At 34.1% G+C, this 70,724-nt stretch overlaps 8 protein-coding genes, 2 non-coding genes and 1 pseudogene across 13 annotated transcripts; 3 read left to right on the top strand and 8 right to left on the bottom strand.

The window, feature by feature from the left end:
* The first annotated feature begins 3,426 nt into the window (after nucleotides 1–3,426).
* LOC142543323 (uncharacterized) lies at nucleotides 3,427–7,163 on the top strand. Its single transcript, XM_075650519.1, has 8 exons — nucleotides 3,427–3,795; nucleotides 4,157–4,287; nucleotides 4,788–4,865; nucleotides 4,958–5,002; nucleotides 5,112–5,156; nucleotides 6,293–6,344; nucleotides 6,445–6,541; nucleotides 6,803–7,163. The coding sequence occupies exons 1-8, from the start codon at nucleotides 3,453–3,455 to the stop codon at nucleotides 6,966–6,968; spliced, it is 957 nt and encodes a 318-aa protein (XP_075506634.1). The 5' UTR covers nucleotides 3,427–3,452; the 3' UTR covers nucleotides 6,969–7,163.
* A 564-nt stretch (nucleotides 7,164–7,727) lies between these two features.
* On the bottom strand, nucleotides 7,728–13,959 carry LOC142543322 (pumilio homolog 24). The gene is given in 19 exon segments (XM_075650518.1): nucleotides 7,728–8,083; nucleotides 8,319–8,566; nucleotides 8,760–8,834; nucleotides 9,033–9,101; nucleotides 9,103–9,168; nucleotides 9,308–9,415; nucleotides 10,097–10,147; nucleotides 10,228–10,278; nucleotides 10,536–10,607; nucleotides 10,713–10,826; nucleotides 10,929–11,079; nucleotides 12,156–12,238; nucleotides 12,240–12,271; nucleotides 12,615–12,698; nucleotides 12,837–12,960; nucleotides 13,064–13,145; nucleotides 13,303–13,364; nucleotides 13,522–13,575; nucleotides 13,643–13,959. Coding segments are annotated over 19 exon segments (1,869 nt in total). The 5' UTR covers nucleotides 13,871–13,959; the 3' UTR covers nucleotides 7,728–7,968.
* An 11,131-nt stretch (nucleotides 13,960–25,090) lies between these two features.
* LOC142542016 (uncharacterized) lies at nucleotides 25,091–25,995 on the bottom strand. The gene is made up of 3 exons (XM_075648464.1): nucleotides 25,812–25,995; nucleotides 25,386–25,718; nucleotides 25,091–25,257 (listed from the first exon to the last, which is right to left on the bottom strand). Exons 1-3 carry the CDS (start codon nucleotides 25,993–25,995, stop codon nucleotides 25,091–25,093), a joined length of 684 nt encoding a protein of 227 aa, XP_075504579.1.
* A 7,410-nt stretch (nucleotides 25,996–33,405) lies between these two features.
* Nucleotides 33,406–35,091, bottom strand: LOC142543321 (uncharacterized). Its single transcript, XM_075650517.1, has 3 exons — nucleotides 34,959–35,091; nucleotides 34,753–34,837; nucleotides 33,406–34,676 (listed from the first exon to the last, which is right to left on the bottom strand). The coding sequence occupies exons 1-3, from the start codon at nucleotides 34,974–34,976 to the stop codon at nucleotides 33,670–33,672; spliced, it is 1,110 nt and encodes a 369-aa protein (XP_075506632.1). The 5' UTR covers nucleotides 34,977–35,091; the 3' UTR covers nucleotides 33,406–33,669.
* Nucleotides 35,092–37,499: 2,408 nt separating this feature from the next.
* LOC142543980 (U2 spliceosomal RNA) lies at nucleotides 37,500–37,695 on the bottom strand. The gene has a single exon (XR_012819950.1). It is a non-coding gene; the product is annotated as a U2 spliceosomal RNA (small nuclear RNA).
* Nucleotides 37,696–39,489: 1,794 nt separating this feature from the next.
* LOC142543977 (U2 spliceosomal RNA) lies at nucleotides 39,490–39,685 on the bottom strand. Its single transcript, XR_012819947.1, has one exon. It is a non-coding gene; the product is annotated as a U2 spliceosomal RNA (small nuclear RNA).
* Nucleotides 39,686–39,968: 283 nt separating this feature from the next.
* On the bottom strand, nucleotides 39,969–40,929 carry LOC142541661 (major allergen Pru av 1-like; annotated as a pseudogene).
* Nucleotides 40,930–45,729: 4,800 nt separating this feature from the next.
* LOC142542015 (uncharacterized) lies at nucleotides 45,730–47,735 on the top strand. The gene is made up of 2 exons (XM_075648463.1): nucleotides 45,730–46,552; nucleotides 46,990–47,735. The coding sequence occupies exons 1-2, from the start codon at nucleotides 45,730–45,732 to the stop codon at nucleotides 47,733–47,735; spliced, it is 1,569 nt and encodes a 522-aa protein (XP_075504578.1).
* A 6,115-nt stretch (nucleotides 47,736–53,850) lies between these two features.
* On the top strand, nucleotides 53,851–57,751 carry LOC142543319 (uncharacterized). Of its 3 annotated transcripts, none has more exons than XM_075650513.1 (6): nucleotides 53,851–54,311; nucleotides 56,134–56,339; nucleotides 56,482–56,716; nucleotides 56,815–56,900; nucleotides 56,985–57,076; nucleotides 57,361–57,751. In XM_075650513.1, the coding sequence occupies exons 1-6, from the start codon at nucleotides 54,111–54,113 to the stop codon at nucleotides 57,579–57,581; spliced, it is 1,041 nt and encodes a 346-aa protein (XP_075506628.1). In that variant the 5' UTR covers nucleotides 53,851–54,110; the 3' UTR covers nucleotides 57,582–57,751. The 3 variants fall into 3 exon arrangements, with proteins under 3 accessions (XP_075506628.1, XP_075506626.1, XP_075506629.1); XM_075650511.1 differs by having other exon boundaries at nucleotides 53,852–54,311; nucleotides 56,446–56,716; XM_075650514.1 differs by lacking the exons at nucleotides 56,815–56,900; nucleotides 56,985–57,076 and having other exon boundaries at nucleotides 53,852–54,311; nucleotides 56,446–56,720; nucleotides 57,365–57,751.
* Nucleotides 57,752–57,896: 145 nt separating this feature from the next.
* LOC142543320 (protein DEHYDRATION-INDUCED 19 homolog 4-like) lies at nucleotides 57,897–60,889 on the bottom strand. 2 transcript variants are annotated; one of them, XM_075650515.1, is made up of 5 exons: nucleotides 60,663–60,889; nucleotides 60,030–60,169; nucleotides 59,108–59,185; nucleotides 58,708–58,970; nucleotides 57,897–58,297 (listed from the first exon to the last, which is right to left on the bottom strand). In XM_075650515.1, the coding sequence occupies exons 1-5, from the start codon at nucleotides 60,721–60,723 to the stop codon at nucleotides 58,183–58,185; spliced, it is 657 nt and encodes a 218-aa protein (XP_075506630.1). In that variant the 5' UTR covers nucleotides 60,724–60,889; the 3' UTR covers nucleotides 57,897–58,182. The 2 variants fall into 2 exon arrangements, with proteins under 2 accessions (XP_075506630.1, XP_075506631.1); XM_075650516.1 differs by having other exon boundaries at nucleotides 57,897–58,294; nucleotides 60,663–60,886.
* A 1,407-nt stretch (nucleotides 60,890–62,296) lies between these two features.
* On the bottom strand, nucleotides 62,297–63,052 carry LOC142542014 (uncharacterized). The gene has a single exon (XM_075648461.1). The coding sequence runs from the start codon at nucleotides 63,050–63,052 to the stop codon at nucleotides 62,297–62,299; it is 756 nt and encodes a 251-aa protein (XP_075504576.1).
* Between the last annotated feature and the right edge of the window lie 7,672 nt (nucleotides 63,053–70,724).

Genomic DNA, 70,724 nt, shown 5'->3' with positions numbered 1-70,724 from the left:
CGATTTTGGCGAAAGCGTAGAAATGAAGTTTAGTATCCGGACTATGATCAACATCACTGGCCTATGATCGGATCCAGAATATGCTAAGTTCTCAACCTCCGCTGCAGAGTACTCCAAGTGCCAATTCAAATTACAAACAAATTGGTCTAGTTCCGTAGAGTACGAAAGGATATTCACCGCTAAAGGATCTCGCCACAATAGTAGTAGACCTCCCTTCCGTCTCTGACAGTCAACTGCAAAGATGCCATCGTAATTAAATCTATTCGACCACGATCGACTTTGAGAGACTGAGCTTAGTTTCACATAAAAAGATTAAAGACGGCTGCTTGCGTCTGGAAGATATCTAAGATCTCGGACTGCCTGTTGGTTCCCAAGCCCACCTGCATTCCAAACCAGGCATATCATTGTAATCGGCGGTGAAATAGAGACCTCCTCTTCCTCTTCCTCTTCCTCATTCCCCTCATTAGGTTTGACCCTTTTCACTTGCAACCCTTGTACTTTCTTGAAAGTCCGCATATCTTTTCCCGATATTCGAAATGTTTATACTCTTCGCAAATGTCACCAGAGAGTTTTGAATTATCCCTCGCCAAGCGCTTCCATTTTTTCTTGGTTGTTTTTGGATTTACAGTAGTTTCCATGTCTAAATTAGCGCCCTCTTCATTACACGGCCCCATTAAAATTTTAAGGGGGTTCAAGCTGGAAGTAGGAACTAGATGATTTTCCACCAGATTATCATCTGATTTTGTTGATAGCTTTGTCCATTCCTGCATTCTCCATAGAACCGTTTTCTTCTAAAGAAGGCCCAGTCGGTGATTAACTATTATGAGAGTCGAAATTCTTATGGAATGCTGATTCCGATCCCCTGGACCTGATGGTGCCCTCAGCCAACTTCCATATCTTGAAGTAGCTTCCCACCCCTTCCCGAATCTCACATTCTCGTTTCACATGACCAATGCCTTTGAGGAGAGAATTTTACTCATCAGACACGACTCCAATCTTTTCTGTCCAAGGAAAGCCAGATCCGTCGAGATAATCTCGGAATTTCCCTTGTTACCCGATGAAAGCTCTATGGAACCAACTCGTCTTGCTATTTCTTCCGGATCCAGAACACGGAAACTACTTGTCGCAAAGCTAGGAGAAACCCCATCTTTTAATAGGAAGACACCTCACATCGAATCTCAAGAGGAAAAATTATATTTGTGGTTCTTTATTTTTTTTTTTCTTTAGAAAGTTGTTACTTTCATCTTTATATTCTTATTCACACACTTTTGATCGAAGATAGACCTTAGCTCAGTGAAAAAATAATAATTCAAAAAGAAAACATTTGGGATATGTGGTTGGGAAAATAACAACCGCTTGTATGTCTATGTTCTTGATACTTTTGATTCTTTCTGTTCCTTGTTGCAAGTCCCTGAGAGGCTGACAGGTTTATGGATCGGCTGGTATGTTCCTATTGGAAGGCTGGGGTATAACTTATGTCTTGCTGCTAGATTTCCACGCTTCCTAGCGGTTGCTCAGAGTTGATTACTCTTTCCGTAGAGATTTGGATCTACAGCTTGCTATCTGATATGGTTGGTTTATTTGTTGGTTAACTTTGAGTTTCAGGGCATGCCTCGCGTAGATGTATTGGTGTTTCCGGGGTATGTCCCGCGTAGTCATACTTATTGCTCTGGCTTATGCCCCGTGCCTATGTATCTTGTAGTTTGTTGCTTTGTCTTGGAGATACACAGTGTATTTGTTCCAAACTTTGTTTACCGTTTAATGGTAATTATTTCATTAAAAAAAAAAAGAGCCACTTCCGTCAAATCCACTTAGGTATTTGCATGTGATTCTTGCTGCAAATCACATGTTTCTTTCTCGTGGTCATCTCCTAAAGTTTACGCCCTTTTTCCCGGAAAGCCTCTGTCCCTACTATGGTGTAAATATTTCATCCAGTTTTACCACGAAGAAAATCTTGACCGATGGTTTCTCCGAGTTCTTGCATTCCTTTTATTTTATTAATCTGTAAATTACACACACACACATATATACATTCCCCCTCCGAATGTGAAACTTTGGCATCAACAACTTTATTTTGGGCAGCATAATTTTGACCACATGTGTTTCGATTGGTTGTAAGCATTATTGCCTTATTTGTCATAAGAAAAACATGGCTGCCTGGACAAATTGGACTCCATTTAGGTGCCCTGATGAAGTGACCCACCACCAACTCGAAGAAAGCCATTAAAATCTAGAGCCTAACTAGGACATAATTGCTGTCACGTGGGCTTCAATACATGTACCTGTTTTTTATTTACCATACCTGGCACGCCACTTACTTTCAATCCTATAGCATTTACCAAATCGATATTCATTTTTTTTATATATATAATAATATAGTATAAATAACTAGTGTTATGTGACATGCAAAGTCTGTCATATTAATTTTTTTTGCTCTTGATGATTAGAAATAAGTTGGAAAAAAAAATTAAAAAATTATAAATTTATTAACAAACATACATCAGCAAAGTTAGCTAACAAATATTATAAAAGATAAAACCGTAAAAAAAACGTTTGTGTCACATTGATTTATCAGAGTTAGTTAGTATGAGTTGGTTAAGTTTAATATTATAGTATGAAAATATGGATAATAATAAAATCTCAATCCACATAGGATTAATCTTGATTCCGGTAGCCGAGAAGATCTACTTAAGGTAAAATCTTGTGTGAGACGATCTCACAGATCGTATTTTGTGAGACGGATATCTTATTTGGGTCATCCATAAAAAAGTATTATTTTTATGATAAGAGTGTTAATTTTATTGTGAATATAGGTAAAGTTGACCTCGTCTCACAGATAAAGATTCGTGAGACCGTCTCACAAAAGATCTATTTTCTACTGTAGATTTGATAACAATATCATGGCATACTTTGAATTCAGAATAAGAGATTTTTTTGGGATGAAATGATATCCCAATGGGATATTTTGTTTGTTATTTTTTCGGCTTTGATTAAAAATATTTATATTTAATTTAAAATAGAAGTTCGATCCAAATTTAAAGGTTAATTAGCATATATATCTTATCATATTAACAAACAAAACTCATTTATTTTTAAATATTATATAAATCTCCCTTCAATTATGTGGAAAATAACAAACAAATTCTATAACTTCTAACATAAATACATCCTCTCATATTTGTATTTTCTTACATTTAATTCCCTAAAAATATAGAATAAATACTAAGTTAATAGTCTAAAATATAATATAAATACAACTGATGATTGTGTTTTTAATTTTAAAAGTTATTGGATTTATCGTTTTATAAAAAAAATCTTGAAGGGATATAATATTTTTTAATAGTTGGATTTTTTTAACTTATGATAATCTTAGGGGTGTAATTGCAATTATCGCATTAATTTTAATGGAACTTTTTGGAACGGGGGGAAGTCAAAAAAGTGAGCCAACCGCAATGCTGCTGCCTCTCCGTTGCCAATCAATTCCTTGTTCTCCTATTCCAGCACGTGATTCTTATTTTCATTCTCCTCACGTGCCCGTCACGTGCTCCCCGCCTTTATCATCCCCCCTCCTCCCCTCTCGCTTTCATTACCCACAGCTCCAGCGAGCCTTCCGTTACCCGTCCGTGCTTAGCCGTAGCTCAGACATGTCCGCCGGAGATTCTTCTCCGCAGTCTCAGGAGGAGGTGTCTCCGCCCGATACATTGCCTTTCGAGCTCAAGGAGGAGTCCGATTTTGATCTGATCGTGTCGTCCGATGGACTCATTTCCATCTGTGGCTTCGGTTCGCTTCTATCCGGTGCGTGCGGTTACCTTCCGGATCAAAAATACGGAAATTTTTTTTTTTTGAAAAAAAAAGCGTTCGTTTGGTGTAGGGATCAATAGATTCCGCTGCCTCATTTTGGAGCTCTGCTGTTTGAATTGTCATTCATTATCCAATTTTTTTTGCTGCTAATGATTGTATATTTAATGTATCTTATTTTGCACTGCTCAAAGTAAATATTGAAGAGCTTACGCAATTTGATCGCGCTTATTTTTGTTGATTTTTTCTTCTTTTTTTGGGGCTAAATTCTTGTTTATTTCTATTTACAATCGGTGATAGCCTTGTTCCATAGCAATATTTTTGCGACGCCAATATAATATTTGAAATGATAATGCAGAGAGGAGTGCGAGGAGTACCTTTCCGAATTTGATAAACTTTAGAATGGCGAAATTGAGTGGATTTAGGAGAGTGTTTGCTCATGTTGCTCCTATTTTCTTTGAGCGCGGGATAGCTTTGCCCGAAACCAAGGTATGTCTTCTGTTTTTTTGGTGCTACTAGTCTTATGCTACAACCAAATAACATAACTGAAAGAGAGAGAAATCACATCTTCATTTTCGCGTTATCAATAGGTTGAGTTATCCTTCTATGATTGCTGATATTTTAGCATACAAGGCTTGAATTATGTCTTTAGCTTAGCTATTTAGTCAAGATCGCAATATTTTGCTGACTAATGTTTGAAACTTGTGATTGGATAGAATTGAATTGGTTTAAATTTTCTTGGTGATGTTAATATAACTAGATTCAGTTAATTGGTAGGAAAAAGATCGAAGAAGAAAACTTTGTGATGATTTTGTAGAACAAATGTACTTTGGCACTTGAATTTGCGGGATTATAAGTGGGAGTACCTAAATATAAAAAGAGTTTCAAATATTTATACTCTTTAGGTGATTGGTTATACTAGGCAGCTCCGCTACCTTCGAGTCTTACTGTTTTTCAAGTGGATGATGCTAATATTTTTTATTTATCAGGAGATATCAAGCTTAAGTGTGGAGCCACGTGAAGCCGAATCACTTGTGATTACAATTTTTGAGATCCAGAGAACGGAGGTAAGAACATTGAACAGCCATATTCTCTGTTCAACATCTGATACAGAGCTTGAGCAGCTGAATTTGACATGTTATTTGCTTTCCTTGCTAAGGTACCCTCTTTTATGGAGAGGGAGCATGAATTCCGCTTCTTAGCTGTGAGTTTCATAGTTATTTTGTACTTGCAAATATCTTCATTTATTCTTGGATGGTCAAGCGTAAAGATACTAATTGACATAGTATTTAATTGAAAATTTATATCCTTAGGTGACACCAGAAACATTTAATGGGCTGTTCTACACAAGTCGAGCGGTGAGCAAAATTAAGTTGCTTTTCTTCTGATATGAACATAGTTGTCAATAGCCCCGTAGCCCTCGCTATAGCGAATAGCGTGGCGAAGCGACACCACATCGCTACGGACCGCTACGCGCCATGGACTTTGCAATAGCGCTCGCTATCCTCGCTATTGGCACTATAGCGACAATCGCGATAGCTGAAATAGCGACGCTATTGCAAAACGGAGCTACATGCTTATTTTTTGTCTTTTTTTCCCTAATTTTGGCTTTTTTGGCATGTACTTAGGTTTTTGCTGGAATTATATTTTTCTACGTTTCTTGTTTTATTTTTGTGTCTTCTATGATATTTCAATGAAAAAACTTAAAATAATTTCAGGTTTTAGTATTTTACAATTAAAGTTGATGGAATATTATGCTGAAAATTAAGATTTTTGAATTGATATTACAATATGCCTATGTATTATATATTTATATACTTGTAGCGCTTTACTTTTAAATAACTATCGCCATGCTATTCGCTATGTGATATAGCCACAGGCAACCTTTGCGCTACGGTGCGCTATGCGCGATTGACAAATATGGGATATGAATGACTTGGGGCATCTCCAACATTTGCACCTAAAACACCATTTTGGTGCAAAGATTAAATGGTGCAAAGATTGGCTCCAATAGAGGCTGCGCTATTTTGGCGCAGCCTCCATCTCTGCGCCAAATTTGGCGCAATATGTATCCTCTGGCGCAGAGGTACTTATTTTTTTTTTTATTCATTTTAAATTTTTTTGTTTTAATTATTATAAATATGTATTAATTTTATTAATTATTTTTAAATATAAATATTATTTAAATAATAATAATAAAATATTTATTTTATTATTTTAATAATGAGATACTAAACATAATAATTAAAAATAATAATTATTGATTTTTTAAATATTTATTTATGTTAATTATCAATGAATAAGTAATAATTTGATTTAATGATTTATAAATAATATAAATTAAGTAAAAGATTTGAAGTAAATGGGTTGGAGATGGATGTTATATTTGGTGCTTTAGTGTAAAATCTACACCAAAATAGATTTTGTGGTTGGAAAGATGGCCTTATTATTGTGTTTGCACGATAAAAAATCATATATGGCATTATTAATGCAGGTGTTGTGTGCACGTTATAGTGACGAAGAATATTTCTTAAACAGATGTAAAGGTGATTTTCTCTCTTTGGGAAACCAATCCTTTTCATCTGGGTATTTTTATGCTGTTCATCTGCACTTTTATCTCATGACACTAAAAGACATTTGGGGCAGGAAGTGAAGAAATCTTCTTTCAACGGTATGGACGATATGGCATTCACAAGATTTGGTTGGATGATATTTTACCCTGTCGTGTTTATCTCCGGCACTGGTAAGTGCTATCTTTATCAAACCTCTATATGATGGAGATTTTCCTCGAGAATACATTATCATATTTTCATTTCATGAAACAAGACCTTTCTTAATGCTGTTTGTTGAAATGCTTGGTTTGCACATTTCCTATCTACTTGATTATTTCTCTGTTCCTCAATCAATTTCTGATGAAAGCTCCATTCTGTGCATTCATTTACAATAATGTTATAGTCATAACCCGTGCTGGTGATGAGCTGAAAGATGTGAAATCATTCTGCAGTGTATTGGCAGCAAAGAACCTCGGTGATATGGCTTATGATAACTTTCTGGATCATACGTATCTAGGGGATCATAAAACAACCATCCGTGAGTACCTCTCGACTACAGGTTCAGGCATAATGGAAGAGGAGCCTCCTGAACAGCTGAAATACCGCTATGGTGGTTGAATTAACCTACTCTAGATTCTTGATGTGGCAATGAAGCTGAGATCTGCACTTCATAGAGATCTTGGATATGTAGATTCTCTATCTCCACAATAATGAAGCTGAAAATCTCTCTGTAGTTTTATTTTTGATCGGCTTGAATGGGAATTGGAACGTGAATTGGGATCTCAATTTTCAGCTCCTGTCATCTCTTAGTTATACTTTCTGGTCTGCTTTGCTCTATTATTCCTTTTTTTTTTTGGTATTTTTACGATGGTTAATGAAAATATGATGGGATCTCAAAGATTTCTTTTCGTTTTTTGCGTTCTTTTTTGGTAAATGTTACTGTGGACTTTGCAAGTCATTTGCCAAGCCTCTTTAGTCCAAAATGCAACCTAGTCAATATATATCATATATATATATATATATATATATATATATATATATATGTATGTTTGTATGTATATATATGTATGTATCATTGGTGAATGGTAACTACAAAGCTTTGATTTTGAGACATTTATTTTACGGATTATTGACGTTTATAAATACATGAATTCTCGATCAGTATTAAGTTGGTTCAGAAAAAACCCTTGCATCCATCGAGTTCGAGACTCTCAAGTGACCCCATTTCACACTGCAGCACTGAAATTGCCAAAAATGCAACTTTTATTCACCATTTCATGTTTAATACACATCCTGAATCCATTGTCTGTCATTCTCGATGTCACGGAAATCAATATAATTTCTGAAAACCGAAACAGGCAAAATGACGAGGATGAATTGAGCATATAAATTGGCATTTCATTATATATAATTGCAACAAAAATATATGAACTGCCAAGCGTCGTACAAAACTAAAGGTTAAGCAACAAAACTTCCATCTAACCAAGGAAGAACCAGAGAACTCATTATCAGAAGAGAATTCTCCTGGACCTTAGAAATTCCTCAATATAATCTGCTAATTTGTGTATTTCATGATCTCTAAAGGGATTCATTTTCCTAGTTTTTTTCATCGACTGATTCAGTTAAACGGTATGCTCAGAACACCATTCTCTATGAAGGGCTGCAGCTCTTCTGTTACAATCTCCTTCACCGTAGTCTCTGAAGTTTCCAAGTATGCTTTGATTACCTTTGAACTGAGGCAAAATGATGATGATAATCTTAGGAAACTATACTACACGTATGAAATTACAGTTTGAGTAGGGAAAATAGTTTATGATGGGGAGGGACACAATTGCCAAGATGATAAACTCCAGGAAATGTTGATATGGATAAGAAAGAGTTCTTCGAGATAGGATCTACTAATATTATCGAAATATTGTTAGAATATTTTTCTGAGGAGGTTTTATTTCAGTTTATGAAAACCTAAACCTGTGACCTTCTGCCCATATTCCACATTTCCCTTTAAGAGCTTTTTCCCATAAAACAGTGGCGAAAGCAGGGCAGTTAAGAACTAGTTTTCTGATGGTCCTGCTTGAATGAAAGTTTTCTAGAAGATGCTCTTCTTCTGGCTCATCCTGCTTAGGCTGGGCGGCCACAGATGCTATAGATTCGTGCAACAAGCCCAACTTTTCACTCAAATTGGGATAAAGAATTCCATCAGCGCCTCCAGTAGAAACCTAATAAAACCGAATGGCCCATTACCCAAAATAATGAATATCAATAACATGTTTAAGGCAGTATGGAGAGTGGGATAACGAAATAAAGCAAATCCAAGACCAATATCAATTGGAAATAAATATATAAAAAACACAGACTTGCTGATGTTCAATGATATAGAAACCTTGGAATGTAAAGAACTATAATTGATACCTCATAAATGACATCCTTTCCAGATTTGGATCTCAGCAATTCCCCTACCATTTCATGGCACGCATCAACGAGTTTCTGCAAACATAAGCAACGTGTTTACAACTTTATAAAGGGGGAGAGGCGACTAATGTCATAAAATTCCAGAAACAACAATCATAAATAGAGCCGCGGGAAGACTGATGAAGAATTAAAAACCATATAAATTACACAAAAACATGGAGGTACAGAAGTACAATGTAATATTATGATGAGAGTAGAGCATAATGTGCACACCTCAGCAAGTCCACTATCGACTAACAACTCTTGCCTCCGCTTAAATGGATCTTTCTTACCACCCTCACTTCAGAGGTATGCTTGCATCTTCGTTGTTCCAATCATCTACGACAGCTTCACTGCCTTGCAGTTCATCCTAAATAAAGAATAATTAGAACTTTGTTGAGTTAATTCTTTCAAACGGCAATTCAAAATGTTTTCTAAGCATGTTTCACAATAATGAATACAAACGAGAAAAATTAAGTATAATGACAATGAAGAAAAAAGAGGTTTGCCTTGTTACTAAGTGATGGAATGGATAGACTCAAGGATGTGATATCATCTGGACTGAAATATTGAGTAGAATTGGGATGAAGTAGCTGAAGTAAAAGACGCCTTCCATCCTGTGAAAAATAAACAAATGGTTGCATCACTATGCGCGAAAAAAATTTAAGGATCAGCAACCAAGAAAATAATGTATTGTTATTAAATCAAAACAAATCATATAACTTCTGCTGGTATGAACCAATAATGAGGCAAAACTACTGAAAACCAAAATATAATCCATATGAAGTTTATTTTTCGCATCAAAAGCAGTGACAAATTAGTAAAAATTATAAGGAATACATTCATAAGTGTCAAATGCCAAAGATTACATTCTAACCTAAAGCAAAGGGCAAAATACAACAATCCTTTAGCAAACAGTAAAACAACTTTAATTATCCCAGTTAATTTCCTTGATTCACTATTTCGCATTCACGTCATATATATTTTAAAATAAGACCCGTAAACTACATTGGCCCAAACAAGGGCCCTTCACATCTCCTACCCCAGCTCTCAATAGCTATGCTCTAATCATTTCATGCTCATTGTTCTCAAAATATTTTTTATGCACCTTTTGTCTCACCTATATGTAACATTATCTTTAACATGGCACTTCAAAAACTTTATTTGAAACGCACGCCCAATCTCAAGTCAGCTTCAAATATCAGGTAGAGCTAAAAACAAGCGTAAGTTTTATGCAACTAAACAAAGCAAAAGATGCTGTATTGCTGTTGATGCAAAAAGAAAAGAGAAAACCAAACCTGATGCGAAATAAGCTCCTTCAAATTTCCCTCAAGCTCACGAATGATCATCTATGATAGAAATTGTGATGCATGCACTTAGAATGAGGCTATAACAAGAGTATGAAAGAGCCTGAGAAGAAAAACCAAACCTTTGATACAAGTTTTGTGTCGTCAACAATCGAAAATATGGAGACGAGTACCTGAGAAAGTCGTTGGCAAAAGCCTTGAAAGGTCGCAAAAAGATATAGAAGTTCAAAAAATGGGGGAGGGGAGGGAATATAGCAATTATTAAATATATTTAAGATGACTAACATAAATTTTCCAAATAGTGAACATAGGCCCTCAGTTACAAAGCCCATAATTGGATGAAAAGCAATGATAACCTTTGAGTGTGTTATCTGAAATGGATCTTAAGGGGAAACTAGGAAACACGGTCAATCACCATAGTCATACTTACCATACTCCCAAATTTGTCACGAGCAATCTTGTCAATATGGCCTTTCAAGCCTTTAATTATTTTCTTCCGTTCCTAAACAAACATGCAGTTGATGAGTGTGTCACACCAAAACATAAAAAATGTGGTACATAATCGAACATTTCTGTAATGGCACTTTTGGCGATGTTGGGATGGTACCTTGGCACTCCCATGCTTAATACAGAGAATACCAAGCCTGGATCCATCCTTAGTGTGGAACATCCTAACAAGATCTAAAGCTGACAGCTGCTGGATAATGTCTGCTGCAGAGGACTTCACAAAGATATGATTTAGGAGTATTGCCAAAAGTTCAGTAAAATTTCTAAAATTATTTTATGGCAACCATAGTAGGAATGGGAAAAATTATGACAGAACCTTATCAGCAACGCTTAGAAATTCCATTAATGTTTTGTGCACAATTGAATGGTCTAATATCCCTTTCTCCAAGATTGGCTGAAGCACAGATGCCATGTGCCGCAAAACGGATGGCTTCTGTAATTGTAGCTTTGATATTACATCTACTAACCTGTGAAAAATTTTGTTATTATGATAAAATAAAGTGAACTCCGAAAGCCAATGTAATCATGAAATTTGTATGTAAACTTGTCACATTTTGACTCATACTCTATGTTGCAACGATACGGGTACGAGTATCGTATCGAATACGATACGGATACGGCGATACGTCAAATTTTGAAATATAAGACACGATACGGCTAGGATACGACAATCATTAAAATATATATAAATATTATATATATTTATATTTATATAAATTTAGTATTGAAAAGTAAAAATTATAGAGATAGACGTAATATTTCATTACTCATAATATCTTAAGTACAAAAAATTAAATGCAAAATCCAGTTTAAGCAAGTAAAAAGAAATCAAACATCCATATCGGTTGAATTGAGAGCCGCTTGAGCAAAAATGGAATGAAAGAGATGGACAAATGTATTTAGGGATTTAAAAGTTCAGCCCAATTTATTTAAATTATTTTCCTTTTAGTCCCTAGAAATTTTAATTTTTTTTAATTAACCCCTAAAACTTTTAAATATTTGCAATTTTGCTCAAACGTATCCACGCCATATCCATGGCGTGTCCTCGCCGTGTCCAAAACGTATCCGGCTGGTCAATCCTAAACAAAGTCAACGATACGGATTTTGAGGTATCCGACACGATTATCCGCGTGTCGTATCCGTATCCGATACTTCAAAAAAAAATTAAGGTATTCGTGCTACATAGCTCATAATCGTGTCAACATCCAACTATTCAATGAAAGAAAAGAACTATATTGATCAACTTTCGGAGCCCAGAGTCTTAAAAATCACATTTTTATTCACTCTCAGGCTACTAGATTCCAAGCGAAATATGCATGTTCTATCACCAGACATACCATAATTTCATTTACTTTTAACTAAAAATTGCAAATAACATTGAGCTGCCTGGTTGTTTAGTCCTGAAGTTCAACTTTTTAAGTTTGTATACCCATTAAGAAAATTTCAGCTCGATGGAATCACATAAAAGTATAAAAAAGAGGGCAAAATCATGTTATTGTAGTTTCAACACCACCCCATGATAGTCAACAAGTTAATGCATTACCTTGTTTCTTTCATTGTGACCAAATTTTTAAATAACTGAAGTTCTGGTGAATATAATTCTGAGAGAAGAGCTTGCTTCTGAGTCAGTATTCCCCAGTTCATATGCATGTTCAATAACTACAAAACCAAGTTACTGTATTAGCAAGGCAAGTATCGAGTCATTCAAATAATCCCAGCACAATATAGAGAGCACTAGTGCATAATACTGAAAGACTAGCATATCCCATGTAAAAGGACTCAAATGTCTAAGAAAACAAAATGTAAGGACATGCCACTATTGATTCATCAAAGACTCTGCTCTTTTTTTGTACATCTAAGTTTCTAATTCATTCAAAGTCAATTTTCATAAAAATTCTCAGAGATGATACGCCGTAATATACATGCAAGAAAGCTACAAAATTTAGATGTCCAAATGAGCGAGCCACAATTATGATTTAAGTTCAGAAAATGTTGATCATACCGAGTGAGCCAACCATGTGTCGAAGAAGAGCTGCAACATGACCATGGAGGGCAGAGATAATTTCTGCCAGTTGTTCTTTTGTAGCTGTAGCAAGTTAAAAAAAATGTAGGTTTGTTGCAAAAGTAAAAAATGCCAAGCTTATTAATCCACGCACAAGGGGTAAGGGAAAGGAGTAGATTAATCTCAGAAAATCATAATTCGAAATTCTTTCTCAGAATATACCATTATCCAACATTTTTGTCACGAGATGAACTGCATAAGTATTGGTTGCTAGACTAACAAGGCAGGGGCGAAGCTCAGCAAACACAGAAGTTCTTTCTTCTTGTGTGCAATGTTTGACACACGTCTGAAACACAAAGAGACAAATCAATACACCATTATAAATAGCAATAAACAAATCAACACGAGAAGATGACAGAGTGATCTATGGGAGGCAGCAGGTATTAAACCTGAAGAACACGAGATGAAACGTGAGAGCTTGCAATTTCAGAAATCTTCCCTTTCATCTTCTTTAACGCTTCACTCACCAACCTTAAACAAGAATCAAACAGAAAGGATAAATCTACATTCTACAGTAACTGAAACCAAGCAAAAAGAAAAAAGAATCCTTTTTAACCAAGATGATGGAAAAGTGAACAAAGGACATGAAGGTGTAATTGGACAATAAAATTGCAACAGAGGCACAAACATTGATCTGTCCTCTTTGGCAATATTTCGACGCCTCATCTTCTCCCAGAGCACGGCAAGCTCCTGATGAGAAATGGGTAAAAATGTGACTTAGACAACAGAAGATAACTTGGCAAAACGGACTCAGAAGAGCAATCACGCCGATGCAAGCATCTACACTTTGATTACAGCTGAAATTAGCCTCAAAAAGGCGTTTAAAGGAAAAAGAATGGAGACATACTTGTTCAAGCGAGTAATGCTTCTTCCTTTTCTTTTTCCTAGCTTCAGCTAATTCCTGAAAGTTATCACAGAAGTAAGCAATTAACCGTTACAGAATCACTTAACAGAGATAAAGATCGAACCTTTGCATCCAAACGACGCTGCTTCTTGCTATCTGTCACATCATCGTTCTTCACACCAGTTCTGCCCTCCTTTCGCTGATGCTTATGTTTCGTCAACACGGAGGGCTTTTTCGCGACCTTAGTTTGAATATTAATCGAATCAAACTTAGGTTTTTTGGAAACAGATTTTGTGTTCGGATTACTCTTTCTCTTCTTCGAATCACTGACCTTCTGGGGCTTCGGCGCCATTGATGAATCTGGGGCAGAGCACAGTTTTGTAGACTGTATCCTCGGGAGACAGTGGCTGTTTTGGAAGGGTTTACGTAGTTGGAAGAAAATATAGGGCCATGACGTCATATATGTTCTTCGTGTAATGAATTGGACCCAAATTATAAATCTGGGCCATCTCTTGAAATCTATAATGGGCTTATTTTACAAGGCCCGTTTCTTTTTTTAAACTTGATTAAAATAAATATTTTGATTTTATTTAAGATTAGGTGTATTTAGATATTATATAGATATATAAGGGGTATTGTATAATTAGATTCTAACAGTATGTAAATTATTTTAGATAAATAAATTGATAAACATGGAAATTATTTAAATAAATAGTAATTATGATAATTATTAATAGTTTAGTTCAAAAAATATTTAATAATTTTCATTATGAAATTTTGAACTGGGTAAAATTTGGGTCATCCGGAGTTACATGCAAAATATATAAATAAATAAAATGGTTCATTGTTTTATGATTTTAATGTTGTCATGCTTTTGTCACTTGTTCAGCATATACACATCTCCCAATAGATGAAATGCTTACGTTCGATTTATCGATCCAGTAGCTCTCAGCTACTCGAATTGAAACATGTAAAACTCGAGTTTGATTAAATATTTGACCTGCTTAAGCTCGGTGATTGAGTTTGAGTCGAGTTTTGACTAGTCGCTCACGATGTACTCACAAGAAGCTTGAAGATAGCAAGTAAACAAGAAGCTTTCATATTCATGTTCACGGAAAGTGTATTGTCTGTTGGATCAATTTTATTTATATGGACTTATATTAAATAATTATGTGTTGTGAGTTTTCTATTTAGTTAAACCCAAAATAAAGTAATCAACTAATGTTTCGGGTTATTGGACTTTAATATATCTAATAGGTTGTGAATTTTAAATGTGTAGAGATCTGAATGTAATTTTTGTTTTATATGATGGGCTAAAACAGAAATATCAGAAAATAATGATAGACGTTATTTATATATGGGTCATAGTCCCCAAAACACATGGCATCGTGTTCCATATTCTTTTCCTCATTAAAAAAATTGTTCAGACGAGGAAACTAAAAGATTCTCTCAAGCAAAAGACCGGGTAAATCTTGAAGATCAACACATGTTTTAAATATTCAGAATTATGACTTCGGGTACGTTTTCCCTTAAGTTTTTAGTTAAATTTTTAATGATTTAGCATGATTGATTATGTGTTTTATGGATTTTCCCCAACAAGTGGTATAAGAGTCACTCATGCTTGAATCATTGAGATTTGTTTAAAGTTTTTGGATATCATTTGGTTCCAGATTTGGAAAAGAAAATTGTGTTTAAAATTTTTTCTGAAAAATATTTTGATTGAAAATAAATTTTTTAAAGTTTCAGTTTTGGTAAAGAGATTTTGGTTGAAAATTTTAACGATAAGGTATAGGACTTCGATTTTCTGTCCAATTTTTGTTCAAAAAAATATTTTAAAGGAAAAAAAATTCGGTTAAAAAGGTTCTCCAAAATTGACAAAGGACGCGCCCAACAGTGTCCAAACAGACATAGACGCGCAGAGGCAAATTTTCAGGGTGCCCCCGCGCGCCAAAGATTGTCCAGGCAGTCGCGGGCACGCAGGAGCAAGATTTTGGGGCACCCTGCGCACCCAGGATGTTTTTGGCAATAGCAGGCGCGATTTTGAGCGCTCCAACGTGTGTCGTTCGGATTTTCCAAAAAAATTATTGTTCAAGTTTATTCGGTTTATGCTTAAATAAAAAATTATTCAAATAATGACAATGTTATATATATTTTAAAATAAATTGATTGAAATAAAATATCACGAAAGTTATCTCTTTTATGAAAATTTATTTTATTTTGAAATAAAATAGATTTTGATATATGTGGTTTATATGGATATTGATCGATCCAAAGGAAGGTTAATATTTAATAAAATTACATATGTCGATGATAAACATGTGATGGTTGTTCGGTTTTCATTTGAATAATAAATCGGTCCAAAGGAAGATTGTTATTTGAAATGATAGTTACTATCAGTGTTTGACTATTGCGTCTGGATATCACTTACAAATCCAAATATATAAATCATTAATGGAGTGTTCGGTATCCTATTTATGAGGTTTATATTATTTGAATTTACTGATTATTGACGGAAAATCTAACTCGAATATCGTATAATTCATACTTTGATTTAGGATCTTTGTAATTGATTTACTGACCTTTGTTCCGGAGATGACAATGTTTTTCAACGGTCCGATACCAATCACGAATGAAAAGGAATCAAGTTTTCACAATCCAAATGCTCAAATAATAGTGATATGTTTGCTGCAATCTTTGGAAGAATAAGTCTCGGCCCTTTTCTTATTTTGTATATAATAGTGCTTGTATTGGAGTAGGATTAGGGAAGTTACCAAAAAAATAACCACTCCCTCCAATAAATTCAAATTATCAATTTGAATTGTTTGGGTCGGGTCAGATCGGCCCTCATGGGCGACCCATTACCATTAACCCATATATATATAAATTCTTACATCTCACACTCGCACATGAGGGCTAGACATCTTGCCTATATTTATCACAATCATATATCACCAATTTCATACAAGCAAATGGATTGTGTGACCAGCGAGCATATTAAATAAGAGCTCAGAGCTATACACCGGTTAAGGATATATATAGCAGCTCAATTCAAAATATATTTATGAGGAAAATTTACTCGTTATACCTCAGATTTACTTTATTACACTAATCAACGTATCTCTTGTCCCAAAATAAAATTTAAAAGAGCATACTTGATTCAAAATTATTCATAGATTTATGTATTCACAATTATGTTCTAACAATTAAGTTAAACATAATTAGCTGGCTTGTGAATACAAAATAAGTGTCAAAATAAATCTTCTTTTCCCACCAGAATCTTTCAATCTTTATTTTAGCTGCTTTCTTAGACATGTACCTCATCACTGAATCGTCTATAGCTATTGATATCATGCTAAATCAGCATCACTAAAATAAAATTAAAGAGACGGTTAAAAGTCTTAAGGGTATAAGTTTAGGTTTATATATAAACCTGTGGATCTCACACAATAATCCGTGACTCGAATAATCATTATCCAAATGGTCACTTCAGCACACGCGATATGAAACACGTGCTACGATGTGTTTCTTCCTCTTTTAAAATGTATGTCACAAAGAAACATATTCACATCGTACAGATCTTAGTTCAAGTGCATCTCAACACTTAACTTGAGTTTTCTTTTTACTTATCCTCCAACGTGTATCAATATAAAGAAAAATCTAATCTGGCTATAAGACAAGTTAAATGAATTGTGGGAATATCCATTTCGATTACAATAAAATATACATAAGTAATCTCATCTTGGTAATATAGACCAAGGCAACATATTTATGGATTTGTTCTCAACAAAACCAATATCGTCTCATCTCTGCATGTTTCCCAGCACCAAAGGTTATTGCTCGTGTGAGAGAGCCAATCTCAACTTGTCAGACATACGTTCAAGTTTCAGATTAGTAATTCATAAAGTGTACACATTACACATAATGAAAACATCATTATAATAATGAGTACAATGTCTTAAACACATGTGTTTAGTTACAATCATATCCTACGTAGTCCAAGGGATCTAATAAGATCTATAAATATGTCTCTTGGTATTGGTTTAGTAAACGGATCAGCCACCATCATGCGTGTAGAAATGTATTTCAAAATCACTTCTTTCTTTTCAACTATATCTCTAATAAAGTTGTACTTCGTGTCAATGTGTTTGGTTTTTCCATGGTATTTGGGGTCTTTTGTGTAAGCAACTGCCGATTGATTATCACAATAAATTGTTAAAGCTCCCACTGGACTGCATACGATATCCAAATGACATAGGAATCTCTTTAACCAAACACTTTCTTGCACTGCAGAAGCACATGCCACAAATTCTGCTTCCATTGTGGATAGTAATACACAAATTTGTTGCTTGCTTCTCCAAGAGATGCATCCATTATTTAGCAAGAAAGCATAACCAGAAGTTGATTTACGCTCATCTAAATCACCACCCCAATCAGCATATGTGTACCCTTTCAGTGTTAAATCTTTTCCTTGATAACAAAGGAAGTAATATGTAGTGCCTTTTAGGTATCTTAGAATCCTTTTAACTGCACTCCAGTGTCTTCTTCCTGGATTATATTGATACATGCTGACCAGACCCACGTCATAACAAATATCTGGATGTGTACACATCATTGCATACATCAAACTCCCAATTGCACTCGAATATGGTACTTTAGACATCTCATGGATTTCTTCAGAAGTGTTTGGGCACATTTCACGACTTAAGCTTTCACCTTTGGCCACAGGAGTATCAATGGGTTTGCAATTCGACATTCTAAAGCGTTCTAGAATCTTTTTAATGTAGGATTCTTGAGACAGTGTAAGAAGTCTCTTAGAACGATCTCTACGAATTTTAACATCTAGGATGTAATCTGCCTCACCCATATCCTTCATTTCAAAATTTGAGGACTGTTGTGAAAAAGTAAAAATTTATGGTAAAAAGTAAAAATCTCAAACTCTCAAAATTTACCAAACTACACACTTTATAATATTTTTCTCTCTACTCAATTGTGAATTTCTTCACAAATGGTGAGGCTATTTATAGAATTTCTTTACAAATAATCCAAAAATAAAATACATCATTACCTACATCATCACACACTAATTTTCAATATTTACAACTCTTATTTTCAACATTCAAATATTCAATACACACATTTTAAAATATTATTTTTCAACATTTAAATATATTATTTTCAACACTCCCCCTTGTGATGATGATCATGATACGATGATGTCTTCATTACGTGTTTTTGTACTGCCTCGTTAAAAACCTTACTAGGAAAAACTCATTGGGATAAAAACCATAGCAAGGGAAAAAGAGTGCAGTCACGTAAACTCCCCCTCATGTTGACACGAACAATTCTTCACAAATTTCGTAGATTTCGCATCCCAATATTATATATGTGATTTCTGAATATTGACGTAGGAAGTGCCTTTGTGAAGAGATCTGATGAGTTTTCACTTGATTGAATGTGACGAACATCAATACATTTATTCTTCTCTAGCTCTTTGGTGAATGCGAAGAACTTAGGAGGAATATGTTTAGTTCTGTCGCTTTTTATGTATCCCTCTTTCATTTGAGCAACACATGCAGCATTATCTTCATATAGTATCACAGGCTTCTCGTCGAATGATAATCCGCATGAGATTTGGATATGTTGGGTCATTGATTTTAACCACACACATTCACGACTTGCTTCATGTAGTGCAATAATCTCGGCATGGTTTGATGAAGTTGTTACGAGTGTTTGTTTCTGTGAACGCCAAGAAATTGCAGTGCCTCCACGAGTAAATACATATCCAGTTTGGGAACGTGTCTTGTGTGGATCAGATAAGTATCCAACATCAGCATAACCAATTATATTTGGATTAGCATCTTTTGAATACAAAAGTCCCAAGTCTGTCGTTCCTCGTAGATAACGGAATATATGTTTAATTCCGTTCCAGTGTCTCTTTGTTGGATATGTGCTAAATCTTGCCAACAAATTTACGGCAAAAGATATATCAGGCCTTGTACAATTTGTGAGATACATAAGGGCACCGATAGCACTTAGATATGGTACTTATGGACCAAGAATATCTTCATCATCTTCACATGGACGGAATGGATCATTTTCTATGTTTAATGATCTAACAACCATTGGAGTACTTAAAGGATTTGATTTATCCATATTAAAACATTTAAGGATCTTTTCTGTATAATTTGTCTGGTGAACAAATATTCCACATTCTTTTTGTTCAATTTGTAAACCCAGACAATACTTGGTTTTTCCAAGATCATTCATTTCAAATTCTTCCTTCAAGTATGACACAACTTCTTGAATTTTCTTATTCGTTCCAATGATGTTTAAATCATCAACATATACAGCAATAATTACGCATCCGGATGTTGTTTTCTTAATGAAAACACAAGGGCATATTGAATTATTTACATATCCCTTTTTCATCAAGTGATCACTTAGTCGATTATACCACATTCGACCGGATTGCTTTAACCCATATAATGATCTTTGTAATTTCACAGAATAACATTCTCTGGGTTTTGAACTTTGTGCTTCGGGCATCTTAAATCCTTCAGGGATTTTCATATATATATTACTATCAAGTGATCCATATAAGTAAGCTGTAACAACATCCATAAGACGCATTTCTAAATTTTCAGATACCGCCAAGCTAATCAAATACCGAAACGTAATTGCATCCATCACGGGAGAATACGTTTCTTCATAATCAATTCCAGGCCTTTGAGAAAAACCTTGTGCAACAAGTCGAGCTTTATATCTTACTATTTCATTTTTCTCATTTCGCTTTCTAATAAAAACCCATTTGTATCCAACAGGTTTTACATCTTCAGGTGTAAGGACTATAGGTCCAAAAACATTACGTTTATTTAGCGAATCCAATTCAACCTGGATGGCTTCTTTCCATTTTATCCAATCATGTCGATTTTTACATTCACCAAAAGATTTTGGTTCATGATCTTCATTATCATTTATGATGTCGATTGCCACATTATAAGAAAATATATCATCAATTTCTTCTATATCTTTTCGGTTCCATATTTTTCCAGTATTAATATAATTGATAGAGATTTCATGATTCTCGTCAGTTTGTGGTTGTGACAGAACATTTTCATCATCATGTGTTTCTTCAGGAACACCATTCTCTATTTTGTGATCATCATGTGTTTTTTCAGGAACATCATTCTTTATTTTGTGATCATCGTGTTTCTCTATGAATTTTCTTTTTCGAGGATTTTTATCCTTGGAACCGACTGGCCTTCCACGCTTCAGGCGTTTAATGACATCATGAGTATCTTCAATTTGTTTCTTCGGAATTTCAATTCGAGCAGGGGCATTTGCAGCATGTATATATGATTTAGTTACCCCTTTTGTGTCTGCAAATGCATATGGTATTTGATTTGTCATTCTTTGCAAGTGCACAATTTGATGTACATCTTTTTCACATTGTTTTGTTCTTGGATCCAGATGTAACAATGATGATACATACCATGTAATTTCTTTTTCGGTATGTTTTTGTTCTCCCCCTAACATTGGGAAGATTTCCTCATTAAAATGACAATCAGCAAAACGTGTTGTGAACACGTCGCCTGTCTGAGGTTCAAGATATCGAATGATTGATAGGACTATCATAACCGATATAAATTCCAACCTTTCTTTGAGGTCACATTTTCTTTCGTTGCGGTGGTGCAATAGGCACATACACCATACATCCAAAAATTCTCAGATGAGAAATGTCTGGTTCTTTACCAAATGCAAGTTGCAATGGGGAGTATTTATGACATGCACTTGGTCTGATACGAATTAATGAAGCAGCATGTAAAATTGCATGTCCCCATATAGAAATAGGGAGCTTTGTTTTCATAATCATTGGTCTAGCAATCATTTGCAGACGTTTAATCAATGATTCAGCCAATTCGTTATGTGTATGTACATGAGCAACAGGATGCTCAACAATGATTCCCATAGACATATAATAATCATTGAAAGTTTGGGAAGTAAATTCACCAGCATTATCAAGTCTAATTTTCTTGATTGTATAATCGGGAAATTGATTCCTCAATTTTATTATTTGAGCAAGTAATCTTGCAAATGCAACATTTCGAGTTGACAATAAACATGCATGTGACCATCTGCTGGAGGCATCAATCAATACCATAAAGTATCTGAATGGTCCACATGGTGGATGGATTGGTCCACAAATATCACCCTGAATACGTTCAAGAAACATTGGTGATTCAGTTTGGATTTTGGCTGGTGATGGTCTTATAATAAGTTTTCCAAGAGAACATGCTTTACATTGAAACTTATTATTTCGAAAGATCTTCTGGTCTTTCAGCGGATGACCGTGTGTATTTTCTATAATTCTTTGTATCATTGTTGAACCAGGATGTCCTAATCGATCATGCCAATTGGTTAATATTGAAGAATTATCAACTATCATGTTTGATTCAATGGGACTTATATGTGTATAATGCAATCCAGTATGGAGCATTGGTAGTTTTTCAATCACATATTTCTTTCCTGATTTATATGTGATAAGACACATATATTTCTCATTCCCTTCATTCATTGTTTGAGTATCATACCCATGGGAATATATATCATTAAAACTCAACAAATTTCTTTTCGATTGTGGTGAATATAAAGCATCATTGATCAAAAATTTTGTATCATTAGGTAACAAAAATTGTGCTTTACCACATCCTTCAATCAAGCCTACAGGACCTGATATTGTATTCACCGTTGTTTTTGTTGTTTTAGTTCCAAGAAATATCTTTTATCTCGGAGGATAGTGTGCGTTGTACCACTATCGGGTATGCAAACTTCAGCTTTGCTCATAGCATTTTCCATATTTGAACTTCAAAAAAAAATATGCAATGAAATAAGATTACTGACAATACATATGTAAATATAACACATATCATAATTGTACAATAAAACATTATTATATGAATACATGAAAAATAAATTATTGTACATTTATATTCTACCATTATATTGTTCATTCTCAGAGAAATCATTGAGAAAATCTGTAGCATCAATATTGTTCATTTCTATCCCACCAACATATTGATCATTTCCAGAGAAATCATTCATAAAATCAGCAGCATCAAAATGAGTTGAATCACTCAAACGGTCACTTCGTTCAGTGAAGTTGGTCTCTTTTTCTTTCCCCTTTATCGATTCTTTATACAGCTTGCAAAGGTGCTCAGGGGCTCGACAAATACGAGACCCATGTCCTGGAGTGTCGCATCTGAAACAAGAACTTTCAAATCTTTTCGAGTGATTTTCATTAACACTCATGTTCTCATGATACCTTTTCTGTTGATGGTTTGGGACACTCTTTTGAGATGAGTTATGGAAGTAACTATCTCGATTATTTTCAAAACCACGGCCTCGACCACGACCACGACCAATTCCACGTCCACGTCCACGACCTCGACCTCGACCTCGACCAAAACCTTGTCTTTGAATTTGATTTTGGTTTTCAGGTTTAAATTCATTTTTACTTACAGCATTTACTTCTGGAAATGCTGTTGATCCAGTGGGTCGGGACTGATGATTTCTCATTAGCAGTTCGTTGTTCTTTTCCGCCAGCAAGAAGACAGGCGATGAGTTCAAAATATCTCGCAAATCCACGCACTCTATATTGTTGTTGTAAAGTTATATTTGATGCGTGAAACGTGAAAAATGTTTTTTCAAGCATTTCTGATTCTGTAACCTCATGTCCACAAAATTTTAGCTGCGAGATTATTCGATACATCGCTGAATTATAATCACTGACTTTCTTAAAATCTTGGAATCTTAACATATTCCATTCATCACGGGCGGTCGGAAGTATAACTTCCCTTATATGTTCAAATCTTTCTTTCAATCCTTTCCACAAAGCCATGGGATCTTTTTCGATGAGATATTCACATTTTAAACCTTCATCGAGATGTCGACGCAAAAATATTATAGCTTTTGCTTTTTCTTGTGATGAAAATATACCATTTTCTTTAATGGTCTCGCTTAGACCCAATGACTCAAGATGCATTTCTACATCGAGAGTCCATGGCATATAATTTTTCCCGTGATGTCGAGCGCAACAAATTCGAGCTTTGTCAAATTTGACATGGTGGTACTAAAAAAAATTACGATGCATTTTATTAGTTAATAATTATTGCAATACAAAGTAACGGATAAACAACAAGTACAAGTATTTGTAAAAATAAAGAAAACGCACGAGGAGGATATTCTCCGATAAATACAAGACTCGTGAGTATGACAACCAAAATAATTAAAAATATCCTTGAGAAAGCCATCTTCTTTTTTCTTCGAAAAATTTGATGATGAATAATTTTTAGAGAAGAAGAGAAAGTTGGAGTGATGGAATGTGTTTGTGAGATCATATTTATAGGGCAAAAACTAGCCGTTTTTTACCATTTATGACCGTTGGGGTAAAAAAAAATAAAGGTATGTATTTGTATAATTTTATGGTAATAATATGATATATATAATATTAGACATGTTTAAATAATTATGTATATCATATCACGTTATTATAATGATGTGTCATAAGTTATTTTGTTTAAAAACCTTATAGGCTTTTATACTTGTCGTATCCCTTACCGGGATTGTGGGATGTCGTCTTAACATCCTCCCAGGATTTATAACAAGTTTTTGAAAAATTTGTTTTTATTATTTCTAATAATAACATTATATTATATATTAAATATATACTCAATAAATAAATAACAGTAAAATAAATATTATTACTTTTGTTACCTTTTTCTTCTGTTTGAAGCTTGGAAAAGTATGGAGGACTTTTAGAGCTTCGTGCTGATAACGTGTTGTGAAAAAGTAAAAATTTATGGTAAAAAGTAAAAATCTCAAACTCTCAAAATTTACCAAACTACACACTTTATAATATTTTTCTCTCTACTCAATTGTGAATTTCTTCACAAATGGTGAGGCTATTTATAGAATTTCTTTACAAATAATCCAAAAAAATACATCATTACCTACATCATCACACACTAATTTTCAATATTTACAACTCTTATTTTCAACATTCAATATTCAACATTCAAATATTCAATACACACATTTTAAAATATTATTTTTCAACATTTAAATATATTATTTTCAACAAGGACAACCATTTCTTAATGATTTCTATATACTCCTTGTCATTTTCAGCTAACAATATGTCATCGACATAAAGAGATAGAATTACAAACCTTTTATTGGATCTTTTCACATATACACAATGGTCTTCATCTATCAGAATAAAGTCATATGAGATTATTGCTCTGTGAAATCTCAAATACCATTATCTAGAAGACTGCTTAAGGCCATAAATTGATCTATTCAATTTACAAACTTTGTTTTCTTGACCTTTGACAAAGAAACCTACTGGTTGTTCCATGTAGATTTCTTTCTCAAGTTCTCCATTGAGGAAAGCAGTATTTACATCCATTTGGTATAATTCTAAATCAAAATTAGCAATTATGGCCAATAATAAACGAATAGAAGTAAATCTCACTACTGGTGAAAAGGTTTCTTCGTAATCAATAGCCTTTTGTTAAGTATAACATTTTGCCACTAGTCGAGCCTTATACCTCTCTATAGTTCCATCAGGCTTTCGCTTAATTTTTAGAACCCATTTGTTCCCAATAGCTTTACGTGCCTTTGGAAGTTCAACTAGTTCCCAAACTTGGTTTGATTTCATTGAATCCATTTCTTCTTCCACTTGCATTCATCCATTTGTCCCTTGAAGAACAGGATAGAGCCTCACCTATGTTTTTAGGCTCTTCATCATCTATTGCAGATGTGACATAAGCATGCCCTTCAATCTCATAGTGACATTTGGGCAGTACCTTTCCTATTACTCTTTCGAAGTTGGGGATCAGATGAATCAAAATGATCAGGATCGCTCCCACTAGGATCACAAGAACCATTGTGATCGTGATTGTTCCCATTGGAATTAATCCCACTCTGATCAAATGAATCATTGTTATCAGGATTTCTCCAGTTGGAATCAAACAATAACTCATCTACTTGAGCTTTTGATGATTCATTTGGCAACAACTCATTATCTGAATTAGATAACTCAATTAAAGATTCATTCCCCTTTATTTCACCTTTCTTAGGAAAGTCATTCTCCAGAACTTTTACATTTCGTGATTCAATCTCAGTAATGCTTCCATCTTCTTGTTAACCAATGAACACGTAACCTTTAGAATGCTCATAGTATCTTACAAAAATACATTTCTTTCCTCGAGGACCTAACTTTCCATATTTACTTGTTGAGTCATAAATATATGCAGCTGACCCCCAAGGTATAAGGTTACTTAGGTCTGGTTTTCTACCAGTCCATAGTTCATATGGCGTGGAAGTAACTGACTTTGAAGGCACCTTGTTTAGTATATAGGCCGCAGTTAATAAAGCATCTCTCCAAAAGAAAATAGGCAAATTAGCTTGCGCCATCATGGACCTTGTCATGTCTAACAATGTTCTATTCCTTCTTTCAGCAACAACATTTTGTTGAGGTGTGTAAGGAATTGGCAATTATCTAATTATTCCCATTTCATTACATATATCCTTGAATTGATCAGACATATATTCACGGCCTCTATTAGTTCTCAAGGCCTTTATTGTCTTATCCATTTGATTTTCTACTTCATTTGCATAACGTCTAAAACATTCCAATGCTTCAGATTTATGTGAAATCAAATAGACATGACCATAACGAGTGAAATCATCTATAAATGTAATGAATTAAGAAGCTCCATGTCTAGCCTTCACATTGATTGGACCACATATGTCTGAATGAATCAATTGCAATGGAAATTCTGACCTAATTGCTTTTCCAAATGGTTTTCGTGTAATTTTACCAGCAAGACAGTGTTCACAATCCAACAAATCAAGTTGGACAGAGAACCTAACAGTTCTAATTTGATTAGTCGATTCATCATGTCTTTTCCAATGTGACCTAATCTAGCATGCCAAGTGTAAGCATCCACATTTGCATTACTAGATGAACAAACATTTAACGAAACACAACGATCAACATAATAGTTAAACATTTGTCTATCACAATCCAGCACGATAATACCATTCCTAATATGTCCACAACCATAATACATATTGCCATAGTAAATACGAACAAAATCACAACTAAAGTTCAAATTGAATCCTAGTCTTACAAGAACAACAACAGATACTAGATTTCGTCGAATCTCTGGTGCATAGAGGACATCATGTAAGATAAGAGTCCGGCCACCATGCAACTCTAGTTTGCAAATACCGATGCCTCTGACTTCAACTTTCGCATTATTTCCTACATATATCCATCTCGTGCGACAAGGAACTCGACGAAAATCTACAAACGCTTCACGATCTCTAGTTACATGGTCTGTTGCTCCTGAGTCTACAATCCACACAGGATAAGATTCAGTTAGTAAAACAGTACTAGAGACACATATAGTACTCACAAAAACGTTAGTAAGTGCTACCTTTTTAGGCTCAGGGCACTCGCGAGCGAAATGACCAAATGCTTGGCAATTGAAGCACTTCATTTTGCTCTTGTCTTTTTTCTTCCCAAACTTCTTACGCTTGTTCTTTTGGTTTGGCTTGAAGTTGTTCTTCTTAGACCCTTCCACAACATTCTTCCCTTTCCTGTTTTCTTCCAGTTCTTTAAAGCGTTTAAAGCCCGTAGCTTTCTTGGAACCAGATTCAGCCACAAAATCACTTGCTATGGACTTAGCAGCACCAAGCCGCTCACCCTCAAGCTCAACATGTCGAGCAACATCAGAGAAATTCTTAATGCTATCATTGTGAGTCAGATTGACTTTCAGATGCTCCCACTTTTCAGGAAAAGATCGGATCAAAGCTTGAACATGTTGCTCATCAGAGAGGATATGACCAGCTGAAATCAATTCACGTATCATGTTTGACATAGTTCTCAAATGTTGTTTGATGTTGTGATCAACCTGTTTCTTGTAAGTGTCAAACTTGATAGTCAATTGCCTCTAACGAGTGACAGTAGTACCTCCATATTTCTCTCTCAGGTACACCCAAATTTCATGAGCAGTGAGATGTTGTTCACATTCATGGATGATCATCAATCACAGAACTAACCAGTATAGCATGAGCAGTGGAATCTTTCTTTTTCCATGCCTGGTACGCTTCCTGATCTCCCCTCTGCTGAGCAGTGTTACCCACACCGGGATCCTACATGACTTGGTTGATACCTTCTAAGGCATCTTGCTCATCAAGCACATACCCAATCTTATGGCGCCAAGTATCATAGTTGTCACCAGTTGAGTTTGTCACCTTGTTGAGACCAGCAATTATAAATTTTTATGCCATGGTCTGTTTATTTTAGAGGTGATAACACATGTTAATCCTCATTAAATATACACTTTAGTTTTGTACTTAAAATTAGCATCTATAATGATTTAACATAATGCATAAACTCGAAAGTTCACTATGTTCCCAATCATCATCTACAATCCTAATGTTGCATCATTATAAATTTAATTTCTAATTAACAAAAAATATATCAATTGATTTTAGGTGAGAATAACTCAAAATCTTCCAACCTAAAAACTCTCACTTAATTTGGAATATCTCAATAAATTTCAAAAAAAAAAAACATATGTAGATAAACATGTATTAAAATAAACTAACATCAAAGTTTACAATACATACTTCTATTTAAACATACATTACATATGTCACATAGCATGCTCATATAAAAAAACATCGAAATAAACATACATAATAACATCTTCCTAAAGAAAATCTAATTTCTTTTTATTTTTACACATGCAGTATATCATTTTGGTCATTCCCTTCGAGAGCCTATCTGATGAAGCGAACTTCAAAAGACGAACTCCATAATTTATCTATAAAGATAATGTCTTCTTCATCTCAAGTCCAACCTCTTTCTCCTATCTCTTAATCAATTATGACTTCAACTCATCAAGGTAGATCATTGATCCTTTTTGGTTATGCAAATCATCGATTATGCTCTTCCAACGTCCAGTTAGATAATCTCTTAATAGTCCGACTATTATATCATGTTCAAAGTGATGACCCAAATGCATAAAATATAAACGTTTACTATCCCGAACTTTTAATGTGTTGAAGAAGGGTGTGAGTGGGATTCATTTTGTAAAACATGTGCAACTTTGCTATTTGTTCCGGGGCTCTTTGAACTTTAGCTTCCCCCGAAGGATACTAAGAGTGTGTTTAATTCTTGTCATATCTATAAGATGAGAGAAAATATTCAATTGGACACAAAACCGACCTTAATATTTAAGATTCAGGATGAAAAATTTTCATACATCATAACAATCTCTCATTCTCAATATTATTGGCAAATTATCCTTTGATATTAAACACATGAAACTCTTATTATGGATCACATGTAGCCATGAAAAAAAATTATTATTTATTTATGCTATTCATAAACTTCAAAAAAAAAAAATTCAAAAAAAATTGCACCATTTTCAAATGGTTACCGACGTATACTATTTTAAAACGGTAACAGTCCCACATTCATCTATATATGAACAAAGAATATTCAATTTCTCAAATAAAATTTGTAGATCTCTTCATGTTCATAATCATGAAGCATCAAATTCTTAAACTTTGCATGTAAAAATATATATGTAATATATACATAACCATGTCATGTCCAATGTCCAGTGGTTCATTTAAAAAAATGAAAACGTGCGACCACGAAGCAAGATGAAAACGTGGTGCATACGGTGATTTCATGAATTGGGCAATGAATTTTGATTCAACAGCATACATTAAAAAAAAAAAAAATCAAACCCACCACTTGGCCAAAAATAAAGAAAATAATTATGAGTTTATTATGTCTAATATTCCATTTTGTTTTTTTTTTCTTCATCCTTTGAGAAAAATAAAACGAAACTCGTGTATTACAAGGTAGAATGACGGAAATCAATTTAGAATATCAACTAAAAAAAACTTGCTCTGATACCATTGACAGAAAATTTAACTCGAATATCCTATACTTCATACTTTGATTTAGGATCTTTGTAGTTGATTTACTGACTTTTGTTCCGTAGATGACAATATTTTTCGACGGTCTGATACCGATCACGAATGGAAAGAAATCAAGTTTTCACAATCCAAATTCTCAAATAACGGTGATATGTTTGTTGCAATCTTTGGAAGAATAAGGCGGGTGTATTCAATATAGGAGATTTATTGACTTTTAATTACTTTTGTAGATTTTAAAAGTCTAGATGTATTCAATTAAGACTTTTACATATTCTATAAGTCTAGTCGTATTCAAAATAGACTTTGATAGAGTTTTAAAAATTCAAGTGGTATTCAACATTGACTTTTAAAAACTCTATAAAACTCTATAGATATTCAATTGTTCCATAGACTTTTAATAACTTCATGGAATTCATTAACATACAAACATTAAAGCCTAAGGTACAACTATAAATTGTAAAAAATTGTATTTGGTTCAACCCAAATATTTGGATTGATTTTTAAAACTTTTAACTCATACACAAGCTATTTACTTTTCTCTCTGTGGTTTCACATCACATTTCTTCTTATATTCTCTTTTCTCATCTATCTATATCACTCTATCAAATTTTCGAATTGTATCTTTATAAATATTTTCATCTTTCCTTTTCAAATTTTTCATTTTTTGGCTGATTGTTCATTTATAATTTTTTATTTTAATATCACAGAAAATTTTGAATTGTAGAATTGATTTTGTGATTTTTAATTTATTATTTATACAAATTAATGTAATATTCAATAATAATAAAAGATGATCCAAAAAAATGTTGTTTAATTCTTAATAATTGAATAGTATCGTAACAACCATGATTTTTTAAATTCATTTTAGCATTTTTAATTAATATGTAAGCTATGATATTTTTATACAAAATTATATTCACACAATAATAATAATATTCTTTTCACAATAATCACTCTTATTAAAATCATACCAAACATTATTTATCTATCACTCTCTTATCCAGTGTATTAAACTATGTCTTAAAAACAAGGTTACAGATTAATCAATTGATGCATTTTAAAAAAATTTCAAACATGCATACAAACCCACATATATACACATGTAAGGATTAAATGATTTAACTTTTAAATAAGTAAATTTATTTATTAATATAAATATTGAAAAATAATTTCAAACTGAATGTGTTATATATGTCAATTAATTGTTGGTTCAAATAACTTAATAAAAAAATAATATGTTATGATTAAATACAAAATCTATAAAATTTTATTAAAAAAAGTCCACAAAAGTCTATAAAAATCTTGCAAAAAAGTCTACATAAATCCACATAAATGTGTTTATAAATTTGTGAGATTCTGTAAAAGTCAATAAAAATTTATCAAATCCATAAAAGTCTATCATTTGAAAAAGTCATTAAAAGTAATCAAAACTCTGGATTGAATACACCCCACTAAGTCTCCGCCTTTTCTTATTTTGTATATAATAATGCTTGTGTTGGAGTAGGATTAGGGAAGTTACCAAAAAAAAATAACAACTCCCTCCAATAAATTCAAATTACCAATTTGAATTGTTTGGGTCGGGTCTCATGGGCGACCCATTATCATTAACCCATATATATATATATATAAATTCTTACAATTATTTTATCTGAATATTTGGTTGAAAATGTATATTTTGATTTTTATTCTAGGTTCAGATTTGACTTTGCAAATATCCATTCCAATATACATTATATTTTTATGTTAAATGGTGGCAAGAGAATTTACGGATAGTTATCGGATTCATAGATTTAGATTTTGTGATAAAGATTGACTCTTCTCCCATCGTTACGAATAAGAATACTTTGATGAGAAGAGAGAGGTTGAAAGATAGGAGAGTTCGAATCACATGAGAGAAAGAATCAATTGACGTTTGCTATCCGGGTTTAGTGCGCTCCGGTGCTTGAAGGGTTATGTATGTACAAAGAGAGAAATGAAACCGAAAAGAGGAGGGAAAGAGAAGAAATCGGTTCGAATCGGATCGTTGCTTTCAAACATTATAAAGTTTCAATTTTTTGGTGTCTTTTGGCAAGAGACGATTCAACCAATGGGTGGTTTTTGGGAAAAGGACATCATTTCATTTGAGTTGTGTCTCCTGAAGGCAAACTTCTGGATTCCATATTCCTCCACAAAGTTCTCCCCGAAAGCGTGAATAATTCCCTCAAGCAAATTTCTTCTTTTCTTATTGTTAATTTTTAAACTTATGATTTCTGCTCCAGAAAATTTGAAAGAGTGTAACTTTCAAGTTTTCAGAGATATAGATTTTGTATCCTGGAGGTTAATTCCTTGAGACCATTTACACCATAGAAGTGGGAGGAATTAATACCTTAGAGAAAACACATTTGTGTGCCTAACCTATACAGTCCCATTTCCCATGATTTTATACAACAGGAGATTCTGTTTTGAGTTTATGAACTGTGGAAATGCCAGTTATCTTTGCCATGCATATCCAAGAGTTTTTGTTCAGTGACAAGAAATAAAGTCAAAATTTATGCACTATCGTGGTTCTTTGTTGTGGATATAATTTATCATTTCGAAGTTGACTCTCAAATTAATACAGCAGAAATATCTGCGTCAATATATGTTAGCAACCTAGTAAAGGTTGACCAATAAGTTTCAGCTTTCTTCGAGGGTGAATTACTATCATGTTATTACCCTACTTTGTTTTCGCCTGCTAAGCTGAAAAACCTTGTTCAAGAATTGCTTAAATACCATGGTTCGCTGTCGCAGTCGCGCAGATCGGAACAGGATGCTACCGTTCGAGTTACAATAAAATATCGCGGAACGGATATTTAAAAAAAAATATTATAAATATATAAAAAGTAAAAATTTTGGAAAATACTTAGAAATATAAAAATTAAAATAAATATCATTTAAATAGATTATTTGATGTAAATAAGAAATTTAATTTGGCGACGATTTTATCCAACAATGCATGTGCTCAAAATTGCATTATTTGTACTACAAAGCAAATATACGACGTGCAATAGGGGCCTACGTGTATTATTAAATCCGTCGCTGATTCACATTTGCGACGGTTTATGAATATTCGTTGCTAAATGTAGCGACGGTGTTAATTAAAACCGTCGCTAATATAGCGACGGTGTTATTTTTTACATCGGCGACGAATAAAACCGTCGCTAAATATATAAACCGTCGCTAATAGCGACAGTTCGAAACAAAACCGTCGCGAATTGCGTTCCGGTTCCACCCCGGAACCTCGTCAAGGTTGGTGACGTTCCGGCCGTTCCGAAAATACCGATTCATTCGGATGAATCCACGAGTACCTGCAAATGCTCTTTGACACACAGAATCTTCCTTGATGGTGCATAATGATGTTCTAAAGCAGGATAATTGGTTGTTTTCATAACCCTTTGATTTTCCCATCTATCCAGTTCGTCAAGCAATATAAGTTAAGAAATGATATCTCATTTCAAAACCATTTTTTCTAAAATCGTGTGCTGGCAAAATTGGTGTTTCCCATTTAAATATTTAGAATCAAACTTTCTGTGGGTTGTATAAACAACTTGGGCACGAAACATAGAAATCTGGCCATCCATTTACCAACAAGAAATTTCTTTTGACTTTTGGAGAGTGAGATGCTCTTCAAATTATCTATCAATCTTTTCTCACGTCAAGAAATTGACTGTTTTTCTTCTAGATGTGTTATCTTTGAGGGACTAAATTTTGAAGGTTATCCTTCGTGTTTCAGATTCTACCAAACTCTGAAGGTTGTCCTTCGTGTTTCATAGTAGTACAGATTATTTATGGTCCTCCTTTGTTTTGCAGCTATAATCAATTACATGTTTTTGAGGAATATGAAGGTGGAATGAACTAGCTTTACTAGTATTCTTTCACATGGAATAAATGCTAGGTGCGATTACTCAAGCCATTACTGCAAAGAAATGCAGGATAAATGCTTTTATGCACTTACAAGATAGGAATCTAATTGTTCAAAAATTGCACCAAACTTCTCTCCAATAACAATTACCCAAGAACATCGAGGGGCTTCTTTGTTGTTCTCACATAGCTTTTGAGTATGCTCTCTTTCAGGCAATTCTTCCTGATTTTTGTGCAGTCAATTTAAGCTATTCTGCATGCATTTGGATTTTCCTCGCTGAACATTGATGTGATGTTACCATTCCCATTGCTTACGTTCCCACCGTGGTAATCCTGGATGTAGTGGTCGGGTATACTGTAGCGTGAGTATCTCGGTGGCGAGCGGGGATATGCATATTCGGTTACATAGGGTGATGGCTTGTATGAGTTGTAGCTGTGAGTTACGTGAGTGGGTTGAGAGGGCTCGCTTCCGAATCCTGGCCGAGTGGTGTGAACTTGTGAGGGCTCGTCTCTGTATCCCGGTCCTCTGGTTGAGTGTTGAGATGTCTCACCTACGAACCCGGGGCCTCTAGTGTGGGGCTGGGATGGCTCGTATCTGTATCCCGTGCTTCTGGTGTAAGGTTGAAATGGCTCTCCTCCGAATGCTTGATGACTGTACCCCGGTCCTCTGGTGTACTGTTGAAATGGCTCACCTCCAAATCCTGGATGACTGTATCCAGGGCCTCCGAAATAAGGTTGAAATGACTCACTTCCGAATCCTGGATGACCGTATCCCGGGCCTCTAGCATAGGGCTGAAACGGTTCATCTCTGAATCCCGGACCATTGCTTTGGTGGAAGTTCTGACCATATGCATATCTGTATCCATATTCTGGTGGATAACGATATACGACATGAATTTCTTCAGCATCCTTAGGCTTACAAGGTTGAGTGGGCTGGCTTGTAACATTTGCAGATTCGGTTGATGGTCTTGGCTCAGGTGGTGGCGAATCATGTGGCTCCTCTACTGGTGATCCTGCTTCTGTTTGTGCCTGTTCAGCTGGTGTGTCCTTGTGCTCCGGTGGTGGTGCTCCTCCCTCTGGTGTACCACCTTCATTGGCTGGTTCAGTTGGTTGCTCCGGCTGCTCCATATGTGAACAAATAACTGCACTCTTCCTTGTCTTCTTGATGGCATTTACCATCGCTACAGGGTCTGCCCACCCGATTATTGTTATTTTTTGTTGTGGAAAATCAATATAGAGATCGCATATACCTGTCAGACATACCGTTTTTCGCATTAGATGAAGCTCATCAATAGTTTTGTTATCATTTAGTCTGAATTTACTTACCAGTTATTCCTTGCAGAGCTTTCTTGATCTTCTGAACACAACCATTACAGTCCATTCGAACCTTTATCTCTGTGATTCTTGGTTTCTGCACGTACTTTTGTGAAATGAATACATAATCAAAGAATTTTTAACACAGAATATAAAAACTATTTGTTGCTGTTATTATTCATATCCTAGCTAAATGTAACATGAGTTCAAGAACATACCTCCATTTCTTGTGCCATCAATGGAGATTAGGGAATGATGATGGAGAAAATATAAAAAAGAAAAAAACTGAGGTATTTTGCAATGGAGAGATTAAAGAGGGAACTAGAGAATCAAATATATGGCATGCATTAGTTCATGGAGAAGGAATATTTTAAAGTTGATGAATTGTGGGACATGCAAAGAATCTCTTTTTCTGATAAGTTTATCTTTGGAGGGCTATTCTCCCCTTTTCTGGTATTGTGGGTCTCCCATAGGAATGGTGGTCTTTTGCTCGAGTTTGATGTTTTGAGGGAAGGGAATTTGCTTTTAGTGTTTGATAAACGATGGCCATTGGTTGCTTATTTTAGTTTATTATGTAGTAGTCGACATGACCTTGATTGGCAGAAACTAGCCAACTCCATCTATGGTCACTTGGCTAATTGATAGGTCAGGCATGCCAAGGGGTAAATAGAGGCAAATGGCTTGATTGTTTGTTATGTTCGTGCACATATTTTTATCACAAATGTACGAAAGGGTGTGTGAGATTAGTAGTCGAATATTTTGTGACAGTTATGATTAATCATTTTCGTAGAGTGATTATTGATATAAAAGAACTTATGACACATTAAGCATCACATAGAACGTCGATAGCGCTCTCCCACCTCGTGAATCCGGGTTCATCATCAATATTGTGTGTGATATAGTGTTACTTATACAAGAACCATCTTTCATATTCACTATGAATCACATATTGATTTCAATTTTCTGATTAGATTGAAATGTATCATTTTTTAGAATATATTTTTATAATATTTCTATTACGTGTCCTGTCCACATAGGAAAAAATTTAGATATGTATATAAATAGTTAATAGTAAGATTCCTTTGGAATAAAAGTTGATAACATTAGGTGTGGAAAACCAACGGTGGGAAATAGAATAAAAGGTAGATAGATATAGCAACGCAATGGTCAACAAAATGAAAGTAGCTTTTCAGAAGTGAGAAGGATATTACGTACACACACTTGGTGAATCCTTTTTGTACAAGAAATAAATCACTTTGCTACGCGTGTTATTTTCTAATTAAATTGATTCACATGAATTTTTAAATATGATGTTATTTTCAGTATCAGACTGAAGAGTATGTCTATTGTGAGACAATCTCACGAATCTTTATCTGTAAGACGGGTCACCCCTACCATATTCACAATAAAAAGTAATACTCTGAGCATAAAAAGTAATATTTTTTCATTGACTGACTCAAATAAGAGATTCGTCTCACAAAATACGACATGTGAGACCGTCTCATACAAGTTTTTGCTCAGACTAAAAGTTTATAAAGATTTGGTATATATTTAGGTGGGTTCGATTTGGTAAAACAAAACAAGCACTAAAAAATAAGGCCAATGATGATAAAATTGTCGTTAATTTAATTAGAGTCGGTTTTGAATTTCGTATCTAAATCCGTTGTAGTTGACTTATTCGAAAGTAAAATTTAATAACAATAATTATACACATAATTATATATATTTTGATACATAATAAATGTAAATTTATATAATTATTATCAAATTAATATAAATAAAGAAATACAATATAACACATGCGTATATCTATATAAACTAGTTAGATTTTTAACATACAATTAAATATTACAATAAATTAAATAATCTAACATAAAGCATTTCATATAACTTAACAATTAAACTATTATCCTTTAAAAAAACTATTATATGGCATGAAAATTTTATATTACATATATACATATAACACAAGTATAAAAGTTTTATATTATATATATACATGTAACACATGCATATATCTATATATTTTCATGACATATACATATCTGAATATATGTGGAAAATAACTTATTAGAAGCGTGAAGTTATAAAGTTGAAATCAATTACCAGATCTGCAAAATTAGACAAAAACACATGTTATAATAATTAAAATGCAAGAAATTTGGCAAAAAAAAAAAAGCTCGTCCATACCATAGAGAAAATATGAAATCATTGAAAAATGAAGAAGATGGGTATATATAGTTGACTAGCAATGATTTTCAAAAAAAAATCGTCGCTAATTTAAATCAGAATTTCAAAATTCAAAATGATGATGAAATTGAATTTAAAAAATGTAATCAAACGTATATAAAAACCATCTGTATGTAAATAACGACGATTTTATATCCTTCTTAGCCATGGGATACTCAATACATGACTAATGTTAGCGATGATTTAGGTTAATATGTCGCTATTTTTATCACGGTTTTTCCGTGAGCACATAAAATTGTGGTAATTTGTCTAAGATTTTACAAAAATTATGGAAAAATTCAAAAAAAAACCATAGCTAAATAAGAGTTTTTTTCAGTGGATTAGTCCAATCAGATGTTATAATAATTCAATTTGATTGACAACAATTCCACATTAATTCCAAAAAAACTCTTGGCCCGACAATTTTATTTTTTAGAAAAAAAAATAGAGAGGTCACATCTAGCTTTACATCAGCAGTTCATGAACTTCTTCGTATATCTACTAATTGGGCTTAATTTGTACTTGGATTTGTAGGGTGCGCCAGGCCCATGCGGTAGTGCAACACAAGGGCGACGCTCAAAAGCCCAGATAGCAAGCAATCTTTATGAGCCTTCCCCTTAAAAAAATAAATTTAATATCGTGTGGGCCATTGGCCCACGTATCAGATATTAAACTGATAAGAACAGATACTACACTTGATCTTAGCCAAAAGGCCGAGAAAGGTATGAGAATTGAAGGAAGTGAGCCCATTATTTTATAGCCCTTTCATCCGTGTAAACTTTGTGTAAGCATACCATGTGGGATAAAAATAATATGAAATAAGCTACTGCCTAAAGGGCAATTTTTCCACTATATTTTCATCTTGGTGTGTCCTCCTCTGAAGCCAAAATAATCAAACCGAATTCCATTTGATTTAATTAGAAATTCAGTTTGTTTTTGTTTGTTCTGTGATTTAATTTTTTTATTTGGAAATATATTTAATAAGTTATTTTACACTAAAAAAGTAATTAAATAGAAAATATCTACAGTCAGAAATCGTCATTTTATTATGACAAAAACTTGTTTGAAACGATCTCACGGGTCGTATTTTGTGAGACATATATCTTATTTGGGTCATCCATGAAAAATTATTAATTTTTATATTAAGAATATTACTTTTTAGAGTAGGTCTCTTGTGAGACGGTCTCACGAATATTTATCTGTGAGACGGGTCAATCATACCGATATTCAAAATAAAAAGTAATACTCTTAACATAAAAAATAATATTTTTTCATGGATGACCCAAATAAAAGATTCGTCACACAAAATACGACCTGTGAGACCGTCTCACATAAGTTTTTGCCTAATTTTTATTGCGAATATCGGTAGGGTTGACCCGGTCTCACAAATAAATATTCATGATATCGTCTCACAAGAGACCTAATCTTTTATTATTTTATTTGGCAAATTAAATTATTAACGAAAATTTAGGGTCCGATTCCAACAAGCGTCACTAGTCCAGACGCAGTTTTCGAAATTGTCATGAGCCTAAAATCATGATAGTCTGACCGTTAGAGGGGACCAGGGATAGTGTCCTGGCGTAGTCCTCTCCGACGTTCAAGTCAGAGATTGAGGATATAAGGAGAACATCAAATGCAATACAATAAATGCAATTTAGTGTTAGTTCAATTGGTTTTTGATAATTATATTAGATTGGTAACCTAATCGATCCATCGCACATCTTAACATTGTATAAAGATCTTTTTTAAAAATTTTAATTTGTAAGAAATAAGACGTAGTCACAATTCACGAGCTCGTGAAAAACAATGATATGTTTAATCATATATTTATAAATAATTCTTTTGTGAGACGATCTCACAGATCTTTATTTATAAGACGGATTAATATTGTTCATATTTTACAATAGTAAATAATATTTGACATAAAAATAATAAATGACCCAAATAAAAGATTTATCAAATAAAATTAACACATGAAATATTCTCACAAGATTTTTTTGATATTGTATTAAGTTATCTTAAAAAATTTCGAAAATGGATCACTAATTGATGCGTAATACAGGGATAAAAGAATTTAAATCTAATCTTTCCACAACATAGATTTTGTTGTTATATTGCACCTTGGAAATTTCAAATTGACTATGGTAGATCAAACCGCACAAATTTTTTTTTGAAGAATATTGTTAAGTTATGGTAAATCAAATCTTTTTACGAATTCAATTTTAAAAAAGTTTATAGTCTTGCACGTATTCTATGCTAATCATCTCTAAAATAATATATATTTATATATATATATATTCAAAACATTCTTTTAAAACCTTACTTCAACAATTATATATCTTAAATATAAATAAAAAATTGTTATTTATACATAGATACAGCACATACAGAAAATAATGTCAAAAATATAATTATTTTTGTATAGTAAGAATATTTAAAATCACATCAAAAATATCAAATAATCCACAAAAAATTTTAACATTACCCAGGGAGCGTAGCATAAAATTTATAGTCGTGTTGGTGGGGTGCGCCTGGCCCATGTAATAGTGCAACACAAGGGCGACGCTCGAAGGCCCGGATAGCAAGCTACCTTAATGGGCTTTCCCCCTCAAAAAATAAATTTAATATCGTGTGGGCCATTGGCCCACATATCAGATATTAAACTGATAAGAACAGATACTACACTTGATCTTAGCCAAAAGGCCGAGAAAGGTATGAGAATTACTGCTAAGCGAGCCCACCTTTTATACCCCTTCCGGCCCCTGAAGTTCATATAAGGTTTCAATGTGGGATAATAATAATGAGAGAATCTGGGCCAACATATTCAACATCGAATTTAGCATATGATCGAATTTCATTGGAGATTCAAACAAATGTATATTTGGTATTTTCAAGTGTGTGCGCTAAAATATTTACTCTCGATTTATGATCACGTTACATTCTTGTATGTAATTACAAGTCTTATTTCAATTAACAAACATATATATTTGATACAAAGATACAAACCTATGACATATCATCGAATACAATATATATCTCTTCAATTGAAAAACGCAAAACGATTCAAACGAAACAAATGGAATACGATAAAAGTCCAAGATTTACATTAAAATCATTCTCAATTATAGGCATGAGGGTGTGCCATGAGATAAGCTTCAACAACCTCATACATGCCAACAGCTCTATCTTTCCCATGCTCGATATGTTCTTCCTTGATCTCCACGTTCTCTTTCGTGAAGTATTCGCTTGTCATCTTGCACACACATCCCTCGAAGCCATACGCCTCAAACTTAACATCGTAAGTGACTCGATCTAGCTTGTCCATCAAAGCATCTCCTTCTATCAAAGTGTATTTACACTTGAAGTTCTCTATCATCAATTTCATCGATCCTATGCTTCACATATCTAAACGGACTAGCTACAAGACACATATGTAAAAAAAATTAATTTTTAATTTAGAACTACGAGCTCTAAGATAGACTTACAATAACATATATAGTTATTGGTGACTTTATAAAACACAAAGTAATTTAATTGTTCCGGAATCGCCAAACCTCGAGCTTGCGGAGGAATTCTAAATCTTAGTAAATAATGATCTATACATGGTTTGTATAGGCCCTAACCTTCGGTGAAGTTGAGCTGTTTGATCGTTCCGGGCTCGCCATTTCCTTGAAGAAAGTCGATGCTCTTTATCGAGGAGAACATGAGTTTTGGGGCAAGGTTGTGGGAATCCAAGATCAAGGCCTTGAACATCCTATTTGGGGTGACTTTTGTCTTAAAGGATTGGGACACTTTGATGACACCCATATTTTTCTTTTCCTTAAAATCAAATGAAACAAGATGATTTTACTTGAACTGGAGAGCTTTGATTTGATAGTTTAGAGAATAAAGGGTTGTTGGAGTTGGCAATTTTGAAGGGAAAAAATATGGTGGAATAGGAATGAAGTGTATGCAACACAAAAGTCTAAATATTCAAAGTCCCCACTTAGAAACTTAAAAAGTCGTATTTCTTCTAGTGTTTTTTACTCATTCAAAGTCCTAGTTTTTCATGTGTTCCAAAGTCGTTCGTTATGCCTACCCACATGATCTTTCTACACTTGAAGGCTTAATTAAACTATTGGTTACAGAAGACAGACTTGTTCGCTTAAAGAGAGTCTTTTCTATGATTAGATCCGAATCACATTGTACATGAGTAGGCTCCGTAAGATCTGGTAAAATTAAGTGAAATAGATAAAGATTCTTTTTATTTTATCTATTTCACTTAATTAATTTTATATTTATTTGTACTTAAAAAATAATATCTCAAAATGAAATATTATGGAAATGCATTCATTTCTTCTGCATGCATTGATCTGATTGATAATACTATCGGAGTGAAACAAGAGATCTAAAGAAAAACATAAACTAGACTAAATTAGTAACAAGTAAACATTTTGTATGTGTATCATCGCTCGCATTCAATATTGTAAGGTTTTATTTAACATAAGAGTATATAAAGTATCGAATTGGTGTATATCAGATTTAAGTATTGCGTGGGGTGTTGGCAAAACCTGTCAACAACATGCAGCAGAATATTTCAATCAAGCACAAAATTCAACTGTAATAAATAAAATATATACGCCAGATTAAAATATGCATAAGTATAAATGCTTGCGCGGTGCCTCAAGACGAAATAATAACTAGAAACCCAACTTTAGTTTACAAAAGTCAACACTAGTGATTTTAACGAAAACTAATTTTCTCAACACACTGAGAAAATAAATTGTTTTCTAAAACAAATAACCAGACTAAAACGTATTCAAGAAAACAAAACACGATACCGAAAACTGGAGTAATAAAAACACGATCTCCAGTCAACACTCCCACGCTTGTTTTTTGCAGATGTCTCAAACAATCACGGAAACACGTAAAACAACACTCTTCAAAACAACAACGTCCGTGTGAATTGTTTTTCCTTTGAAGTTCACAGCATGCAAAAGTGCAAATGTGCGAAGTCACGAAAAGTAAGTCTTTTTCCTCAGCTGATTTATCTTATTTATAGTCTTCTTCTCTCCTAGAGTTTGTCTCAAAAAGAAATCCTACAAAATATGAACTATCGGGAGTCTATCTCTCAATTTCTATTTTTTCTTTAGTTTTCTTCGTTTATTATATTTTCTTAGGATATTAGAACGAATTATCAAAGTTAAAATCCATTATCATTTGTATTTTAGAAGTTAGATATTTTCATCATTTTCACATAAATTGGTGCATTGTTGCACCTGGCATACCCAAAACTAAAGAAATATTGTGCAAACACTTATCAATGAATAAGAAACCTTAGTGGGAAATAGAAAGAGCCGATTTTGATGAGGAGCTTCCCGCAGAATTAGGAACTCACTACGGAAATACAAATCGTGCTTGATTTTGGGAAGATTACTTCAGTGCCTATGAGGAAAACCCGAAATGAGATGCGCCAAGTTAAAGAGAAAGAAGAAACAGCCCAAAGAGTTAGAAGAAAAGAGGAACAAACCCAATGAAAAGCCCACATATAAATAAAATAATTCAGTCACAAAGCCCATGAAGAAATTATCATATCTACGTCTTTGTTTTTAGCTAAAGAGAAGAATATTTCTTGTTTTGATAGTTATAACAAGATAAGCTAGGTGTCAATATATTATTTGATGAATTGAGTATAAGTTTACACGTTTTGCTTTGCAAATAAGGAGAGAATGAAATCCAAATATTGATTCATCTCCTGCTCGTGTTCTCTAACTTGGTATCAGAGCATAGGAAATGGCTGACGCCTCTCCTAATCCTGGTTTCACCACCTCGGCTGATAATTCCTCTACAACTAATCCTAACTTCCTACTCATTAATCCTGCTAACCAAATAATCGTTGTTAAACTCACCGATGAGAATTACCTCTTGTGGAATCTCCAGATTTTGGCAGGCAACAAGGGTTTTCGGACTCGAGAGTTACATCTCAGATCCTCCATCAATACCTCCTCGCACCACCTCTAGTGAGGCTGTTAATCCTGATTTCATTGTTTGGTGCCGACAAAACCAACTTCTTTTCTCATTTCTTTTGGCGTCCATGACTGAGGGCGTCCAAGCTCAAATGATCGGCTGTGCATCTTCAATCCAGTTATGGAGCAGAGTTTCGACCATCTTTGCCACTCGGTCTAAAGCCCGGGTCATGCAATATAAGCTTCAGACGCTTAAGAAAAGGGGTCTAAGCATGAAGGATTAAATTGTTAAAATGAAGAGCTACATGGATATACTTGCTGCCTGTTCATCCTATTTCGGATGAAGACTAGATTCTATATATTCTCGGTGGTGAGGGGATGGAATATGATTCTGTGGTTGTTTATGTAACCTCCAAATCTGATACTTTAAGTTTCTCGGAAGTTGGTGCTCTCCTCATGGCTCATGAAGGAAGGATCGAGGCTCACACTTTTAATGGTGTCACTCCACCTGTAGTTGACACTTTAACTGTTCCTCCGGAGCGTAAACCAGACTATCACTCCCATCAACTTCCTTTCTTGTCTTCCAACTCTAAAACTTCTATGCCTCTTGAATTAATTTATTGTGATGTATGGACTCATGTATGGGGTCCTGCTCACACCATGTCCAGAAATGGTTTTTGATATTATCTAAGTTTTGTCGATGCTTGTACTCGTTACACTTGGATATATTTCCTCAAACTTGAATATGAAGTAACTCGAACATTTATGCAATTCAAGAAACATGTTGAGCTTCAATTTGATAGACAAATAAAAACATCCAAACTGACTCTGGTGGGGAATTTCGGTCATTAACATCATTTCTTCATAATCATGGCATCAATCATAGATTTCCTGTGTCCTCATACGTCTCAACAAAATGGAATCGTTGAATGTAAACACTGTCATATAGTGGAAGCCGTTATTTCATTATTAGCACATGCTTCAATGCCATTAGAATACTGGGAATATGCTTTTTCAACTGCCGTTTATCTTATCAATCGGCTTCCAACCTCTGGTCTTACTGGAGCAGTCCCTCTCCAAAGGCTATATAACAAAGTGCCCAACTATTCTCTTCTTCGGGTTTTTGGGTGCCTTTGTTTTCCTTGTCTTCGACCTTACAATATCCATAAGCTTGATTTTCGTTCCACTTCTTGTACTTTTCTTGGGTATATTGATGTTCATAAAGGTTATAAGTGTATGAATAGTGATGGTAGAATTTATATTTCGAGAAATGTCAAGTTTGATGAATTCACTTTTCCTTTCACTAGTCTTAATAAAACAGAATGCTATGCGTCTTCTGCTAATTCTATTGCCTCATCTGACCTTTATCTTCCACAAGTTTTTTCTCAACCATCGATTAATATTCCTACTGCACCTTCTCATCCTCCAAGTTCATCATCTTCTATTTCTGTTCCTACTACTACCTCTGATACTTCTTCATCTTCGATACAAGCCTCTACCTCACCCCCTGTGAATCATCATCCTATGATTACTCGTGCCAAAGCCGGGGTTTTTAAGCCTAAGGCTCTTTTGGTTACTAAATCGATGGTGTCTGAACCTCTTACTTACCAAGAAGCTCAATTACATCCCGAATGGTGTGCAGCTATGACCTCTGATATGATGCCTTGTTACAAAATCACACATGGTCCATAGTTGAAGCTCCTTTGAATATGCCTCTCATTGGTAGAAAATGGGTTTTTAAAATAAAAACTAACACCGATGGATCAATAGCTCGTCACAAAGCTCGTCTTGTTGCAAAAGGGTACTCACAAACGCCGGGACTCGAGTTTACTGAAACATTTAATCCCGTCTTAAACCCACTACCATTCGAATTATTCTAACAGTAGCCATATCACATGGATGTCATGTTAAGCAAGTTGATGTCAACAATGCTTTTCTGAATGGTACTCTTACTGAAGTTGTTTACATGAAGCAACCGCCGGGGTTTGAAATTATTGATCCAAACAAACAACTTGTTTGCAAGTTACACAAAGCTCTCTATGGCCTCAAACAAACACCAAGAGTCTGTTTGATCGACTTCGACAATCACTGCAATCTATGGGTTTTCTTGCTTCCAAATCAGATGCATCTTCACTTATTAAGTTTACTTCCACTTCAGCACTATATGTTCTTGTGTATGTCGATGACATTTTAATTACAGGATGTAACACCCCTTTGATTGACGATCTTGTTCAGAAACTGCACAGCCAGTTTTTGCTTAAGGATCTTGGAGAATTATCTTATTTCTTAGGGTTGAAGATTAAGATCAGATTAGATTAGGATCTTTTATTAGTTGGTAGAATCATATCGGTTGATTTGTTTGATGGTTATATCTTTTATCTCATCCTTGTATTTTAAATATTTGGGTAGATTAGTTTGTTAGCCTTAGGGTTTCAGTAGCCTATTTATTCAGCTTTGTACTTCATTTTATTATTCAGTGGAAATAAGAGATTCCCTCTCCCAAATCTCACGTATTAAAACTTACATGGTATCAGAGCCCAGGTTCCACCGTTATGTGTTAGACTGCCTATAATTAGGCCACCCGTTCTGCCCATAATTGGGTCATTTGCAAACTCCACGCTCCAGATGTTCATTCCTGGGCGTGAGAGGGGTGTGTTAATTGTCCCACATCGGTTGGATAAATAACTTGGGAGTTGCATATATGGGCTTGGACAATCCTCCCCCCTTGAGCTAGCTTTTGGGGTTGAGTTAGGTCCAAGTTCCAATCTTACATGGACTTCATCAAGGGCAGCCTTCAAGCAACACAAAAGGAAAAATGATTCCAGGACGTCCTTGGTGTGAATATTGCAAGAAACCAACTCACAATATCGAGAGTTGCTGGAAGATACATGGGAAACGACCTGATTGGAAGCCAGCCAGAGATCGCCGCGCTCACAGCGTGGTTTCTGAACCGACTCCTCCCATAGCAGCGCCTTTCACCAAAGAACAGTTGGAGGCGCTACAGAAATTATTCTCCCAGCATGTGATAACATCCTCAGTCATCGGAACGGGTAGTATAGCAATCCCAGGTGATATTCCCCTCACCCTTATTTCCCAGACTAATTTATCTAGCTACTGGATAGTAGATTCTGGTGCTTCAGACCATATGTGCAGCCAATTACAGATGTTCACCTCATACAGCCCCTCACGAGTCTCTAAATCAGTTCGAGTGGTAGATGGTTCTTATACAAAAGTTCTGGGTTCGGGTTCAATTTGGTTATCCCCAGAATTATGCTTACATAATGTCTTGTTCGTTCCTGCACTTCATTGTAATTTGCTGTCTGTCAGTGCTTTCAACAAGAACTTACATTGCTCGACCATTTTTTCGACTGACTCATGTGTTTTTCAGGACCTGGAATCGGGGAGGACGATTGGCAGTGCTAAGTGTTGTGCTGGTCTCTACCTATTCACGATGAAGCCGCCCGTAGAGTCATCTTCCAATGCCCCTGACCACCATACTTCCGCAGTCCAATCCATTAGGAATAACGAATTTTTGTTATGGCACTATCGTCTAGGTCATCCAAATTTTTTGTATCTCAAGAAACTATTTCCATCATTAGTAAACAACAAAACTTCTCATTTGCCTTATTGTGATGTTTGTCAGTTTTCAAAACACACTCGCACATCGTTCACACCACATACATACACACCATCAAAACCATTTTCCCTAATACATAGCGATATTTGGGGTCCTTCTCGTATAAAAAACATTACGGGTACTCGGTGGTTTCTATTGTTTGTTGACGATCATTTTTTTTTTTTTTGGGTGTGTCTCATTTGTGCATATACATTCCCAACATAGAAGCAAGCTTGACCCACTGCTCATTAAAATGCATCTTCTTAGGATACTCTTCCAATCAAAATGGGTACAAATGTTATTCTCCGACCACAAGAAAATTCTACAACACCATGGATGTAACCTTCCATGAGTCTGATCCGTTTTTTCCATCTTCCTCAGCTCAGGGGGAGCAAGGAATTCACGGCCATGACCTTTATGACCTTTAGTATCTGGATCCCATACATACTGATGGTGTAGACGTTATCCCACCAAATCATTCCCAACCACCAAATCATTCCCAAATCCTTCCATTTGATCATGTGTACACTCGTAGGAATTCTCCTCAAGACCAACCACACAATCAGCAAACCAAGAGCACTCCCTCGATCCCAGATCCTCTGGAAAACAATCAAGGTACGTCAATTATCAACTCCCATGATATCGATGATAGACCTATTGCATTAAGAAAAGGAATCAGATCATGCACTCAATATCCTATCAGCAATTTTGTCTCTCTTGATCTATTGTCTCCTGCATATCGAGCTTTTATTGTGAATTTAGACCAAGTACAGGTCCCATCAAACATCACTGAAGCCCTGGAACATCCACAATGGAGGGCAGCAGTTTTTGACGAAATACATGCTCTTGAGAAAAATAACACTTGGCAGATCACGGATCTCCCTCCTGGAAAACGGACTGTTGGTTGCAAGTGGATTTTCACAATCAAACATAAGGCTGATGGGAGTGTTGAACGATACAAAGCTAGACTAGTAGCCAAAGGGTTTACTCAGACACATGGGATTGATTATCAGGAGACATTTGCTCCTGTCGCCATGTTAAATACGGTTCGTGTTCTTCTATCTATTGCTGCAAATCTAGACTGGCCCCTATATCAACTTGATGTCAAAAATGCCTTCTTAAATGGGGATTTGGAAGAGGAGATATATATGTGTATCCCACCTGGATTCGAAGATAAGACAACGGCTAATCAAGTCTATCAGTAAAGAAATCTCTTTATGGTTTAAAGCAGTCTCCGAGAACTTGGTTCCACAAATTCACGAAAATATTGAAAGAAAGTGGATACATACAGTGCCAATCAGACCACACTATGTTTGTCAAGCATTCCAACCCAGAAAGGATCTCTGTTATCATCGTATATGTTGACGATATTATAATTACTGGGAACCATGAAGAAGACATCACTCAAGTCAAGCAACTACTCTCAAAAGAATTCGAGATGAAGGATCTAGGGCAGTTGAAATACTTCTTGGGGATGGAAGTGGCCAGATCAAAACATGGGATTTTTATTTCTCAAAGAAAGTATGTCCTTGATCTACTGAAAGAAATTGGGATGTTGGGATGCAAGCCTGTTGATACTCCTATGGATCCAAATATAAAACTTGGAAAGAATGAGGAAAGTCCAATGATCGACAAAGGACGATACCAAAGATTAGTAGGTAAACTGATATAGCTATCACACACGAGGCCTGACATTGGATTTGTTGTAAGTGTTGTTAGCCAATTCATGAACAATCCGACTGAAGAACACATGGATGCTGTTTTTCGTATATTAAAGTACCTCAAAGGATCACCTGGAAAGGGACTATGTTTTCAGAAGACAGCTCTAAGAGATATACAGATATACAGTGACGCTTCCACTGACAGACGATCCACATCTGGGTATTGCTCATTCATATGGGGAAACCTTGTAACATGGCGGAGCAAGAAACAATCTGTGGTAGCAAGGAGCAGTGCAGAAGCCGAATTTCGGTCCTTGGCCAATGGTACGTGTGAAGGAATATGGCTACAACGGTTATTAGCAGAACTGAAAGTAGGAAGACATCAAGTGATCGAACTAAAGTGTGACAATCAAGCAGCAATAAGTATTGCCAAGAATCCAGTCCACCATGATCGAACTAAACATGTTGAAATCGATCGTCATTTCATAAGTGAAAAGCTCGAGAAAGGGACATTGAAAATCTGTTACGTCCCCAGCCACACACAAGTTGCAGACATCCTAACTAAGGCCTTGTACCGACCAATCTTTGAAAACTTGGTATCCAAGTTGGGTATGATCAACATTTATCACCCAACTTGAGGGGGAGTGTTGAAGATTAAGATCAGATTAGATTAGGATCTTTTATTAGTTGGTAGAATCATATCGGTTGATTTGTTTGATGGTTATATCTTTTATCTCATCCTTGTATTTTAAATATTTGGGTAGATTAGTTTGTTAGCCTTAGGGTTTCAGTAGCCTATTTATTCAGCTTTGTACTTCATTTTATTATTCAGTGGAAATAAGATATTCCCTCTCCCAAATCTCACGTATTAAAACTTACACTTAGACATTGAATTTATCAAGTCTTCTGCTAATTCTTTCTTTCTGGTGCAATCCAAATATGCTAGAGACCTATTACATTGAACTAACATGTTAGAAGCAAAGCCATTTCCTACCCCTATAGCTATTGGAGCAAAATTATCTTCTCAAGATGGTGAATCCTTTAAAAATGCTACTCGTTATCGGAGTACAATGGGTGCTCTCCAATATTTGACGATTACTCGTCCTGATATTGCATATAGTATCAAGGTGTGCCAATTTATGCAGAATCCTTTACTTTCTCATTGGAAGGAAGTTAAACGCATTCTTCGATATCTCAACGGCACACTTGACTACGGTATTAACACTTGTTGCACATTCATCAGATCTTCTTCTCATGGCTATTGTGATGCTGATTGGGGAAGCAATCCCGATGATCGTCGTTCTATGTCCGACTTTTGTCGGTTTCTTGGTTCCTCGCCCATTTCCTGGAGTTCTAAGAAGCAATTTGTAGGTTTCCCGATCAAGTACGTAAGTCGAGTATAGAAGTCTTGCTAATGCTACTTCAGAATTACTTTGGATTAAATCTCTACTCTCTGAACTCCATGTTTCTTCACAACACACTCCCGTGCTATGGTGTGATAACATGAGCACCATTGCACTTACTGCCAACCCTGTTGTACATGCTCGAACAAAGCATTTGGAGTTAGATATTCACTTTGTCCGAGAAAAAGTGTTAAACAAGGTTGTTTCAGTTCGTCATGTTCCTTCAATTGATCAGACGGCGGATGTGTTTACCAAGCCTCAATCTGCTCTTACCATTCATCATTTGCGATCCAAGCTCAGAGTGGAAAATCATCCCCTGCTGAGCTTGCGGGAGAGAGTTAAAGAGAAAGAAGAAACATCCCAAAGAGTTAGAAGAAAAGAGGAACAAGCCCAATGATATGCCCACATATAAATAAAACAATCCAGTCACAAATCCCATGAAGAAATTATCATATCTACGTCTTTGTTTTTAGCTAAACAGAAGAATATTTCTTGTTTTGATAGTTACAACAAGATAAGCTAGGTGTCAATATATTATTCGATGAATTGAGTATAAGTTTACACGCTTTGTTTTGCAAATAAAGAGAGAATGAAATCCAAATATTGATTCATCTCTTCCTCGTGTTCTCTAACTCGCCACCATGATTACATTTTAGATCCCCATGAAAAAAAAACAAAGAGGAAAGCAATGCAGAGAGATTTGAAGAGGAAAACAACGTTTTCAACTTATAAATATGGACTTAATTTTTAATTGAAGAAGTTATTTTGAAATTGCGTTGAAATTAAATATTTTTTACGTTAGCTAAGCAAAATTAAATAGGATGAAAAAATTACAGTAAAATCTTCATAAATAATACTCGATAAACTAATAACATATTTATTTTCTCTCTACTTGGGTCAATGTATTAAATTAATAATTTCGATATTTTGTAAGATAAATTTTTGGAAGATCTTTGTATAAAATTACAAACATAACTACTACAATTAAGTAAAATATGATTCTATTATTGTTTGTTATTTCATGTAACCTGTAGCAAAAATGATTGCAAACGAGGGATAGCTAATTCCATTGTCGTTTTTGTTTATACAATTAATTTTTATTTGATTAGTCAATATAATAAATATATTAAATTTTATAAAAATGAATATTACTTACTCATATATATATATATATATGACAAAAACTTGTGTGAGACGATCTTACGGGTCGTATTTTGTGAGACAGATCTCTTATTTGGGTCATCCATGAAAAAATATTACTTTTTATGCTAAGAGTATTACTTTTTATTGGGAATATCGGTAAGGTTGACCTGTCTCGCAGATAAAGATTCGTGAGACCGTCTCACAAGAGACCTACTCTATATATATAATATGATACATAATAAGTGATTAAATTCTTGTATATTTAAATTTAATTACAGAAAACAAAATATATTTGAAATACAAAATTGTACAAATCACGTGATCCAACACATATTACTACTAGAGTTGTTTAAACGCATCAATGGTACGGCCAATTGACCGAGTTGGGATAATGTCAACTTAATCTGTCTATTCTGAGGTTACCGATCAACGCGTCAATTTTTAGTTATATTTGGCTGGTTGATCCACGACCTGTTATAATCCACCAATTGATGGATGATCAAACTTGATTAATTTTGACAACTCTAATTATTACACCATAGTTCATATGAATATTATATATCATTTATTCATTGAGCCAAAAACTCAAAGCATACTGATTATTAATTAATTTATGAATATAGTTCCACAGTAAATCCAGACCCCTTGATAATAAATTAATAATCAGGGTGTGCATGGAGGTAAGCTTCAATAGCATGAAACATTGCCTTTGCTTTCTCTTTCCCTTCCTTATTAATCTTCTCTTCCGTAATTCCATGATCAGTTTCATCCTTAACAATATGGTAATGGCTTGTGGCTTTGCAGACGGAACCGACGCTGTCGATCGGAAGCTTCCATTTTGAGGCCGTAGGCAAGGATTCGCTTCAAAGCGACGCCTTCGATCACGGTGTATTTGTATACCTTGTTTTTCTTGTCCATGTCGTCGATCCTGTGCTTCACGCTCTTGAATTGGCTGCCTGCACATTTTTACATGAAATATTGAACTATTAATTTATCGGGTTATTTTTCTTAACTTATTATGAAAACAGAATATTATGAGAAAATTATTTTAGGACATGTTGTTTTAGAGAAAATTACAATCGTATTGTACTTTGTCAATGTTTTGGTTTTTGGTATCAGAAATAGTCAAAGTATGGTTTTAGTACAGAGCTTTTTTTTGCCATTTATAGTCATTCGTAAAAGTATTAACATGACATCGAACATTAATTAGACTTCGTAAAAGAGTAAACGAATGGTCTCGGTTTTCATACCAGGAGTGTGATTTATGGGTCTGCACGTTGTAATATGGATGCTCTAAATTTTTTTTAAGTCAATTAATTATAAATATAATGTTAACCCAGGTTGAAAATTTTAAATCTGGGCATCAACCAAATATATATAAAAAAATAAATCAAAATAATAATAAGAAAGATTCTTTCGATAAGGCCAAATTTCCTCCTTCGAGCATTATTTCTCGGGTTATGCGTGAAATATAAATTATTTTAACTTAGTTCGACTCGATTACATTCTTAGTTTAATTTATTTTGCATCATAGAGTACGAAGAAAGATACATAAAAAGTGATGAATTTAGAAAGCTTCGGTTATAGGATGATGCGAGGTAGACTTAAATGTGTGATTCACGGCTCGGACTTGTACATCGGCTCAAACACAAGTTTGACTTGATTTTTATTTTTAATTTTTTTTATCATTATATGGATTGAGAATTATATATATATATATATATAAACCATTTATGTTTTAACTAAATGAAGTTAACTTACATTACCACTCAAAATCAAATAAACCCAATTTAACACTTGAAGTTTTTGTTGTGTAGTACACAATATATGAGAACGAAAAAGAATATGCTATAGCATAAACCCACATGATCAAGACAAATTCAACGCACATAATGTGATTCAAAACTATCTCAAATGTCAATTTTGTGATATATATTTCATATCTAATCTGATTCAGGAAAAAAATATTATTTTTTGTGGTATTATTTTTCACTTTATATATAGATCGAATCAGTCCGTCTCATAGATATAGATATGTGAAATCATCTCACATGAGATATATTTTGTGCAAAGACAAAAACTTATGTGAGACAGTCTCACGGGTCGTATTTTGTGAAACAGATATTTTATTTGGGTCATCTATGAAAAATATTACTTTTTATGCTAAGAATATTATTTTTATTGTGAGTAACGGTGGGATTGACCCAGTCTCACAGATATAGATTCGTAAGACCGTCTCACACGAGATCTATTCTTATGCAAATTGTGAAGTTTAGTTTTTTGGGTGAAAAATTAGAGTTCATATTAATATAAATAAATAGGTTCTAGGAAAATAGGAAAATTCAACAATCCATGAATCGATTATTAAAGAATTACAGTTTCAGATACATAACACAAAAAAAAATAAAAATTCAATGGTTCTGCATTTAGAATTTTCTAATTCAAATATTAAAGCATGTTAAAATTATGTTTTCATTTTAAATAAATAAACTTATTGAATTTATAATATCAAATTAATTGTGTGTCAAATTTAACAAAAAACTATATTTTTAGTCATCAAATCACCGTGTTTTCCGCCTTTTTATTACGTTGTCACTCAGTCAATTTATGGTCTTAGCCTATTAATTTTTTATTAGAATGCTAACAGTGACATCGAAAAATGGTGTCGTGTTACCGAAAATTGATGACATGACGACATATATTATTTTTGTGTCTGATGATATAATATCCAAATGATATATTTAAAAATGAATATTTATTAATATTTGTGTAATTTATTGGAAAAATAATAAACTCACATGTATCGATAAATTTTTACTCTTAAATGACAAGCAAAAACTTGTGTGAGACGGTCTCACGGGTCGTATTTTGTGAGACAGATCTCTTATTTGTGTCATCAATGAAAATATTATTTTTTATTGTGAATATCGGTAGGATTGACTCGTCTCACAGATAAAGATTCGTGAGACCGTCTCACAAGATATCCGAATACAATTATACAAAACATTGCAAAAAAGGAGAGTTAAAAAAATTGATTTCACATAATAATTTTCTTTTAAAAAATTGATAATAATTATCCAACATAAATGTAGTCTTAACGTGCATTCCCGAGTCTTTGCATCCAAAACCATTTATTTGGCTTCAAAGATTTAATCAAATTACCCAGGCTTTCAAAACCCTAATCGGAACAAAGGGATAAATTTCCAAAGTTGCATTTAAAACCCTTCAAAACCCTAATGTCATTGGTTAAGCAAAAAAAAAACTGTGATCAGAACTCAGGTGCAAGGAATTATTTTATTGGGGGGATTTTGTATTCAGATATCAACTGTATATTTTGTGTGTTCGTTCTAGTTAATATTGATTTGGGTGAATAATGTCGGCGAGGAGAAAGATAGGGGAGGAGAGATTGTACTACAGTCCACCAGCTTTGAGGAGGCAAAACCAGCAGCAGCAGCAGTTGAAGTTAAACTCCACGCCTTCAATACCAGAAAGAAGGGAATTGAGTCCGGGTTCGTACTTGGATCGGTTCTTGGAGCACACAACTCCAGCTGTACCTGCTCGCCATTTTCCCAAGGTATATAAAGATTGGTTTGTTTGCCACAGATTTTTAAGAAACTGTGAAAAGTCAATTCAATCATTCTTCTTAATCTTGCCCTGCTCATTTATTGGAGATCGCTGTGGATTGCTTTCAATTTTGTAAGTACAGTGAATAACGGAAATTTGGAATGAGAAAAGTTTGTTAGGCTATTTCATTCGCAGTTTAATTGATGATCGAAGAGATTATTGTGTGGTGGAAATGTGATTGAAAAAACTGATGTCTCTTGCTCCGCATACCAACTAAAGGAAGGTGTAAAGAAGCAGGCTTCCTCTTTATAATTTCTTTACGGCGGTTTTCGGACTTAATTTGGAAATGTTTTTTTCCAGAGGAAGCATATTCATGGACTCATAAAAAGATAACATATAATCTTTTTCTTCAGCTATTTTGTTGGATGGTGTATTTTCTTTTCCTATTTATTATCTTAAACAATTGAGGTTGTGCCTATCCGAGAAAAATGGACAGACACACAACTGAGATGGTATGAACATGCAAAGGCGACCAATAGAGGCTCTAGTTAGGTGATACGTACCCATATTACGAAATGAGAGACATAAAAACACTTGGATAGAAACGATTAAGCATGAAATAGATAGGGCACAATGGCATAGCAGGATCCATATAGACAATGTTGCTTATTGGGATAAAGGCTTGTGTGTTGTTCAAGGTTGTAAATGGCGGGTCACCGACCGTCCCGCCCGCCTAGGCGATTGAGTTTTTTAAAGTAATTTTTTATAGATAATCATATACAATCATGCAATATCATCATTTTTATGTAAGATGTGTAATTAAATAATATTTAAGCATAAAGAAACTTCATACAATATAATATCATCTAGATAATGTGCAAATAAATATATAAATGCAAACTAACAAGATAACTAATAAAAATTAATCATCATATTAATGCTATTATGCTGACAAAATAATATAATTACTTTTACCAAAAAAATAAGTTTAAATTTCAAAGTTTCAATCCATTATCCATCATTAGAACAAGTACTAGACTAAACATAAATAATTTTCAAATCATCTACATATGCACCCAGTGTATGGTGGGCTTAGTGGTTGAGAGTGAAAACCAAAAGTAAGAAAAAAGAAAGTGGGGTGTGCTAAGGTTTTGAGATTTAAAATTTGTTGACTAAAACTTAAAAATTTTGACTGCCTGCCTCGCCCGCCTGCTCACCGCCTCAACCCACCTCGACCCGCCTCCCCAATGTTCTATAATTTGGACCGCCTAAAACACCCGCCTCATGCGTAGGCGGTGCGGTCGAAGGCCGCCTACCGCCATTTAGAACACTGGTGTTGTTGTTGTACCCTTAAACAACAAAAAATACATGTGATATATGATTTGGGTGATTGAGCATTTTCAAAAGAATACATGCTTCTGCGATAGTCATATATTTGATTTTATTTTTTATTCCTTTTTCCGCTCTCTCCGATAGCAGACGAGGCAGATAATTTTTTGTATTATCCACTTTTTTATCTCATATCTTCATTAATTCTCTGGATGGCAGAGGTTGATCTGTTTTATACTGGGGTTTCATGTATTTATTTCTTTTCCTCCTATGCTGCTTGTTCCTTCTGCTGCTTAGGGATATTAAGTGAGCTATGAATATCACGGCTATATGAGAAGTTGTTCAACACCAATTACTAAGGCAACCTAAGTCAAAGTATGTTGCATCATTGACCCTGGTTTATGGAACTTAATCATGATGAACTATTAGTCACCTCTTTTGCATGAATTAAAAGACAGTGGCAGCAAAATAGTGCTATAACAAGTGCATTTGGATATCTGCAGACTAGTCTTAGAACTTGGAGAGATCGTGATAATGAGTTCCATCCATTCTTCATCCTTGGTGATCTTTGGGAATTTTTCAGAGAGTGGAGTGTTTATGGAGCTGGAGTTCCAATGGAATTGAATGAAGGTGATTCTGTTGTCCAATATTATGTGCCTTCTTTGTCTGGCATTCAACTGTACATAGATCCCTCTACCGTGGAAAAAAGGTTAATCCTTTTTTAGTTCCATTTTCTGATACAGAGAAACATTGACATTCTGATATGCGCTCTTTTTTCATTAATCTACCCACTGTGTGGTCTAACATTGTGACAGAATACCTCACGATGATGGTGATGCTAATTCATCCAGGGAGACGAGTAGTGATGGTGGCAGTGAATATGGAACAGACAAAGATGTTAGAAATAATCAGAAATTATTGAACCAACATACTCCGACTGTCCAAGAGCATAATGAGCTCACAGGAAGAAACAATCCTTCGATGGGATCGACAGTTGGTGGTGACATTAGCAACCCCCCAGGTCTACTTATTTTTGAGTACTTTGAGAAGGAGCTTCCATTCCATCGTGAACCATTAGCCGATAAGGCAAGTCCAGAAATCTTTGAACAATCTCCCGTATTTTTTTTATAACTTATAAGTTCACACTGATATAAAAAACTTACTCGTTTCATTACTTTCCACAGATATCAACCCTGGCCTCTCGCTTCCCAGAAATAAAAACATACAGGAGTTGTGATCTGACTCCATCAAGTTGGGTTTCAGTTGCTTGGTAAACTTTTCTTTATGAAAAAGATGGTATGGGAGATGGTATTTTTGTATTATGAAACTGAAAGAGATGGTCTGCATTATGCAGGTACCCCATATACAGGATACCTGTAGGCCCAACTCTGCAAAATATTGATGCATGTTTCTTAACATTCCATTCCCTTGCAAAACCAGTTCAAAGTATGCTGATTTTTCCCTGTATCAATATTTATTCCTTCCTTTGGTGCATGTAATTTCTCTCGTGCTGTCATTGGGTCGGGTTTGAGGTATCAAATTGGGGTCTTGACTCTAGTATGATAGAATTGTATTTCAGTTCTGCTATGCATATATATGGTACTCTTGAGTGGAGGTCATACTTCTGATAGAATCACGAGCAATCCTGTTTCTTGGAGTGATACCAGCCCCAACTCTTTACCCTACGATTTAAATGATAAAACATGACTGACAGAATTTCATGCCCACAGGCAGTGAAAGGATGCGTGATGATGGTCGCAGCAAGCTCATGCTACCAACTTTTGGACTTGTTTCGTACAAGTTTAAGGCCTCCGATTGGATTGCAAATGGAGTTTCTGAAGACCAAAAGTTCAATTCACTCTTGCAAGATGCTGCCAATTGGCTTCGGTCGTTGCAAGTTGATCACCCTGATTACAGCTTTTTTGTGTCACACAACACGAATTGGAGATAGTAGTGGATAAGCTAGCATCTCTCATCTGCTATGAACTCCAGGCTGTGGCCATAAACGTGAGCTTCTGCGCTTTGGAATTTTCTCCTTACTGTTTCACATTGCCGGTATATGACTAAACATACGCTCGCATTCGAGTAATAATGGGTTGTGGCTGTGAAAAGTTGGCGAGATTTTTCGATTGGAGAAGTTATTGGGAGCCTAATTTATAGCTTTTTTTCTGTAGCCAAGTGCAGATACGGGAGTGGGCTGGAACTGTAGTGTGTCTAATGTTGTTTTACTGGCTTTATGGGTTAGTCCTGACAAAATTGCAATAGATGATGACGAATAGTATTTACATGTACACAACTTTTTGGCTATGCATGTTGTCATAGATTGTATATTAATAATTTTGTGCAAATTCAGAGTTAACATAAATCTTGCAACAAGCAAATTCCAATATAATTGAGCACTTCAATGGTTACAATATATGCTATGTTGATACCATATAACAGGCCTCAAACGAGGCCATATTCTCACTCAAGCGGTTTCTTGACCCTATTCTCTGCTAACTAGATCGATCTTCAGCTTGAATTCGAAAACTTACATGTGACCTCCAACATTCCTAACTCAAGTTATCATCAAGAAACGTAGACAGCAGCAGACCTTGGACAAATTTGCTTTTTCGTGTATTCTCTTTTTGGTCTTCTTCGGACAGGGGAGGCTGTTGGACAACTCTGCTACAATGAAAAAAACCAGATATGAGATGTCGTCACAAGTTTGTAACACACTTCTCTTAAGCATGGTGTTCTTTTCGGTTATCTAAGTGCCATTTCAACCCAAGTAAGCGTAACGACATCACATTTTGCTATCGCAAGAGGAAGGGGGAAAAACAGATCCATGAAAAACTTGGAAGTGACAAAACTAGATGGAAGTAATTGCAAATCATGTAATATAAGTGTGTAGAATGAACCCGAGATTTTCAGGAATGAGGTTGAACAGGAGAGGAAGGGGCAGGATAGTTCAAATGAATTAGGGGGAAAAGTCGAGTATAAAAAAAAATGGTACTTTAAATTGTTTTTCTGCTTTAGCCGAACAACCCGCCCTCCCCTATGTTGGGTCCCCCTAAGTTTAACCAAGATGACTGTACCCGTCCGCCAGAGTCTCCACGATGCTTTCTTCCGTGGGGCTAGCTTCAATTGAAGATAGAGTTTGACCACCAGGAGATTCATCAGCTACAGTTGGATTGCATATGAAAGAGTTCAACAATGGATCAGGTTCCGAGTTTGATGTAGGAACCACAAACGAAGATCCCCCAGGAAGGGATTGCAGCTTTCCTTCCCGTAAATCTTTTCTCGACGAGGAAAAAGGCAGATTAGATAAACCCCTGCGTAATCTTCTTTTTCGGTGCATGTACTACACAATTAAAGAAAACCACGATCTAGAAAAACAATACTAATATAAAATAAAATAAAAGGACAAGACTTATAATGATTTACTAGTAATAAACGTGAAGTCTCAAAAGCAGTTTATAGCTTTGTAAAGGATATCTTGAGAAGACTTCCATGCTGCATGGTCATGTGGCAAACTAAATCTGATGCAACTTTTTTTGAGCAAATAGGGCACACCTGTATGTGTAACAATACATGAATGAATTGCAGTGACAGAACATCTGAAAAATCATATATTTGAGGAATCATGATATCGGCCATATCAATAATCTAGTATAACAGAATACCTCGATGGCAAGGCAGCAATCAACTTCAGCATGTGACAAGGTAAAACATGATATAAATTCGACAACAAATAGTATGATTGGCTGTATCTCAATATCTGAGAACTTGAATTGAAGAGTTTAAGATTCTGCATCTAAAAGTAACATATAAAATTGTCGTAATCCAAATTCAAAAAATAGGTTTCTGTAACACTTCAAAATAAGAATATTATTGCTGGTAGCACTATGCATTTGGGCGTATACAGCAGAATGATGAAAAAAAGAGACAATAATGGTAAATTCATGTCTAGTCACACATTATAAATATTGATTAATGTCATCCATGATCACTTATACTTCTTCAAATCACCACTTCTAATGCCATACACCTAGCGCCCAGACCGGATGGATCACATAAGAATCTAACTCAAGTACTTTGACAAGCATAATCTTAAAATGAAGTGTCACATACTGCATCTTATTTTAGGAAGCATTGCCGTGTGTTTATGCATGTAAGCTATCAAAAAAATCTGCTTAACATACTATTCTTATACAAATCGAGCCCGGCCTAGAATTCTATTATTCTGTTTATCGCCGACACAAAGTTTGTTGATGCCCTACCAACGTGTTTGTGCCATAGTAACAAATCTCTAACTTGATCCCATAATTGATTCATTATGATAATTTTATGCATCAAAACTCGCTCTCTCATCCGCAAAGCACAAATGAAAACAAACAATAGGAAACTGATGATATACCCCGTTTTTGGCTTCGATGGCATGCTCTTCATCAATATGACAACAAAGTCCCACCATATCAAAATCCTGCCCACAAAACGGGCATAGAAACTCCGCCCTCAGCTCCCCTTCTCCTTCGTACTCTTCTCCATGATATGCATCTGCAGTAGATCCACCAATACAACACCAGATTAATCCAAACATCTTTTTCATACACTATACAAACAGAATCATTCCGCTTTTTTTTTGTATCATAAAGTGGAATATTTCATTCGCTTAACCACCAGATCCATGTTTAAAACACGTAGATAAAGAAGGCTTGACGTTTCAATTATTATTTCCTCTCGACAAACCAGAAGCAACCAAATAAATCAATAACTGAAATTTCCAAACTTTAAATCTATAGCCATGTAAACGATCAAGATTAAACAAGCATTTATACATTTTTTTAAAAATAAAAAAACTCAGCTCCATTTCTACTTCTCATACTCGTCCACAAAATCAAATTTTCACCTACCTATTAGCCAAAAAAAATCAAAACTTTAGCTCAATCCCCCGCAACCAAAATCTTCCCCCAAAAGGGAAAAACACAGAAGACTAACGAAGAAAGAAACCAAGAGAAAAATGCAACGATCGAGGTAAGAAGAAGAAAACCCGATCGAGATTGGAATCGCCTGTAACCAGAAGAACTTCGAATCCAAGAATCAGAGTTCATCTCCTTGAATTTCACTAAGTTATTAATGCCCAAAAAGCCTCAGAATTCAGCTCCCCGGAATCCCTAAGCACAGGGTTTGACACTAAGATGATGATAAGTGAAGCTTCGCCGAAAGAGAGAGAGCTGTGCACCAAATTCACGTACGGTCTCAGATTTTGTGAGCAATTTTTATTATTATTATTATTATTAATGCTCACCTTACTCAGCTAACCTGCGTATTTAACCAAATTATTTATTAATATTAAATAAGTTCAGTTCATCTAATATATATTAGCCGACTACTTCGTGTTTGTATAACTATTTATAAATAAATTGATTTATATGAAGGATTATATTGTAATTTGAATTAATATATAATATTTATAAAAATTAATGAAAAATTATATTGTAATTTTAAAATAATAAATTAAAAAACACAAAATAAAAAAGTCAAAATAGACCGCCATATCAAATCTTTTGTATCTATTATGATCAAACTTGATAATTATAATACAGCAGCATTATCAAGACGAATTGTCTTGATTGAGTGATCTGGGAATTGAGCTCGTAATTTAATAATTTGTGCAAGTAATCTAGCAAAAGCTATATTTCGAGTTGAAAGCAAACTAACATGTGACCATCTAGTAGACGCATCAATCAATACCATGAAGTATCGAAATGGTCCACATGGTGGGTGTATAGGTCCACAAATATCCCCATGAATTCTCTCCAAGAAGGTTGGGATTTCAACATCAATCTTTGTAGGGAAAGGTTTTATAATTAGTTTGTCTTGTGAGCAAGCTACACATGGATAATCATTGTGTAAAAGAATCTTCTGGTTTTTCAGAGGGTGTCCATGTGAGTTAATTATTATTCTGCGCATCATTGTTGCCCCAGGGTGACCAAGTCGATCATGCCATAATTTGAAGCTCTGTTGGTCAACAAACTTCTGGTTTGTAACAAACTGACAATGTTTGCTTCGACTGTTTTTATTGTTGTAAAATACATTCCAGAAGGAAGTGCACATAATTTTCTTTTATCTGCTTCTGGCCAGATATAATAGATGTTATGCAAAGGTATTCGAAATTATTTTCATTTAATGTTTCAATATGGTATCCATTTCAGCGGATGTCTTTAAAGCTAAGCAAATTTCTACTGGATTTGCTCGCATATAGGGCATTTTCAATATATAGGCTTGTATTATTTGGTAAAATGATTTTTGCCTTTCCATAACCTTCAATAATTTTTGATGCACCCGATATTGTTGTAACATTATTTTCAGCTAATGTTAACTCCAAAAAATACCTTTTATTTTGAAGAATGGTATGTGTTGTACCACTATCCACTAAGCATTCATCCTGACATTTCATCGTTAATCTAAAATAAAAATATAATTCAATAAGTTAAATTCAATAAATAATGTGTAAAGCTTTCAAATGAAATATTTTATTGAATAATGAAAACATTTATTGAATAACAAAATAAACCTCCATGACAAATCCTAAACATGAACTGAACATCAAAATAAAAACGAGACCATGATAACCTAATAAACAATAGAAATTCAAAGTAGGAACAAGAGCAATGAAAGTAATTACTTATTATTTTCTAACACATCACCACCAATCAAATTATCTATATTTTCATCTGGATTAGCAAAGAAATCAGAGACGTCCAAGTGAGTTATATCAATTGGATCATCATTGTCCACAAAATTTATCTCCATTTTTCCATTTTCCTTGATTGATTTTTGGTATAGATCCACAAGATGTTTTGCCGTACGACAGGTACGAGACCAATGCCCTTCCATTCCACATCTATAACATTTTTCTTCATATACTTTGGAACTCTTCTCCTTTGCTTCTTCATTATTGGAATTCCACTGCTGGTGGCTTGTTTTATGTTCCTTTCCATTTTGTTGCTGATAGTATCTTCTTTGGCCACGCCCACGCCCACGCCCACGTCCACGTCCACGTCCATTGTTATGATTTTGAGTGGAATTAGCATTCGCTTCAGGAAATGCAATTTCATATTCTTCTGGAAATGTAGTTCCATTTGCTTCAGGAAATGGTGTGGATCCAGTTGGGCGCATTTGGTGATTTTTCATGAGCAGCTCATTGTTTTGTTCAGCAACTAGTAAGCATGAGATGAGTTCAGAGTACCTTTGAAATCCACGTTCACGATATTGTTGCTGCAGGAGCACGTTTGATGAATGAAAAGTGGAGAATGTTTTTTCTAACATGTCTTGATCAGTGACTTTCTCTCCACAAAGTATCAGTGTGGAACTAGTCTTGAATAATGCAGAGTTATAGTCACTTACGGACTTAAAATCTTGTAACCGTAGGTGCATCCATTCATATCGGGCTCTTGGGAGAATTACAGTTCGTTGATGGTCAAATCTTTCTTTTAGATTTTTCCAAAGCTCTCGTGGCTCTTTCACAGTGAAATATTAGACTTTCAACCCATCATTGAGGTGATGACGGAGAAAAATAAGTGCCTTTGCACGGTCCTGCTGGGACATTTCATTTCCTTCTTTTATTGTATCTCCTAAATTCATAGAGATAAGGTGGACCTCGGCATCCAAAATCCATGATAAATAATTTTTTCCAGTCAAGTCAAGTGCTTCAAATTCAAGTTTGGTGATGTTCGCCATTGCAATTTAAAAAAAAAATTATATAATTAGAATTATGACATAAATAGAGTAAAATTGCATTACTATTATTGAAAATAAATATTATAACAAATTATGCATGTTACTACTTTTACTATGTAATTTTGAAATTTTGTTATTCTATTTGTTAAACTAACATCGATGCAGGTGTACATTGAGATGTGCTCAATTAATAATTTATGTATCTATTACAAATTGCACTAATTACAAATTGTAGCATTATAAACTAAAGAAAAAAATAAAACTCTTTTATGCACAATTATTCTAAATACGTAAAACAAATATCACAGAATCCTGCCCAACTTCGTAAACAAGCCATATATTTCTTGAAAAAGAAAAAATCCAACACTTTGGACTTAAAGAAATTATAATAAATTTTATGTCTTAAAAAAAATTACTCCCACACCTAGAATTTCTTACACCACTGCTGCAGTTGTGAAGAATTATTATTAATTTTTTTTTTGGTCCAATTGATATAAAAAATAGTGTTGTGATTGACTCAAAAATTATCATAAAACTAGTAAATACTAGTATTCACATAATATTTTAGCGACTATTTAAATCATCAAAATCCAAATAATATAAATCTTAAATAAGCAATCCAAGATATGAAAAAAACTTAAATCAAAATAACAATACATTTATAATCAATATTCTTCAAGAATATTGTCGAAACATATGATAGTTATCTAAATTCTTCAGGAATATGATAACATTATATTTTATATCAATATTATTCATAGATATTGATAGATCTTTATGATTTTAGATCAAGATTCTTCGGGAATATTGATAAATCTTATTCATCTATATTTTATTCATAGATCTATCAATATCTTCAACATAAAGTTGTGTTGTGCTACTTCAGGAGCATCAACATAAAATTAAAAGTTGTGCTTCTTCAGGAGCATCAATATAAATCTATAATTTGTGCTGATTCGGGAGCATAAATATTAAATATAAATATTGTACTTCTTCAAGAGCATTCATACAAGAATAAGAATAAATTATTTATAAATTTTACCTTGAAGAGCACTCGTGCTGATAACGTGTTGTGAATAGTAGATAATATAGAGAAGAGAGAATGATTTTTTGTGTGCTTTATTCATCATTGGAGACCTCTATTTATAGAGTAGATTTACAGAACTTGAATAGGTAACAATATCAATAATCATCTATAATATCTTTTCTATAATACATTTGTAGTAAATGCTGAGAAAATTTCCACCAATTTATTTCACCAATTTATTGGTGTAATTTAGGAAGAAGGGGATTTTTTTTTTTAAAAAAAGTAAATAAAGTGATGGACCATAAAGATTCGTAACACCGTCTCACAAGAGACCTATTCTAATATTCGCATCAAGGTTGGTGAGACAATAAAATGAAATTTAAAATATTTTAGATGAACTTCACCGAAATATTTCTGAAGATTGTATTATATAATAAATTAAATATAACTCATCTTATAATTTGTTTTTTAAAAAAGTATTTATGTCTGAAACTATATATTTTAAATTATATCTCAATCTAATATACGTCAAATAATATATTATTTGACGAGTACGCAAAATAAATGACTTATGTTGACCTTAAATTTATTAAAAAAACAAAATTTGATGGAAGGAAATCCTAATGCCACGTGCCAAAATTGAATTGGATATACATGTGACGTGCGTCGTTTCCCGCGTGGTTCGGTCGACCCTACCCCTGCATGCAGTGCCTGCAGGGGTCGATCCAACGGCTCGGACTTTTTCGAGCCAATTTTTTTTTTTTTTTTTTACATGGAGGTGGGCCCGGATCACTCACTGTCTGCACGGGTAGGATGAAACAAACCGTCGTGTCACCAGCTGGAAAGGGTTACAGGCCTACGTCTGTTCCACAGAACCCTGCAGAGGACTGTGACATTAGTGTTCAGACATTTATACGATAATAATAATAATCGCGTGCTCTATGTAAACAAAAAGAGTGTAATAATAAAGGGAAAATATTTTTGTTTCTACCGTCTTTATTTTTTTAAAAAATTTTGGTTTATTATTTTGTTTATTTTTCATTTGGTACATTATATTTTCACATACGATTATTTTGGTTTATTCTCTTCCGGAGTTGCTAATTTTTACGGAAAATGATTGATGAAGTTGTGGTTGAACTTGATGTCGGTTCTGTGGTTTAGATCCATTAACTTTTAAATTTTTTGTATTTATACGATAACTTTTAAATTTCGATGATTTTGGTCCATCTAACAGTCGTAATATTAATTTTTTTGTCAAAAGTTTATTTGACATAGGACTAAAGCTTAATTTATAAAAAAAATTGTAAAAAAATAACAAAATACGAGACAAAAAATATATATTTTCTTTTTATTAAGTCGCGTTCTATTTGGCCAAAAAAAAAAGAAAAAAGAAATGCCCAATTGTTTAGCTACATCAGATTCAACCACCGCCTCGTCAGTTTTTTTTTTTTATGGAAATTAGCGACTCCGGAGAGAGAATAAACCAAATATGGAAATATATTGTACTAAATAAAAAATTGACAAATTATTGAACAAAAAACAAAAAAAGGTTAAAGATATGGACCAAAAAATTGTATTTTTCCAATGTGAATCGGGTTGTGTTGCTACTTACGCACTCAATTAATTGGGCCATGACCCAATTATAGTTGTATGGAAAGCCCAATTGTTTTCCAAGTTTAGACCCAAATTTTATAATTAACTTATTATCAAGTAAACCCAAATTAGACAGCCCATGAAATCCAAAAGGGGTCCATTATCCATACTCAGTAGCTCTCCCAATATGAAGTTTAAATTTATTAAATTAAATCTTCTATTTATATAAATAAATATAGCATGACCCATCGGAAAAAAGCTATTTTTTACTCTCAAATTTCATATGTTTTGTAGATTATGTCAAGTTTTAGCATTAGATACAAGGCAAAAACTTGTGTGAGACGATCTCACGGGTCGTATTTTGTGAGACAAATCTCTTATTTGGGTCATCCATGAAAAAATATTACTTTTTATGTTTAGCGTATTACTTTTTATTGTGAATATCGGTAGGGTTGATATGTCTCACAGATAAAGATTCGTGAAACCGTCTCTCAAGAGACCTACTCTACATACAAAACTTAGGTTATTTTTTACGATTTAAAATTTTGTCAAAGTTTGTGATAAAATGTGAAATATTTTAAATTTGAGGTTAGATTAGATGCTAGATTTTCTTGTTATTTTACAAAATGCGTAACAATATGCGTTCTGGAAATTAACTTTACCATTTTCGTAAAATAAATATTATTTTTAAATTTTCGTACATTCACGTATACATTTTGTTTGTATTTTTTATTTTTCTAAAAGAAAATATGGTAACAATAAATTTGATGAACAATGTTTCATTTCAAAGTAACCATGAAGTTAGCATCCATTGTTTCTTTATTATATATTTTGATCAATTTAAAATATAATAATTTTATTATTTTAGTTTAGGAAAATTATAAAACATGAGATAAAATATAAAAAATAAAAGAAATTGAATCGTGACATTTGAACTTTTATTATACAGTTTAAAATATTATAATTATATAAGTCATGTGTTTGATTCTTTCAAGAACCATATATCTATACTTCTTGGAGGATTGTCAAGGATAAACTAGCATGAATGATAAACACTTGATGGGTAACCTCTTGATAAGTTTTTGTATGTCAAACTGCTGATGCTACGCTATATGATCTGGTTGGGCTACCACAAAAAAGAAACACTAAATCTTAATAGTTAAGATTGATCTCAGGAAAATTCCTATGAAAAAAATAAGACTGATATTTAAGATGATACGAGATTATAAACTACGAGTCTAATCTGGATATTTTTTTACGAGATATATATGATTGTCCATATTTACACAATCCATCATTAAATAGAAGTGCTATTATTAGGACTTGTCAATTCATGACCAACTAAATTTATTGTACATCACATATTTGTCTTTGGTAAATTTTAGGCTTCGTCAAACTTCTCCAAATTGATGCCATGGGACACATCCTTTTCTATTTCAACATTAATATACTTTTCCATCCAATAATTCAACTCTCGTAACTAATCAATCTTATCTATGGCTTCCCCATCGGAAAACGATGTTAGACATTCATAATCACTCATATGAATACTATTTTATCCGAGTAATTATATTATGAGAGGTATCACTAATCTTTAAAAATTAACTTATCGATATTGATTGCACTCGTAGTCCACTTTATACGTAAAATATATATTGAAAAATAAATTAACATCACTCAATTTCTTGGAATAATTTAAATAATAATTGAGTAGGTCTCTTGTGAGACGGTCTCACGAATCTTTATCTCTGAGACGAGTCAACCCTACCGATATTCACAATAAAAAGTAATACTTTTAGCATAAAAAGTAATATTTTTTTCCATGGATTACCCAAATAGGAGATCCGTCTCACAAAATACGATCCGTGAGACTGTCTTACACAAATTTTTGTCGTAATAATTTGGGAATTACGATTTCTTGAAGGTTTTTAACTAGCTCTTGGTTGGTTTTCTATTGATGTTACAATTTGTGGGGCTCGACGATGGTTACACTTAGATTATCATAAGTCAATTTAGTGACACTATCGAAGTGGAGAACTAATCCAATATTAAAAATCGTTATATTTTATAAAATAATAATATAATATAGTAAATAATATATTTTAAATTCTAAATATATTATATGTGTATATAAAAATAATAAAAAGATAGATTTATCCAAGTTTAAAATTTAAAAAATATACATATAATCAAATATAATTAAGTATATGTTTGACCGATCAAACTGTTTTTTTAGCACTTTTCGGATTAGACATGTGATCGGTTTCTGATCGAACTGATCGTTTTGATGTTAAAATTTCTGGGATGGATGATGTTAAACTTCATAATCAATTATCATCACATGATAGCTTCCTTGAGACTTGAGGATTTGTATAATTTATTTTTTTGGGGATTTTCAATATATGAAAACGGTGGATTTTGTAGTTTATTTAAATTCAAAGTTAGTGAAAAGGATGTAAACAATGAGTATGATATAGTCTTAATCCCGTGTCCGAATTGGCCCTTCAACATGGGGTCCACTATTAAGTGCTCTGATGGGCCCAGCCCAAGTACTTTCGCCACGTTGGCCCATTGAATCCGTACCCTCTGACATGTGGTTCCATTCTGTTCGGGGCCCACAGCCCATCACATCGACGCGTTGCAGCCTTACTATTAATCCTCACAATGCTTCCAGCTAGTTATCGGCTGTTGCTCCTTGGGGAGGTTTCAACTGTGAACTGTGTCCGCCGTGTATATATATATATATATATATATATATATATATTTGTGTGTGTGTGTGTGTTTTTTGATACTCACGAAAAATTTATGATCTGATTTTTGCAAGTGCCGCTAATTCCAGACACAGGTTTTGAAATTGCTCTGAATCTGAAATCACGAATAAGACTATTAAAAGGAGGCCCGGAGGGTGTCACGGCGTAGCCCCTCTGACGCTCAAGTAAGAGACTGAGGATATAAGGGGAGAGCAGCTAAGAGTGCTGGTGAAAAATAATATAATGAATGCCTGAGTTATACACCCGAACCTGATATTTATAAGAAAATACATGGGTATGTCTTCCATTTGGGCTAAGGATGAGCCATAGATAATAGGTTCATCCATGGAGTATCATTTTAGATATTACGAATGTCACACAAGATGTTTAGAATATGTTCAATAATATAAAAATATTAGTGTCATGAATTTTATTTGTTGATGTCAACGATGATAATTCATCTTATTATTACGCGAATGTGAGATAATTGTACATAGATAACATTGAAATATTAATTTTTTTATTTCATTAAATATATGAATATAAAGTAACATTGTATAATTAAAAGAAATTAAAATTAAAATTATAAATATTAAAGAAAAATTAAGAAATATACGAAATTTTAAAAAATTACAAATAATTAAGGAACATTACCTACAACTAAATAAATTATTGCTCAAATCTTTTATGAAGAATTTCTTGTTGCATCATTCTTAAAATATTCAGGTTGCACAACATTTATGTTTGGATCGTTAATGTATTTTCTCTATTATCCGATTTTCTGGCTCCAACGGAATAATTATATAAACATATTAGATTCTTGCTTCACATTATTCATGATTATTGTCTCAGCCCTTAGATGATTAAAATATCGGACACCGATATCAGTTAGCCATGAAATTCATAATTTGTTTAGTGCATAAGTTTGATATATGATTAGTTATGAAAATAAGTATATCGTTATATCTTTTATATTTGAAATTTTAATGCAAAAATGATTTTAAAGGCTTATCTTGCTTATTGAGTGCTAGCTAACACTCAATCTGCAAGGTCCAAAATTAAGACGACGTAATTCAACTGCATGTAAATCTAGAAATTTTGAAAATGGCTAATTAAATTGATTTTAATTGCTTAATTGGTTATGTGACATGCATGATTATATGTTAAATAAGATTTTATTGTCATTATGCATAAAATGTATTTTTAAGGATTATTCAAGTTGCGATCGAGGAACGAAGACCGAGAAGATGAAAAACGTAAAATGTTTTTATTAAATAATTGTTGTTAATTATTTAAAATATGGTTGATGATTTTTCACATTTTTGAAAATAAAGGGTTTTGAGATGATTTTATACGCTAGGACGTAAATTTTATCGGTGTCAGTTTTTCAACAAAAATACGAACTTCTTGGCGACCCGGCTATTAAATTCACAAACTTATTTAAATAAAATAATTTTTATCATTTAATTATAGATTATTGGGCCTAATTTGCATGCTTATTAGGCCTAAGCCTTGTTAGTAAAATAATTAAGTATATAATTCACCCCAAACCCTCTCGTTATCACACGCCTACAATTTGAATTTTCTCTCCAAACCTTCCACCCCATATACACCATACACACACCACCAAAGTTTGAGAGGAAAATCGAAAGCTTCAAGGGTTTGTCAAAGCCTAGGCCCTCCTCGTCGTCGTTCTTCGTCGTCAACATTTAATCGTGCGTTTCAAAGGCACGTCATACGTCTCCTTTTCTCGTCTATTACATAGTATTATCGTTTTAAATATCGTTTGTATGAAAAGCATGATATTATTATTATTATTTTCGAAATATTGCATATGCTTGTGGTAAACTCATGGTTAGATGTTCCAAAAACATGTATATTGTGGTGTTAAGAGGCTGCCATGATTAGGGATTGATAGGGGATGATTTTACACAAGTTATAAGGCCATAGACACACACCACACATGCTGTAAAACAAAGGGGACAAGCTGGTACGAAAT

This window comes from Primulina tabacum, chromosome 4 (assembly GCF_025594145.1).
Source record: "Primulina tabacum isolate GXHZ01 chromosome 4, ASM2559414v2, whole genome shotgun sequence".
In the NCBI taxonomy this organism is placed as follows: Eukaryota; Viridiplantae; Streptophyta; class Magnoliopsida; order Lamiales; family Gesneriaceae; genus Primulina; species Primulina tabacum.
This window is presented reverse-complemented; position numbering and strand designations above follow the sequence as displayed.

What these genes read in the sequence shown, in the direction of transcription:
- LOC142542015 (XM_075648463.1), top strand. Translation starts at nt 45,730, where the DNA reads ATGATTCCAGGACGTCCTTGGTGTGAATATTGCAAGAAACCAACTCAC. An exon ending in TTTGCCTTATTGTGATGTTT is followed by an intron (nt 46,553 to 46,989) that starts GTCAGTTTTCAA and finishes CTGATGGTGTAG; the next exon opens with ACGTTATCCCACCAAATCAT.
- LOC142543320 (XM_075650515.1), bottom strand. Translation starts at nt 60,723, where the DNA reads ATGAACTCTGATTCTTGGATTCGAAGTTCTTCTGGTTACAGGCGATTC. An exon ending in GCGATTCCAATCTCGATCGG is followed by an intron (nt 60,170 to 60,662) that starts GTTTTCTTCTTC and finishes GATCTACTGCAG; the next exon opens with ATGCATATCATGGAGAAGAG. An exon ending in GTGGAGACTCTGGCGGACGG is followed by an intron (nt 58,298 to 58,707) that starts GTACAGTCATCT and finishes TTTTCATTGTAG; the next exon opens with CAGAGTTGTCCAACAGCCTC.
- LOC142542014 (XM_075648461.1), bottom strand. Translation starts at nt 63,052, where the DNA reads ATGCACCTACGGTTACAAGATTTTAAGTCCGTAAGTGACTATAACTCT.
- LOC142542016 (XM_075648464.1), bottom strand. Translation starts at nt 25,995, where the DNA reads ATGGCGCAAGCTAATTTGCCTATTTTCTTTTGGAGAGATGCTTTATTA. An exon ending in ATATATTTATGACTCAACAA is followed by an intron (nt 25,719 to 25,811) that starts GTAAATATGGAA and finishes TTGGTTAACAAG; the next exon opens with AAGATGGAAGCATTACTGAG. An exon ending in TCGAAAGAGTAATAGGAAAG is followed by an intron (nt 25,258 to 25,385) that starts GTACTGCCCAAA and finishes GATGAATGCAAG; the next exon opens with TGGAAGAAGAAATGGATTCA.
- LOC142543323 (XM_075650519.1), top strand. Translation starts at nt 3,453, where the DNA reads ATGCTGCTGCCTCTCCGTTGCCAATCAATTCCTTGTTCTCCTATTCCA. An exon ending in TAGCTTTGCCCGAAACCAAG is followed by an intron (nt 4,288 to 4,787) that starts GTATGTCTTCTG and finishes TTTATTTATCAG; the next exon opens with GAGATATCAAGCTTAAGTGT. An exon ending in ATGAATTCCGCTTCTTAGCT is followed by an intron (nt 5,003 to 5,111) that starts GTGAGTTTCATA and finishes TTATATCCTTAG; the next exon opens with GTGACACCAGAAACATTTAA.
- LOC142543321 (XM_075650517.1), bottom strand. An exon ending in AGCTCTGCAAGGAATAACTG is followed by an intron (nt 34,677 to 34,752) that starts GTAAGTAAATTC and finishes TATGTCTGACAG; the next exon opens with GTATATGCGATCTCTATATT.
- LOC142543319 (XM_075650511.1), top strand. Translation starts at nt 54,111, where the DNA reads ATGTCGGCGAGGAGAAAGATAGGGGAGGAGAGATTGTACTACAGTCCA. An exon ending in CTGCTCGCCATTTTCCCAAG is followed by an intron (nt 54,312 to 56,133) that starts GTATATAAAGAT and finishes GGATATCTGCAG; the next exon opens with ACTAGTCTTAGAACTTGGAG. An exon ending in GTGAACCATTAGCCGATAAG is followed by an intron (nt 56,717 to 56,814) that starts GCAAGTCCAGAA and finishes TACTTTCCACAG; the next exon opens with ATATCAACCCTGGCCTCTCG.